Consider the following 72,089-nt stretch of genomic DNA (forward strand, 5'->3'; position numbering starts at 1 on the left):
GGTTTGGCGAGTGCAGTAACTGGATGGCCCGTGCCTGAACTAGTGATATCCACATGGGGTCAGAGCCCTGGCATAGAATTCTGGGCAGGGTTTTTTTTTTTTTCCTGTTTAATGACCAGCACAGATTCCCTCCTCCCCCATCTCATAGCTTTGCATTTTATCAAGAGGGAGGTAATGAATGCACAGCTATTGATTTCCAAGGAATTTCTGCCCCCAGGGACAGGGAGTCTATCATCTGGATCAGAGACACATTTCTTTCCCTCATTAATTAATTTTCTCCTCCTTCTTTGGCAGGCCCCACTTCACGTTTCCTTTGGCAGCGCCTCTTTCTCCAGCTCAGAGCAGACGTTGGTAGGTGGGAGTGAAGACCGGCGGGAGAGAAGCAGCGCAACGGGCCGGGGGGTGAATGCCCCCCGCCTTTGACCACCCCCTCCCCACACACTCCACAGCTGCCACCCGCGGGGCAGCCTTTCTCTCTCCAGAGGAGCGCGGGGACAATCTGCCCCTACCTCCCCCCACCTCCCCCCCGCCCCCCGCCCCGGGGTTGAACCCGATTTATTAATCCACGTCCAGGGACGGGGATGGGGGCGGGGGCGGTCCTGAGGGATGTCCACTGGAGTGGAGATTGTGTGTGTACAAGGGGAGGAGGTCGGACCCCACGTTCTTGCCCAAACCCAGGGAGCTGGGCCAACCTGCAAGCCCGGGCGCCCCCAGAGGGAGCTCTGCTCCTCGCAGATCAGGGGCGCCCCGTTTCCGCTGGGCTCCTGCCCAGAAACTCGGCCCATTCACCGCGCAGCCAGCGCCCTGCGCCGGGGGAAGTCACCAGAACCCGGAGTTGGCCGGCTTCCGAGGCCTCCTGGCTTGTCTTCAGCGATGAGGCTGAACTGGTCAGCAGGGAAGTGGCAGGCCTAGAACTGGGGGGTCGGGATCGGTCCTTGGAGGAGGGAATGCACTTGGGCCTCAGACCCCCTCCCCCTCCGACACCGTCTGTTCGAAGGGTGGGACAGAGGAGGGACTCTTGCCGGACTTTTGCTTCCCCTCCGGGCGGCGGTGCGAGCGCCAAGCCTGGGCTGCTCTGACCCAGGGCCTCTCTACCCCTCGCGCATCCCGGCCCAGCCTTCTGGCCCGCCCGGCCCGCTCTGCCAGCCAGGCGGTCCTGGGCGGTTGCCCAGTCCTGTGCCACCCCCGAGGCCCAGCTCAGCTCAAGGCGCAAGTCCATAGCCAGGCTCTCGTTGCGAGAGCATGTAGATTTCCCGAAGGCCTCTTCCTTCCTTTTCTACCTCGTCTCCCACCTGCACCCAGGCCGCTTGTCTCGCTCGGTCCCAAAAGGCCGTGGGTGAGTTATTGAGGCCCGTGATGATCAACTCCTGTAAAGCTCCGGGCTAGGACCCGCGGCGGAGGTTCTCGAGGAAGCCGATGGATAACCCACTGCTTTCATTCCTCTGGCCGTTTAATTCAAAGGCAACGTCCGTTGGGAACATTGCGACCACCCCACTCTCTTGATACACTTGCGACCTGGGTGATGAGGCAGTAAAGTTCACTGCTGGTCATTATTACTCTTAGCCGTTACATTTGTAGATATCCATGTATATATACCTCCACCCTAACCCCTCGGTGGACTTAAACCCACCTACCTTGTGAAAGCCCTAAGGATGATGCATGACCGCGTCTCCGTCCTGACAGGGGCCGGCTTTCCCCTCCCGCTAGTTGCCAGAACCAGTTTCGCTCTCCGAGTGACAAGGGTGGGACCACTAAGCTTGGTCACAGGGCCCCTGGGGTTTAGGTCCTAAGGGAAGCAGACCTCCCCCGCCCCGGCCCCTTCCGAAAAGGGAGATCGCGCTGGTCAGAGAAGGGGCTTCGAGGTCTCCTGGTTAAGAACAGCAACGAACCCATCAACTCTACAGTAGACACCCGCTTCCCTGACCCCACGCGACGAGATGGAAGTTGTGTCGCCTTCCTGTCCCCGGAGAGCCGCCGGCGCAGCGCTCCTACCCGAACGCGCGCTCGCGCAAGCTAAAGAAAACCGGAGGACCCCAGCCCCCGGCGAGTGCAGTTCCGGGGACGGAGAGACGAGCGCCCATCGCACTCCGCAGGCTCGGCTCTGATTGCAGGAGCGGGATTCCCAGGAGGGTCCCAACGCCGCGGAGCAGAGCGCTAAGCGGAGTGCGCACGCCGAGGTGCGGAGCTGGGTCCTGCCGCCCGGCTCCAACGCTCGCCCGCGCCGTCGTCAGCCGCCCCTCCTCCCCGCTGCCTGCACAAATCAAAGCCCCTTGCGAGGGACTGGGAAATAGTTGCCTTGTCATGTAACACATTGCCCTGATTTATTATAAAATTTTAACGAAATCATGCATATTTTAACAGTCTTTAATCACTGCATGAAAATTTAATTCATGGACTGTAGCGCGTTTAAATAAATGAAGTGTTAATTCATTAGGATTAATTAATTTGTTAAAGGATTGTGTGCAAGGTTAAGGTGGAAAGAAAACTCTTTGTTGGTTTCGCGTCTTAATCGCCAGGTTTCGCGAGTAGTAATAAAATGAAAGGAATCCTCAGCGCGTGTCCCTTCTTTGGGTGGATCCTGAACGGGAGCCTCTGAGAGCGCCCTCAAGAGCGCGGGAAACTCGAGCTGGAGGGGCGCGGGCAGGTCTGTAGTCCCGGGAACCTGGGGGAGGTGGGGGAGCGTCACTGGCTTCGAGAATCCGGGAAGGAGGGGTTCGCCGGAACCAGAGGAAAGAAAGCGGGATCGAAGCCCAGACAGACGGGCCAGACCTCACCTCCCCACCCCCAGCACAAAGATGACCCGGTGAGTGAAGCGAGGTCGCGCCTTGCGGCCCTCGGAGCGCCAAGCCTCGGCTTAATGGACAGATGATGGCCCAGCCCTGCCACCTCCTGAGCCTTCCAGTGCCCAGGGAGTCACAGTCTCGCCGGCAGGCCGCCGGTTCTGGCGGCGAGGGCGAGCCTGGAGTCCCAGGGGACGCGCAGAGGAGGCGGACCAAAGCCAAACTTGACAGCGCAGGCTGAAGCAATCGGGAAGCCTTTGTCCATCAGGAGCCCTATTAGGGTTTCTTCAGCACCTCTTTTGAGACGTCTGAGAAATAGGCGCCCACTTGCAGGATAGCGGATACACACGCAGAAGTAGATGTTCTCTTCTGCATCAAACTCTCATCCATCCTTAAAAGACCCAATACAAACAGCACTTCGGAAGCCACCAGGTTTCCTCTCTGCTCCAGGCTATCCCCGGCGCAGACACTTTTGTACTCACCAATGTTATATAAGAATTAGAGTGAGCCAGACCTAGGTTCTCTTTGGTATATTCCTATGTGAAATCCTTTCCTTGGGGTATTGGATCTTTACATCCTCAAATTATGTGTCACACTAGGCGCACACTTCTACACATTTGGGTAATCCAACTAACATTAGAGAGGATCTACTTCCTGTTACGGAGAAGGCAATGGCAACCCACTCCAGTACTCTTGCCTGGAAAATCCCATGGATGGAGGGGCCTGGTAGGCTGCAGTCCATGGGGTCGCTAGGAGTCGGATATGACTGAGCGACTTCACTTTCACTTTTCACTTTCGTGCATTGGAGAAGGAAATGGCAACCCACTCCAGTGTTCTTGCCTGGAGAATCCCAGGGACGGGGAGCCTGGTGAGCTGCCGTCTGTGGGGTCGCACAGAGTCGGATACAACTGAAGCGGCTTAGCAGCAGCAGCAGCAACTCCCTGTTAAGACAAAGCAGACCTAGGAATGTACTTAGTTTCAAGAAGTGGAGCTTCAAAGGCATTCTAGACTGCCTCTGTCATAGCAGACTGATCAACCAAGCCTAAGCTTCAGATGGGTTCTTAAAAGAAAACTGCAACTTAATAGATGCTTCCTCTCTGAGTGGGGTTCCGAGAATTAGGCAATAAATGTTCACTATGCACTCTGAGATCATTGCTTAAAAGGTTTTCTCTCTGCCAAGTATTATTAAAAGGATCGGGTTACATCATGATAGGCAAAGACTGTGGTAGGACTCCCTAGAATAGGAACAGAGACCTTCTTATGAGGCCTCAGGAAACCCTTCTAATCTAAAAGGCCAAACTCCATGAAATAAAACTGTTCTCTACTTACGTCATTCACAGGTACAAAAATGAGGGGGGAAAATTCTAGTGCATGAATTACACTTTGAATAATTGAATACCATTAAAGTATATAGAAACAAGTTCCTGAAACAGCTTAAGAATCAAGACCAAATTTCTTCCCTTGTTCAGCGGTACCATTAGAGGTTTCAAACCAGTGTAAATATGAGTTTATAAGAACACACAGCAGATTTGATATTAAGGGGCTATATATCTTAATGTCTGCCATTTTAGGTCTCAGTTGATCCATTAAAACAGGAAAAAGACATATAATTTTGGATGGGATGGAGATTTTAAAAATTAAAAGATAAACACTAAAGGTCATGTCAAAAAAATACCTAGCATCTTGCCACATTTGCTTAGCCATAGCATTTTAAAGAGATGAGCAGTCAAAAGGTAGTTTTTATAAGGACATGAAGTGATGTGTCTTTTCCCTTTACCACTTGCACATCTTTTTCAAACATAGCCTTAGTGCTATTTTGAAATTCATCTGAATGTCAGAGTTAATGTGAATCTTTATAAACTTAAAAGTGGCACACACACAATCCCCATCACTGAGCTTCCATTTAGGAGCAGCCTTAGATCCAGGGCACAGGCAGGAATTAAATGCTACTTGAAAAGAAACATGCTAATACTTCCAAAATACTACTTTAAAAAGAATCCTTGGAAATTTCAAATCCACTCATCCTTTGGCCTGCAAATGTGAGCTCCCGTGCATCTGATGCTTGAGGGATGAAGACTATAAGCTCTGGAGTCTGAGGCCCAGCTCCAGGACAGGGTTCTAAGCCCATTCTAGCTGTGTGATCACTAATTCTCAATTCACTTATTGGTAAGCTGGAGAAAATTCTTGGCTCACAGAGTTTGAAAAGATTACAGAAGACAGAGGCTAGCAGAGTACTTGGTATCAGTAAAAGGTAGGTTTTGTTTGTTTTGAGTGTGTATATACAATAGATATATTTTAAAATGGGACTGGGCCTCCCTGGCGGCTCAGTGGTACAGAATCCGTCTGTCAACGCAGGAGGCTCGGGTTCAATCTGTGGGTCAGGAAGTTCCCTTGGAGAAGAAATGGCAACCTACTCCCGTATTCTTGCCTGAAAAATCCCATGGACAGAGGAGCCTGGTGGGCTACAGTCCATGGGGTTGTAAAAGAGTTGGACGTGACTGAGTGACTAAACAAAATGAGACTACCATATCTGTCATGACATTTGAAATTATGGTAAAGAGGTTAGGAGTACAAAAGTGTCATTAAAATCAAATCCTTCCGATTATTTCCTTTAATTGAGTAATGTCAGGTTATTTTAATATGATACATGAGATAGTGTTTTGGAGAGGATGAAGCAGTGTTTCTGAAGCAGCTGGGAAACACTCCAGCCCAAGAGAGACACCCTCACCCCCATTAGGCATTAGTCAATTAGGCTACACACTCTGCATTTCCATGACACAGTGTCAGTTTGTATTAAAAACTAACACACTCATGGTGAAAAATAAAAAAATTACAGACAGAATTAGAGTGAGGTTTACCCCCAAGTTTACTCTATTCAGAAAGATTTTAGATTTCTACATTTAATATAATTTCAAATGCATATCCACATTGTCAAAGATATTTAAATGGCAGTATCTATGAAAGTTTATCCATTAACGTGAAGACTATCAGAAAGACAAAGTCATGCACAAATACTTATTAGAAAAAATATGATAGAACAAAAATTATACTTTACAGTAAGCCTTTTGTGTGTGGGGGGAGGGGCGGTTCTTATTACTTCTAAAAGCAGAGGTCATGATTTTCCAACTCATAAAAATGATTTTTTTATACTTCTATGGTTTCATTGAATCCTGAGTCAATTATAACAAAGGTCAGCAAATTTCTCTGTAGAAGGCCAAATAGTAAATATTTTAGGCTTTGTGGGCCATAAGGTCTCTGCTGCAACTATTCAGCTCTGCTCTACCAGTGCTAAAGCAGTCCTATCAGATAAAATGTAAAACATGTAGCTGTGTTCTAACAAGACTTTGTCTAGAAATATTGAGATTTAAACCTCATATCATTTTCCTGTGTTATGAAATATTCTTTGGATTTTTTTTTATTTCCAAAGTTCTTTTATTTAAAAAAAAAAAAAACATTAAAAATGTATAAGACATTTTTGGTTCACAGGCCTTTCACAAAAACAGGCACAGGCCAGAACTGGGACCACTGGCCACAGTTTGCCAACCCCTGTATAATAAGAGCAATACAATAAAAAATGCTAAGTTGTACTGGTCTTTGTAGGCTAATTCAACATGGGACAACATCAAGGATTACAGTGTTTATGACATCCTTTATTCAGTTCACATAGAAAAGCATGCAGTATTAATGTAAAACAGTACAGTATTAATGTAAAATGTTCAGTGCACATTAGATAAACAAGTCATTAACATACAAACCATTTTTAAAGGCCTATCCGGGCATACCAAACATGTTTAGAATATACCTTTTAAGAACCTAAATTAAAAATTGTGCTTAGCTCACCTATTCTCACCCTCCTCTCAACACTCTTCATGAAAAACCATCTTTTTTCTGTCCTACATAAAAGATAATCTTTTAGCCAACTGAAACTTCTTTTTCTTAAGTAAGTAAAACAGTGCAAGCAAGACTGCTACCATGCATACAGAGTTTCCATAAAGAACAGTAACATGCAAACAAGAACTTTACCACGCCAAAGAAAGCTCCCCTGGGACATAAGTGGATCAAGAACTTGGCAATGAGTGCTTTTGCACCTGTGTATCTGAAATAATGAAAAGCTACCATGTTTAATCTTCTCCAAACCCAACTGTTCCCTAACTTCTTGCTAAAGTAGGCAAATTTCTGACTTTCAACACACACAAAAAGATAAAAGAATGAAAGCTACCAGACATAAAACAAAATGCATTCTCTCTTACTAGCAACACATTTTCACAAAAACTGGACAAAACACATTGTTAAAAATGCAAACATTTATGTAAAACCTAAAAAAAAAAAAAAGCCAGTGAGTACTGGACTAAGGTTTGAGTGCTGTTTCTCCATCGTGGCCTTGAACAGGGGTGCCATCGCCTTCTCCGTGAATAAAAGTTAGACTATCACTAAACATAAATAAAAAGGGGCAGGAAAAATAATTTCCACCCTAGGAAGCTTTAAAGAAAACTGTCTTATGAACAGTATTTAGACTGCACCAAAGCTTTTATTTAAGAAATCCAAATTCTGAAGATAACTGAGGCTTACTAATAGGTCATTGTATCCGAATAGATGAATCAAGATTCAAGAAAACAAAATATACCCAAACCAGACACAAAAGGAACCCTCTCCCTAACTTCTCTGGTCAAAAAGATCCCTAAATGAAAATGAAAGACTAAACTCTTCAAAATGAACAAAAGTATCCAGGGTACAGGCTAATCCACCATTCTGACTTGACACCTGACTAAAGATTATCAATTCAAAATTGTACAGAGCTTTTATGAGGGGGAAAAAAAGTAACTTTAAAACCTTATATTCCTCTCAGGACAAAAACATAAATGACATTGTCAACTTTTAGTTGCTTTTGATGGGCTGGCATTGGAAAGGCTGCTCTGGATTTTTCTTTTTGCTGATTGATTCACATTTTTATTCCTTTTTTCAGGCACAAAAGAAGTAGACCAAGGAGACTGAAGGTGGGTATGAAGACCAGGCATCTCTGAGGACATCTTAAACAAAGATGACCCAAACCTCTGATCTTCAAATAGCCGGTTTGTACTGCTTAACAAAACACCCTGGGAAAACTCAGTTTGAAACAAACAACTTGGTGGTTTGATTTCATTGGTTCCTGGGTTCGAACTGGAATGGAGTGAAAAATCTTCATTCATTTCTTGGTCAGATGGAGAGAGGAGAAAAAAAGAATTGGGTTTCCATTCATTTCCATTTTCCAACTGATCAGTAGTTAGAGAACCTTTAGAAAGGTTTGGTTTAGTTCTTTCTTCCAACTTATCTGTTTCCTCAAGGAATTCACTGCACTGAGATGACTTTGATAACCCATCCAAGTCCAGCGACTTAAAACCGTTATTACAGGGGCTCTTGCTGTTGTCTGACTCTGACATCATTGAATCCAGCTCCGAGATTTTGTCAAGGTAAGCTGCATCCATTGATGCTTCGCTGGATGTTCTTGTCCGATTCATTTCAAAAGAGCGGAGGGAATTCAACCTCTTGGATAAACACGAACCTGGTTTCTCACTCAGTTTTGAAGAAATTTCTCCAACACAATTTGCTATTGTGTTCTCCTCTGAGTTTTCAAAGTCCAAGCTGGGGGCATAGCTTGTGGAACAACAATCCCAAAACCCTGTCTTCGGGGAAGTAAAACACTCTGATTTCTTTTCACTCTCACTTCTATCATCTTCTGAAGAATCTTTATTACACACATTTGGAGAATCACAGAACTCATCAAACATCAATTTTCTGAGATGGTTTGACTGCTTTTTAGAACCTCCTGCTTTGACTACAGAGCTCTCTCTATTATCTGGCGTATTGAGCTGAAGACAGCTAAGGGACAAAGGAGCACAGGAAGCTGGTAGATCGTAGAGTTCTTCATCTTTGTAGGGCATGCAGTCACTTGGCTTATTTCCCCATTCTCTTTCCAGATAGGTATCCATACTTGTATCTGTCACAGTGAGCATTGTTTCCACTCGCTTCTGATACAGGTCTTGGTTCTTAGAACAATTTGGTTCTGTTTTGCTGGTGCCTTCCTGCCTGACAGAACTGCTAGAAGGTTTTGCCAGGTGAGAACTCGAAGTGGCTGAGCCAAGCTGCTTTCTGGCACCATCACCTTGGTTCTTGGATGCCATATCCTCCTCGGTGCCTTTGCTCCCCTTGCCGTCTGTAGAAAGTGCTCTCTGACAAATGGCATTCATCGCTTCCTTCTCGTCACTTGAATTCTTCAGCTGTGTAATTTGAGACTCCAGTTCCTCTATATATTTATCGCTTCGTTCCAGCGCTTTCTTGAGACGATTGGTTTCACGTTCATACTGCTCTACTTTGGACTGCAGAGCAGCTACTGTAAACCTTCCAAACCTGCAAGGAATGGAAGGATAGTTAACTTTACAGTTTAAGCTTTCTTCTTTCTAAAGTTTAAGAATGCAAACTGTCCCCACCCATCCTAATTTCATGTAACAGTGACATTTCAGACTGCTCAATGAAGAGGATAAGAGCAAGGACAGATATAGTATCTTCAAAAGAGGGTTCCCCCATTGATGTAATTACAAGCATATGATAATAACAGGAAAGACCTAATAGGATACTTCTGTGGTCAAATCACGCTAGTGCTGACAATGAGGCGGAAACTTGCTGATGATTTCCCTCCCCAAGTGCTGGCACTGTCAATTCAGCTCATATATGCATGAAGAGTTATACCCTAAAACAATGGCAAAGATTTATGATAACATTTGAACAGTGGTCCACATCTTGAAATATTTACATTCAATCATTTTCCTATCGTACAGCAGTGTTTTACAATACATTTCTTATACAATGTCACCTTGTCAAACATAAAATACCAATTTGAAATTCAGAAATCTTAGCAGTTCCAGCAGGGAGTGGTTTTAAATACTTATTTGGACCCTTTCAATTACATCTACCCTTGATCTGAAGTTTTCACTTGGCCTTTCTGAATACTGGGCTTTAACTCATTTCAGCTCTACTTATTTTTGGCATTTTACAACCGTGTGGGACATCAATCTCATTTCTTCTAACTTTGAGATACAAAGTCAGTGCTTGAGGTTCCAATGTAATACACAATAAACATTTTCAGATTTTCTGAAAAGTATAAGAAAAAGAACACAACAATAATTCACTCCTCTCACTTGGGATTATCTTGTGTTCACTATTTCCTTAAGAATGAATACTGGGTTTGGCTCAGAAAGCAGTTTTTGAGTACCAAATGTATGGCTGGTGGTATATTTGGAGCTGATGATAAAATCATTGGTAGGAATGTCCAGCTCCAAGGGACATAAAATATCTACCATAAATTCTATCTGATCTGGCCACCAAGGAAAATCCCATCTTTCAGGAAACTGCTTCATAGGAGTCAATAAACATAGGTTTTATATTCTAATCCCATGAAAAATAACTTCTCTCCACAAAAGCATTTTAAAAGGCTTTTTATTAATCATTTTTTCCAACGACTTAAATAGAGATACATCTTAAAGAATTCAGGGATTGTCTGTTTGGAGCAAGGTACTTGAGAAGGTGATTTTTAAAACTTGTTTTAATCTATGGGTTTATATTTTTCTTTCTTTTTTTCCCTAATTACAAAAATAATTAAAATTAATACAATGTACTAAGTAAAAAAAAAAAAAAGGAGAGGGAGTCAACAGTAACTGAGCAACTTCACTTTCACTTTTCACTTTCGTGCATTGGAGAAGGAAATGGCAACCCACTCCAGTGTTCTTGCCTGGAGAATCCCAGGGACGGGGGAGCCTGGTGGGCTGCCGTGTATGGGGTCGCACAGAGTCGGACACGACTGAAGTGACTTAGCAGCAGCAGCAGCAGTACCTCTTTGAGTCAACCACTGTATGTTCTATGACTCCCACTCAGCACCCATCAACTCCTCCTAAACTAAAGCCCAATTCATTCCCCAATTCTCCCCTAACATGATTCCTGCTCTTATACTAAGGGATAAGAATAAGGGCAAAGGTAAATATAGACTCATAAAATCTCAGGATTAGAAAGGGCCTTAAAAGACAGGTTGCTGAATATTCATCTATTCCCTGCAATTAACTGAACTCCTAAAAAAGAGCATACTCCCTTCAACTTCTAAAAATCAAGCAGGCACCATAACAAAAATAAAAGCAACTACAATAAGTAGCCTCCTTGTTTTAAAGACAAAGTTTACGATTACGAGTATTTGGTTAAATCAATGATGGGTGGTTTTCCTTCTTAGCCAAAGAAAAATAATTTTGGTTTGTAAAGGTGGTATTTGACAGAGCGGCAGTTTCTGTAAGAGAATTTTAAAAGGTGAATAAAGATCTTTAAGTTCATTCAGCAAAAATATTTGTGGGGTTTGGGGACTTGCCTGGTTGTCTAGTGGCTAATTAAGACTATACTTTCAATGCAGAAGGTATGGGTTCAATCCCTGGTCAGGGTCCAAATACCCTGCACAGCTTAGTCAAAGAGCTAAAAAAACAAAACAAAACTGTGAGTTCCTGACTGTAACTACTCTGGCATAATCAAACCCACATATTTTTTAACAGATAAACTGTGCAGCATGTTTAGTTAATGCAAACAGCAAAAGTGACAGTCTTAAATTTGCTTACCAAGATAAAACTTCTTTTTTCTTATGCAACTTTAATAATAAAACTATCCTCAGATGAAATATCAATAACCTCAGACATGCAGATGACACCACACTTACAGCAGAAAGCGAAGAACTAAAGAGCCTCTTGATGAAAGTGAAACAGGAGAGTAAAAAAGTTGGCTTAAAACTCAACATTCAGAAAACTAAGATCATGGCATCCAGTCCCATCACTTCATGGCAAATAGACATGGAAACAGTGACGGACTTTATTTTTGGGGGCTCCAAAATCACTGCAGCCATGAAACTAAAGGATGCTTGCTCCTTGAAAGGAAAGTTATGCCCAACCTAGAAAGCATGTTAAGAAGCAGAGACATAACTTTGCCAACAAAGGTCCATGTAGTCAAAGGTATGGTTTTTCCAACAGTCATGTATAGATCTGAGAGTTGGACTATAAAGAAAGCTGAGTGCTGAAGAATTGATGCTTTTTGAACCATGGTGTTGGAGAAGACTCTTGAAAGTCCCTTGGACAGTAAGGAGATCCAACCAGTTCATCCTAAAGGAAATTAGTGCTGAATATTCATTGGAAGGACTGAAGCTGAAACTCCAATACTTCGGCCACCTGATGCAAAGAACTGAGTCATTTGAAAAGACCTTGATGCTGGGAAAGAATGAAGGTGGGAGGAGAAGGGGACAATAGAGGATGAGATGGTTGGATGGCATCACTGACTCAATGGACATGAGTTTGAGTAAGCTCCGAGAGTTGGTGATGGACAGGGAAGCCTGGTGTGCTGCAGTCCATGGGGTCACATTGGACACAACTGAGCAACTGAACTGATCCTCAGATAAGGAAAAAAAATCAAATCAAAATTATTTGATTTTAAATCATTATTTGATTTAAAATCAAATAATTTTACTAGATAGTAAATCAGCTATTCCCATAGGATGTCCTTGGGGACTCAGTAGTGACAAATAAGGAATGTTTCCCAAAATATTAGCAGCTTCTTATTCTAACTTCGGGAGTTGGTGAGGGACAGGGAGGCCTGGCGTGCTGCGATTCATGGGGTCGCAAAGAGTCGGACACGACTGAGTGACTGAGCTGATCTGATCTGATTCTAGGTTTTAGCCTGAAATTCAGATATAATGTCATTTTATGATGCTATATTTGATGATGCCCCTCATTTGTTATTATTATGTTTTTTTAAAAAGTTAGTTAACAAATGTTCTGAGTTGAAGTCAAAATGATAGCCTAAGTGTATTTTTTGTATTACTTTGGAGAGAAAGCCAAAGTGCATGAGAACTAACAACAGAGGCCAGCAACAAAGCACATCTGAGAGGGACAAGCAACCAGGAGTCACTGATGGAGCTGCTGTTTTCTAAAAGGTCACTGCCCTCAATTCTCCAAAGTTCTACTTCAATACTTCATAATACTTTGAATAGTCAGACCTTTTTTCCATGTTAATAAAGACCCTGGGCTGGTGGGCAAACCAAAAGATTTAAGTCAATGAACTGATCAACTAAATTAATTGATCCATGTAGTTTATCTGTTTTCTGTCTCTCTTTCTCATTAGAATATAAGCCCCAGGAAAGCAGGAATCATGGTTAGCTCCCTAGAACACTCCTTGGTCACAGTAGTTTCTCATTAAATATTTCTTGAATAAATGTTATTTTCTTACTTTAAGATACATTAATGCTTTACATCAAGACAGAGCCAACACCATAGGTCCTTGGGCCTCTTTTACATGTATTGTGAGTCACTGTATTAGTAAACTAAATGTTCCATATATCTGACTGTTTATTTCCTTTTTTTTCTACTGACACCAAGAAAAGCAAGAGAATGAAATACCAGTAGGGTTCTTATTATACAGGCTTGCTGTTCTATACTCCATTTAAAATAACTTTCCACTTTCACCTTAGGAAGAGAATGAAAACACATGAGACTTCTGACATATTTTTAGCTTACCCTGCTGCTGCTGCTGCTGCTGCTGCTAAGTTGCTTCAGTCGTGTCCGACTCTGTGCGACCCCACAGATGGCAGCCCACCAGGCTCCCCTGTCCCTGGGATTCTCCAGGCAAGAACACTGGAGTGGGGTGCCATCGCCTTCTCCTTAGCTTACCCTAGATACTGATATTAAATTTGGCAAAAGACAGTTTACTTGCTCATACAGAATAACAATTAGAGATGCATAACTGATGCTATACTTCCATGGAAGAAAACAATGAGGATAAGAGCTTATTTAACTTGGGTTTTAATACTTCCTTATTCTCTAATTCCAGATATTTCCAGAGTACATAACATTAAATGAATCAATGCCAAGGCAAGCTAGAGGGATTTCTAAAAGGGATTTCTAAAATCATTTACCATACTTCCTTTTCCTGAGCAAATTTCAAAATAGAGTATTTTTATAAACATTCCATTAGAGACCAAAGGCTTTGATTTTCAAAGCAGCGGTGATGGCCAAAGGCTTCATTACGTCAGAGAAAACAGAAAGCAGTTTGGGAGCTGCATCTGATATCAGAAGTATGTTTTGCTAGAATCTAAGTAGTTTAAGGGATTTTCCCTCTTGCAGCGTTAACTGATGTACACATTCTGGCTGAGGGCTCTCCTCTCCAAAAAACAACAGAGGTACAAGAGTGTTCCTGTCCCTACTAGAAGTAAGAGAAACGAAAGTCCTACTGGTTTGACCTCTGCGGTATTATAACTAGAATAAGGGCATCTCTAATAATGAAAAAGTCCCAAGACCAAATTTTCTCATAGCTCATCACAAAGGAGGAAAAGAATGTGTTTGAAGGGGTGAGAAGAAGTAAATATGGTAAAAGAATAAATGCCAGAACCAGGTGTGAAATGAATGAACCTCTAGAGCTCTGTGGCCATTAACGAGCTGTGAAACTTGAGTGAGTGACTTTGCCTCTCTAGTTCTCCATGGTAGTCTGAACAAAACGGATTAATGCAGCAAGCCCAGTAGGTTGCCAAGACCACCAAATTTCAGAAACATCTTCTTGAGGAACAAGAGAGGCTCTGGGGAAGTGAGCCCCTCTGCCTCAGGTACCTTTGATTTTATATCTTTTCCTAACTTGGCACCTGAGCTAAGAGTGAAACAAAGTAAAAGCAAGCTTTGGATCTGGGCCAGCGTTTGTGATCCAGCCAATCTGTGACCAATTGGGTCATTTCTCTCCAAGTTTGAAAGTGACTGTGCACGTGTTACCCACTTCACACACAGACAATAAAACAGAGCTGTGCTGTGACATGACATTTTTACAGAAATGGAAACTCAAAACACAAAACTGGCCAACAAAGATGAGATGTAGCAAACAAATCGTAAAGTGATTAATGCTAGTAGTCAGTCAGTCAGTCAATTGAGCTGCTCAGCTGTGTCTGACTCTTTGCGACCCCATGGACTTCAGCACACCAGGCTTCCCTGTCCATCACCAACTCCTGGAACTTGCTCAAACTCATGTCCATTGAGTTGGTGATGCTAGTAGTAAAGTTAGAATCAAACGGAAATATAGAGAAGAATAGCTGACTGTAGGAATGCTGAAACTGTTGCTATTGAAGAAAACCTAGGTAAGCCAGAGGAACTGGGAAAGGCAAACTTACTGATGCAAACTTAGGAATATGACAATTTGTTGAAGTGTCAGAAAAATTACTGCCTTTATTATCATAAGCTATATGATAAGAAGGCAAGCACAATTCAAATTATTATCCATAAGTTTTCAATAAAGAAATGACATTCCAATTCTCAATGCTTCTATATATAATTCATTGTACTATATAAATATTAAGTAGTAAATAGATATCAGTTTTACTATTTTTTCATCTTTATATACATTTATAGAGATTCAATGTTTTGATAAAAGTATTAAAGTTTATAGAACAATGTGATTTTTCTCACTGATTATTAAGATTGCTTTGCATGGTTTTAGGTTCAGTGGTCATTTTTATGGTTCTGTACAACATGGAAAGTGAGGATTACCTGTACTAAAGTAATGCTTGGTATGTGGGAAAACCAAGTAAACTTAAGTGAGTCTCAGCAATTGGTTTTTAGAGAACTATTACACATACCTAAGAAAAAATGACCCAGTCATAGAGCAAATTTTATTGTAGTGCTGCCTGGCTACATAGCTGCAGTTGCATACCTTCTCATCCCCTGACTTGCAGAGATATCAGGCAAGTATCTTCTTCACTTTAAACATGGAGGAAAGGTAGAGCTTCAGGAGAACAAAACTTTCTATTGTTCCCTTCCCTCAGTATATTCTCATAAAGCATGATGTGTGAGCTGGAGATTCCTTAAGTCTGCAAATGCCTCTCTTTGATTCAGTTCAGTTCAGTCGCTCAATCGTGTGACTCTTTGTGACCCCAAGGACTGCAGCATACCAGACTTCCCTGTCCATCACCAACTCCTGGAGCTTACTCAAACTCATGTCCGTCCATAGAGTTGGTAATGGCATCCAACTATCTCATCCTCTGTCGTCCCCTTCTCCTCCTGCCTTCAATCTTTCCCAGCATCGGGGTGTTTCACAATGAGACAGTTCTTCACATCAGGTGGCCAAAATATTGGAGTTTCTCTTTGATTAGATGTAACTTAAGTGAGTAGTGTGTAATAGGAGCTCCTTGGGACCTGAGTTTGGCTAGAAGCAGGAAGGAAAGGAGAGGTCCCAGCATGTGCTTTGCCATGCGCATGTGTGGAGAGGATGGGGAGGGGTATATTCCAGGGAAGGCGCACAGGGAGGGCCAGCACTGAGGCAGCTCCAGACTGTATCTGCTGGTGGGGGCCTTTCTCTCACCCGCTCCCAAAGACCTGTCTGTGTGTGACCCACATCTATTCTCATCCTTCTGGGTGTAACGGCAGGACTGGGGAGAGTGTTCTGTCTTTAAACTACAAGAGAAGCTTTGGGAAGTGCCCTAGACATTTTCAGCCACTGCTGAACCCAATGACTTGCCAGGGTTTCCTCAAGAGAGTTTTCTCTGTTTAAAATGAAAGACTCAGTTATGAAAATGCTACATTCCTTGAGACTTTGGTAATCATAAAAGTTACTATCTATGGCCAATCCTGTCACAATAGTTGAGTCCACAAAAATTTATTAAGCCACATGAAGCCTACTGAGAGAGAACTGGGAAAAAACCTTCCCTCCTGAGGACTCCAAACAATGTTTCTATTCCCTGGCCCAACATCCAAATAAATAAATAAAAGTGAACTCTGGGGATGGACATTACCAAAAGTGTAACAGGTAAATCTACAGTAGCGTAAGTGACGATTAATGACAATGATGGTGACAGTAACAGCAGCAGTCACAATTTACTAACGTTTACTTGTGTCAAGTACATTGCTATATACTTGATATATATTGTCATGTCACCTTTATGAAGCAAGATCTATGTTTCTTATTTTAAGGATGAAAAAACGAGACACTTAAAGCACTCGTCTCTTGTCCCAGGTAATATAGAAAGGAAGCAGCAGGAAGCCAAGTCTTTCGAAGTCCAAATACCATGTATGAAACCACGAGATGCTTGAACGTGAGATCCCTGCTTAAGTAATATCAGCACCTCTTTATACTATGAGGTAGTAAAAATGCTAGCATGTCTACTGAGTGCCAAGTCTAGCTCTGTTGTAATATTTATTAATACATACATTTGCTAATAGAAATATGGAAAGGAAATAACAAGATGTAGGAAGACATTCAGATCTGAATGCACAAAGCCAATAAACATTTATCAAACATCTATCATGTTCTAGACATAAGTTCAAGAGAATTTTCAAGCTGCCAAAGATCCTTTATTAAAATGGCCTTCCAGGAAACTGTAGCACAGATCAACCTGGCAAATGCCAACCCAAAAAGGGTGACTATTTTAACCAGAGATATATAAACTAAATCTGAACTAGAATCATAAACTGGAAGCTCCATCTTTAATTGTTCTATGTATAAAAAACATACATGATCTTCTTGTCTACCTCATGCACAATCAGCAGGCATTTTCAACTACAAAGAAACAAAGCTACCGATGAAATGAGCAAAATTTTAAATGCAAAAATTTTAGGACCTAAACATCACATAGTACTTACTTACACAGGGGTATAATAGGAATAAAAAACATAAGCTATGCTATACTGCATCTTAGTTTTATCCCCAAACAGAATGTGCTCCAATATTTGCAAGAATTAAAAAAAAAAAAAAAGCCACAGTTCCTCCCTAAAGACAGAGGTCAGCCCTTGCAGCCATTCCTTTTTCTTCCACCTCTCAAAAAATAAAGGCAGTGTCTGGATTTGCAAGTTTTCAAACACAGAACCGAATTTAAAATAATAGCTCATATTACTAACACGACTTTAAAGAAAGCTTTTTTGTGTATGTTTATTAAACTAATCATGCATCCGCCACTTCAATTCTACCTAGAAATTCTTAATAGAGAACACGCAAGTGTTGGGCAGTATATGCAAATTGAAAAGGAATAAATTCCTTTTGTGGTAAGTCTCTAAAAAGGGCCATCCCACATCCGTATTTGCTCCCTGTGAAGATGGACTACTCTTTTTACTGTGAAATAAATTCCGTTCTATTTGATAAATGTATTTCAGTTCCATACAGGAATGCCCTAATTTTCCATCCTCTAAGAGCAGCCTTGAAGTTGACATGACATAAATGGCGATCCTAATCTTTCATGGAAGGAGAGAATCTTGAGACATGCTATTTCATATCTTTTTACAGTCCTCAGAGGAATAAAGGATTTCATACCTTTCCCCAAAGTATACTAACCTTAACAACAATAAAATCTCAATAGTATAAAAGAATACAACTGTGGTTGGGGGAAAAAAGCATACTTAAAAATCTCTGGACTAACACGATCTATACATTTGTCACTACAGTTAAATCAATCTTTCTCTCTCAGCATGAGGAATAATATGAAACAAAATAAAACAAAAAACTGTGATCCAGCCACTCTGTAATTATTACTCAGATGACAGTTACTGAAGACTAATATATGCTGAGGGGCGATGAGGAAGAAAACAAAAGGACATTATCCTTGTTCTCAAGCAGTTCGTAATCTTTCTGACAACCTTACCGCTTAGTCGTTAGCATGCACTGCAGGCTCCTAAAGTATCTTATCAATACAATAAAGACATGGTGACAGAAAACTGCAGTAACTGTCCACCCCCAATTAGCTGAATATCCAGAGAAGGGCCCCTCAGGCGGCTGAGGGGCCTGAGCACACCCAGCTGTCACAGTCTGGCCCCAGGGTATCATCAGGCTCCCCTGACAGTCTACAAGTTCCCCTTCCGGGAAAACCAAAGGGCACAGCAGAATCAGTCAGCGGATCAGGCTGGGGTCAAATACCAGGAATCATTGTGTTTGTCAGAGCAGAATCATGAGAAACAAAAAAGGCCAGAAAAGGTCAGGAAGAGAGAACAGCCGAGGCTAGCAAGAGCAGAGGTGTTGCTGAGGAAGCTGAAAGCCAGGCCTGGTACTGGTGGTAGGTCTTGAGACACAGTTGAGGAGGAGTTTAGACCTGTGAACTAGGAAGGGGCGCAGCTCACAGTCAGCATGGAGACGGGTAAGGGCAGGAAAACCTGTTCAACTGAGGAGACTCAGACTCAAAATACAAGCCCTGACACTGTCTCCTCTTTTCCTCTTTCAAACTCTCAATCTCTAGGATGATTTTGGAAGACTTCAGGGAATCCCTTTGCTCTCCTCATTTAGAGAGTGCCAGGAAACTTTCTCTGCCTTCTTAAACCCTATATACCTTAAGCTTCAAGAAAGCTCAAGTCTTAATTCCCGGTCAGTTCCCTCCAAACAGCAGTGTAAAGCATTAGAGTGTGAGAATGCTATGTCCTTTTGCTATGTCCCAGAGGGAAAATACACACACACACACACACTTTATATAGATATACACTGAGTTCATCACACACACAAAAAGAGTCTTGGGAATTCCCTGGCAGTCCAGTGGTTAGAACTCTGTACTTCCCCTGCAGGGGCATGGGTTCCATCCCTGGCCAGGGAATTAACATCCTGCAAGCCATGTGACATGGTCAGAAAAAAAGGCTTAATTCCAAGGAGTTGGAAGATTGACTGAGCATGACAGTCATGTAACTGATAATCCTTAAAACAATACAATAAAAGAACAATAGGAAATCTTAAGAGAGTCTCATAGACAAAATGACAACTGGGCTCAGTCTCAAAGGATGGGTAGGGATTCATCAAGCTGAATAAAAAATGAAAGGCTAATGGAGAGGACCAGGGGCAAAGGAAAAGACATGAGCAAAGGTACACGTCACCACATGCAAATCCAGGCCCAGTGAGAAATTCATCAGGGCCACGGCAGCGTACATGAAGAGGAAGGTTTGAGAGGAGCTAAGAAGGCTAAGCTAAAGTCCTATTAGTAAAGAGGCTCATGTACTATACTAAGAAATCCAACCTTCAATTTGTGAAAAATAGAAAATCACCCAAGGTTATTAACAAGAGTGAGATGATCAAATTTATATTCTAGAATTCAGGCAACATACAGCAAATGCTCCAGAGCTGTGACAGGACAAGAGCAATGAGGCAGAGGGCTATTAAAATTGGCTAAGCATGAAATCACGTGGATCGAAACTAGTGGGAACAAGAAGAGGCATTACACAGGAATTTAATAGATAGGATAGAATACACTGGACAATAAGGAATGGGATGAGAAGAAGCGGTGGAAAACGCAGGAAAGGAAGACTGAGGTTTTTATCTTGGGCAACCAGATAAGTAGTAAAGCCATTAACGAGGACAGAAACAAAGCAAGAGGATAAACAGTCTCTAGCGTGGGATGGATAATGGATCCAGTTATTTAGACGAAAACCTCCGCCAGTTCTCTGTGCTACGTGGTGTGCCAAGGACATACAATTATTTCATCTTCAAAGTGGTACATTAGGCACATTTTACATTAAAAAGTAATGGCTCCAACAGGTCAAGTAATTTATCGAACGTTATTTATCTGTTTATTTAATTACTCAACAAGTATGTATCAGGTGCCTTTCAGGTGCTGGGGTTTTGCAAGTGAAGGAGATGGGCAGCAAGGCTAGAATCAACTCATATAGGCTTCATTCAGATTTCATGTCACCTGAAGAGTTATTAGAGAACAAGCCTTCTGTACTTCAAGTTAGTTGATTTGAAATATTTAAGAATTGCTAACAATGTATTTCGGAGAAGGCAATGGCACCCCACTCCAGTACTCTTGCCTGGAAAATCCCATGGATGGAGGAACCTGGTAGGCTGCAGTTCATGGGGTCACTAAGAGTCGAACACAACTGAGCGACTTCACTTTCACTTTTCACTTTCATGCATTGGAGAAGGAAATGGCAACCCACTCCAGTGTTCTTGCCTGGAGAATCCCAGGGACGGGGAAGCCTGGTGGGCTGCCGTCTATGGGGTCGTACAGAGTCGTACAGAGTCGGACTACTGAAGCTACTTAGCAGCAACAATGTATTTGCAAACATTAGTGCAGAGTAAATTAAATTTCCTGTTGAATATTTTCAAGCATTCACCTCATAAAGCCACCGTTAAATGTTAAAGAAAGGGAAGGAACGAAGGGAGGGAAGAAGGGAGGGGAAGCTAGGAAGGAAGCGGCCCTCTGCTTCTGCACCTTCTACTTCCTGACTCAGTCTTAACTGCAGTGATAAAATCATGGCATGGTGAAGCAATACAGCATAAGATTATTAGCAGACTCTGGAGCCAGACTCTCCAGAACTGAACTCTGGCTTTGTCTACCTTCTAGCATTGTGATTTGGGGGAAGATATTTAAACTTTCTGTACTTCAGTGTTTATCTTGTGAAATGGAGCTAGTAGTGGTACCTATCTAGTAGGTGGGTGAGGTTAAATGAGTTAAAGCTTGAGATGTACTTATAATAGAGCCCATAGTTAATGCACAACCAATGTTACAGTATTACCTGTCTTCTTAGCCCTTATTACTGTCTGAAATTACTTGTTTGTTTAGTTGCTTGACCTCTTGTTCTGTCTTCTCCATTCTAAACTCCACAAAGAAAGGTCATGGGGACAACTTCAGAGGACTGCTTTAGATGGAATGATCAGGAAAAGCCTCTCTGAATCTGATAATGGGAGACAGCCTTATAAAGATGTGGACATTCTAAGAGAGGGAAAAAATTCTAGCATGTTTTAGAAACAGAAGGCAGCCAGTATGGCTAGAGCAGGATAAGCTGTGGGGATGAGATGGAATAGGCAAGCATCGTGACTAGCTGGCAAAGTGTCCGGATTGTATTTTAGGAAAACACTGGACAGTTTCAGATAAGAGATTTAATAGCGTGATTTACACTTCATAAAAAACCATTTTGAGTATAGCAAAAATTGAATTGGGTAGGGGAAGGAGAGAGTAGAAGAAGGGAAACTTCAATCCAGGTAGTCTGTCTCCAGAATTAGGCATTTATTTCACTCTTGTGCTTTGCAGTGAATTTAAGGTACAGGATCTTGAGTGAAAGTATAAAACAGACAGATGGAAACATGAACCTACAGTTTCGGAGAAAAGGCAAGGCCAATGATTTAGATTTTATTTTGTAATCGTTGACATATTAAGAAAATGATTATTAAAGCCATGGGAGCTGATGAGACGGCTCAAAGAACACACAAACACAGCAAGAGGGGAAGAACGTACAGCTTATGATTTATGAAGTCTATTCTGTCCTCCTAAGAACACTTCTTTTTGTGTCCTAATAGAATACTGATCACCACCCAGGAGTATCTGGAGCATTCATCTTCCTCCAGAAGTTGCTGCTACCTGCTACCTGCTAAGTGGCTTCAGTCGTGTCCGACTCTGTGCGACCCCATAAACAGCAGCCCACCAGGCTCCTCTGTCCCCGGGATTCTCCAGGCAAGAACACTGGAGCGGGTTGCCATTTCCTTCTCCAATGCATGAAAGTGGAAAGTGAAAGGGAAGTTGCTGAGGCATGGGTAAAAACTGGTCCATAATGATAAGTCTTAGGGTTGCTGGGCAGTAAAAATGATGCTTGCAGAGAAACACTATCAAACCCACAGGTCTCACTAAAGATACAATAACATTACCAAATACATAATTATAGAATGGAAAGCCATTATTAATCCAATTATAACCAAGTTTGATTTAAATGACCTATGCAATTCTATGTATACAAAATTTTGTATATGTACATATATATTTCATACCCTACACTATTAACATAAGTTAGAAGCTAAGGGCATGGGCCAGCTGCTGTTTAAGCCTCAAAATAGGTGGCAACATGGCACAAACTCTGCCCAGTGAGACTAGAGCAAAAAGAATGGCACAACTGAACAGAGCAACCTCGGAGACAGGGCGTAATACTTTCAAATGCTTTACAAGTCATTAATAAGCTTCATAATATTTGAAGCTAAAAAATCACTAGGAACTCCTAACTCTATCAAGGACAAATATATCCAGACTTCAGGGCACAGTTTGGGAATATGAGAAACGCAGTTCTACCTTCCTTCAGCTTCTTATTTTTGTTTCTTACTATGTGGAGGTGTGACACTCTTGGGATCCCCCATTAAATGGGAGATGGAGAAGAGGAAGAGGAAAAATGACTAAATTTCTTCATTAAATCTTTGGCAAAATAGAAGGGGAATTCTCTCAGGAGCTACATTTTTATTCATTTACTCAACAGATACATACTAGGAGCAGAACTCTATAAAATGCACGGCTATAACAGTGAATAAAACTATAGCCCTCACTCAGAAAAATATGAAATAAGTAATAGTTGTTGTTCAGTCACTAAATCATGTCTGACTCTTTGCAACCCCATGGACTGCAGCACTTCAGTTTCCCCGTCCTTTACTATCTCCTTGAGTTTGCTCAGATTCATGTCTATTAAGTTGGTGATGCTATCTAACCATCTCATTCTCTGTCACCCGCTTCTCCTCCTGCCCTCAAATCTTTCCCAGCATCAGGGTCTTTTCTAATGAGTCAGCTCTTCACATCAGATGGCCAAAGTATTGGAGCTTCAGCTTCAGTCCTTCAAATGAATATTCAGGGTTGAATTCACTGGAATAGTTACACACAACTTTAATATTCATCGAAGTAATTACACAAAACACTAATTATTAGTAATTGTGATTATGTGCTAACAAGGGAAAGTACAAGATAGTAAGGGGAACCTAACCAACTTTAAGGGTCAGAAACAGAATGTGCATGGTTCAAAGCATCTAGGATACTGTCAACAAGTAAACTTTCAGTATTTCTGGGCTGGCTGGGAGAATGGCTTTTCTTCACATACCAGTCTTGCAAACTAAAAGACATTATCACCCCCTCTTGAGTTCCAAATATCAAATCTGATTCTCTTAGAAGTCCATGTTAGAGAAAACTGAAAGGGCAGGCAGATGGTTTTCTTCAGGTTAAAACAAATTAGAAGGGAGAGACTAATTCAGGAAGTGGCTACATCAAGTCAAAGAAAAAGTTGCATTTTTCTGGACCACCAGTTTAGCTATCAGGACAATGAAGTTTTGACAAAGAACAGAATGGATATTATTGAAATCCAGAAGAGTATGCTTAGTGAGATAGCTGCCACACTGCACAAAAGGGTTTCCAAGCTAAAGTTGAAAAAGGAAAAATATCCAGGTACACATTGAGATTAAATACAATGGAGGGTAAAAGACTAGAAACACAATAGCAGAGGAGATAAATGATAATCCAGATTTCATTTTAAAGATTATACCACTGTTTTTAAAAATCATAAAATACATTACTTTTATACAATACTATTTACTTGAAATCAGTGTAAATGTCTAAGTCCCCTTTGTTCACACTAGACTGTAGTCTAGTTTTGGGGCAACAGCATGATATTTGCTTGAGTGCTAAAAGGGGGACTTCTCAGGTGGCGTAGTGATAAAGAACCCGCCTGCCAATGCGGGAGACATGGAGGTGCAGGTTCAATCCCTGGGTCAGGAAGATCCCCTATAGGAGGAAATGGCAATCTGCTCCAGTATTCTTGCCTGAGAATCTCCATAAACAGAGGAGCCTGGTGGGCTACAGTTCATGGGGTCAGAGAGAGTTGGACACAACTAAGCAACAGAGCACCCCGCAAGTCCTTAAAAGAAATACCTTCTGCCATGGACGGAACTGTATTCCCATTCTCCCCCACCCCCCCACCAAATTCATTTGTTGAAGCCCTAACCCTCAGCATGACTATATTTAGAGACAGGGTCTTTAGGAGGTAATTAAAGTTAAATGAGACCATAAAGAGGAGGCCTTAATCTAACAGAACTGCTGCCTCACAAGAAGAGAGACCAGAGTACACACTCTCTCTCTGACATGCAAAGACATAGTGAGAAGGCGGCTGTCTGCAAGTCAAAAAGAGAGCCCTTGCCAGAAACCCAAACTGCTGAACCTTGACCTGGGATTTCTAGTTTCCAGAACTATAAGCAAACAAATTTGCAATGTTTAAGCCACCCTGTCTATGTATTTGTTATGGCAGCCCAAGCTAACAAATACACCTTCCTAATTTTTTTCCCTTTCTAGTATCTAAATTTTAAAGCTCTCTCTTCTGCCTGATTCATAGAGTATGTCTGAACAACCTGAAAGATACATTAGACACTCAGGCCATGTATATAAAAAGTACACCTTGACAACTAACCGAGTAGAGGAGAAAAGTAATTGGTCAAGGCACTTCCTAATCAAGGAAATGAAATGGAATGGATGGCTTCTGTTTGCTTGCATTTACTTTTGAACTCTCGAAATTTCGTACTGTTTTCAATACAAACAGGAGTGCTCCTCAAGTGAACCAGATTTGGGTATTTTCAGCTGTGGTCAGCTTCTCTCTGCCTCCCACTAGGGCTTGGTGATGCAGAGGTAAACAAGGCTATAAATCAAATGCCATACTTTTAATACCTCAACGCATTGCACATTGATCTGGAACAGGGGTCAGTTCAAATCGTTTTTTAAGTGAACCTGTTCCCTTTCCCCTGAAGGGAAGCAATGGAAGCTAAAGACAGTGAATCACAAAGTTATATGAGATTCAGAAGTGTGACTGCTTGTGAAAACAGACAGAGGTGAGGTTTCTTTAGGTGAGATTCTTCAGTTGCTTATCAGGTAGGAATCAAGGATATTTAAAAACACACATCCTGGTGGCTAGTGCTAAATCTGAAATCTGGTGGGCAACTTTTCAAGAAATAAAAGCTACGAACAAAATGGCTTTAGTTCCATTCAGCCTGCTGTGGGAAATGGCTAATGGATAAACATTATTATGACTGGCAAGGCGAGCTGCCAATAAATAAGAAGAGCAGAGATTCAAACCACCATATATTAACGGCAACACTTCCTAAGCTTATTTCACTAATTCATCAAAGTAGGACATTATCTGAAGTGAAAAGAAAAATGAGGTTGGAGAGCACAGGGGAAGGAACTATTTAAAAGTAAAAGCTATGCTTCTTTCTCTATTGGTTAGTTATCTCTGCTTTGAGTAATTATGGTTTACTTCTACCATTTCCTGATACCACAGTTGGTTTTACTGAAGGCAATATTTTCTCCTTTTCAAATGACAAGCAGAGAACTACTTCTGGTAGGATAAATTTCCAATGTTTGTTTATGCCTTTCTTGTCTTTTTCCATTAGGAGAAAATGGCTGGACAGGAAGAAAGTGTGGAGTTCTGATATGCCACTCCTCAGAGGGATGGGGGGTCACATTTTCTTTTCACTTGTCATTTTTTTTTTCCCCTAGAACAATAACAACCTCAAGAGCTCTCTCTCATCTTTTCTTAATCTTCAAATCTTAATTCTCAACTGTTTCTTAGCATTTTAAACTAACTGTTCAAAATTTTGCAATCTTGTATCTTTTGGAATGGAGTGAAAATAACCCCATCATAAAAAAATTCATTTAATTGTGCAGTTCAAATCAGTACAAAATTCAACAAATGAAGCCTTAAATTCTATTTCAGATAGGCTTTTTAGGGTAATGGGTAGTGTAACAGCTTTCAGTGTAATGTAACAGAGCACAGCTCTGGGGCTGGACTACCTGGGTTCGAATCCTATTTCCACCACTTACTAGCTGTGAAGATTTAGAAAAATTAATTTGATCTCTATTCCTCCATTTTATCATCTGTAAATGGAGAATAGTAGTTCTATGTCACAGGTTGTTGTACATGGTAAAGACAAAGCAATGGATGAATTTTAACTATCATTAAGATTATTTCAAAAAATATCCAAAAGGCATCATGTTAGTCTCCCTACTCTTTGTTAGGATCATTAAACAGTTATATGTAAAACCAAGTGGAGGCTCACCAGTCTTAGGTCACATAAAACAAACCTCTTGATAATTAGGTAAGGAAAAAGGATAAGAAGGAAATCCTTTCTTCCGACATTAGCATTAACTGAGACTAAGATTTTACCAATAACCTAAGTATACACTTGACATTTACAGGTAAGACACTCTACTTAATCTTCCATGTTTCAACAAAGAATCCAATGAAAAACATAATGTAACAGCAGCTTATTCTAAAACATTGACATAACCTGAAACATTGCACTATGAGCAAAATACATACTTCTGAGGTGATCTGTTATCAACTTCAGCTTTCAGTCGCAAATTCTCCCTCACCAGGCCACCATTTTCCAATTTCAATTTTTTATTTGCCTTAAAAAAAAAGTGTTGAAAATAATTAAGCATATGTTAAAAACAAATGTGTAAAAATTATGACATGAGCCATCTGTATTTTTTAGAGCAACAGTATGAGAAAACTGAATACTAGAGCATGTCTTCAGAAACTTAAAACCACCATTGGGAATGACTTGGGAAACTAAACATGATCACACATTTTAATCCAAATTCCCCAAGCACTTTGCAAATCTTCTATCCAGGGAAATAAACAGAGCTATGTTAGTTAGCTTAGAGTCGTTAAGGGACTAAACTAATGGCAAATTTTTTTTTTCCTTTTTCATATAACTGAATACTCTAAGCATGGTAACAATATACCACATGCAATTATTCACAAAACTAATGGTTAAGTATCTTGCATTATGAGATTGATTTTAAAAGTTTTTAGCGATAACATATCTAATATCATTAAACTACTTGCCTGCTTTCTTCAAAATGGTTTTCCCAAATGCTCTGGCTCACAACTTCTTGGATCAATATTTTCTAATAAGTATGGATTCTCTTTTGATTTTTTTTTAATCGCAAGTATGATTTCCTTCTTTGAGTTGCATGATACCTAAAAACTGCCTGACAAAATATTTATTGCTAGAAAATCTAGAGGGTCAATATTGATCCTGGGTAGCCCCAAAGTAGAGTGTCTGTTGTAGAATCTTCTTAGAAGTGACTTCTTTTAAATCTGCTAGTCACTGTGCTTCTGAATTCCAACAAAAAATAAGACTCCCTAGGCTAGGAACCAATCTCACTAACCTAGCAAGAGAAATTCATTGTCTGACTATTAACATTCAAAGTGTCAGAACAATTGTCAACAAAAAGGTTTAAACTAAGAAAATCTGAAAACAGATTTTAAAAATTGGACCAATAATTTCTAGAATTCTTGACTGTATTACTTGTCCATCCACACACAAATGCCCCAAAAGGGTGACAAGAGAAGCAGGACGGAGGACACTCTTTTCAACACTCAACCTCACTCTCTCAGATGTATCCAGGTTTCTTTTGGAGCCTGAGTACCTGCTTATCTTCATGGATGCAAACCAACCAGGACTGTGGAGAGTTAATTCTTTAAGTGACTGATAAACACCATTACTGCCCCTCTGAAGACATAGGAAAGGTAATATACTTCCTCATACACACACATGCGTGTGCACAGGCACACACAAACAAACACACACACACACACACACACACACACAATGAATTAAGCCCTCAAGCATAGCACTGTAAGAGGAGGCACTTAGTGAATGCTTTTTGATGATGAATGACAAGCTTAAATTAGAACCTCATTTGATTTCTTTTCCCCATCCCCCTTGACAAGGTCTCTCACCAGTCCTGAGGCTTTCTAAGATGCTCTTTATGGGCTGGCTAACCCTCAATTATCAGAGATATTTTCAAGTTCAGGAGAACTGGATGGGTAAAGTTACAAAGGGGAGAGTCCTGCCTATTTGTTGCACCTAAAAGAGTAGTAAAGACTTCAGCTAACTATTATACTTTGCAATCTCAACACTGGCTTCATAATGGTTCAAAACTTACTTGTCTTGGAAACATGAGGAAAAAAGTCCATTTCACTCAAACTAGGTAGTCCTTTATTCTGAATCTTCAGCATTCCTATATTTGGTTTATAATATGCTGTTATTTCGTATTTTGCATGCAAGTTTTGCCTCTGAAGTCCATTTTTTTTAGTTTATGTTCCAGTTTATTGCCTGCTGCTGCTAAGTCGCTTCAGTCGTGTCCGACTCTGTGCGACCCCATAGACGGCAGTCCACCAGGCTCCCCCGTCCCTGGGATTCTCCAGGCAAGAACACCTGGAGTGGGTTGCCATTTCCTTCTCCAATGCATGAAAGTGAAAAGTGAAAGTGAAGTCGCTCAGTCGTGTCCGACTCTTAGCGACCCCATGGACTGCAGCCTACTAGGCTCCTCCATCCATGGGATTTTCCAGGCAAGAGTACTGGAGTGGGGTGCCATTGCCTTCTCCAAGTTTATTGCCTAGTTCTACCTAATTCCTTCACTAGGTATTCAAAATGGGCTTTTCAAGTATCCCAAATAATTGTGAGGTCTCAAGGTAACTTTGGGTATTGAATTTAACATATGATCTTTAAAAGAACAAAGAAAAACTGTATTTTATGTACTTTCCTTTTACATACATCCCTTATACCACTCTCTTTTTTTTCTTATACCACTCTTATAAACTCAGAGTTTTCATACATATCTTCATGCTCTAAGAAGCATTTATTGCCAAATATTTTAATGAAATTCAATAATATAAAAGAAACCATACAGAACTTGCTGATAGTTCAAGAAGGACAGTTAATGAGGACATGGCTGATTGATAAACACTGACTTCTCAGCTACCTTTACTTTCCATGTCCTCTTCTCTTCTCAAACTAACACGGTAATGGTGGCCACTATAAACCAAAGGAACAACACACTTCCCCTAGACTTGTAGCAAACTCAGTGCAGTTACATCCATAGTTTCTTTTTCTCTTAAAGCACTATGTTCCCAACTTTGTCTCATCTTGGCCTTCCTGAGCCCAAATGGCATTTATTTTATACGTGGGTATGCAATTTGACTTAGTATTCACACTAAGTTGCAGATAATTCTCTGCTACTTAATCTTATTGAGGATCAGAGAGCTGGTATGTGGCAGCACATCTCTAAAATATGTAGAGCATTAATGATTTCAGGAGGTGGAATTCAGTAGTTCAGCACAGTAACAGTATTTTAAGAGAATGCAGATAGGTTGAATAGGGGGCTATGAACCTGGATACCACAAACCCATCTCTGTTCAGCACAACAGGCCTCCACTGTGGATAAACCTGAAGCCAAGACAAAAGGCTAGTCCCTCTGGCCAGCACAGCTCCACATCACTTCATTACCTCTAATGCTGATGCCATGGATTTCATCTCCTTTCCTAGACTGGCAAATCCTAGAGGTCTGCCCTTTTCACCTATGCTTTCTCTATCTTCTTGCATGGATGAAGAATAACTGAAAGAATTAAATTGTCTCTCAATATTCTTTTGCGGGAGTAGTCTAAAGCCATCACTCACAGTTCTCTTGGAATTAGTAAGTCTTTAACTATTTACAATATTAAAACTTCAGAGAAAGGGAGTGCTAGAAAAAAGATGGTCCAAACCTTCCATTTTATAGGTAGAGAAATGGACAGGTCTGTCTTTATGCATACATGGCAGTTACTGACATAAGCTTTTTAAAAAAAGGAAGCCAAATCACAAAGAGGGGGAAATAAGAAACACATCCTTTAAACTGATGTCGTTCTTTCACAAGAAGATGTAAACTCATACAGAGGCACTACAAAGTCTCCAATTACAGTCACAAATAGAAGCACCTGATATTTCTTGGCAGCTAATAAGATTTAAGGAGAAAAAGTTTTCTTATTGTTTATAAATGCTCACCCAGGGATTTGTCCTTTCTCCCCAAATCATCTAAAGGATGACTCAAAATAGTATGGCTATTTATTCTTTTGAAGGTACTTAAAATACTACAGAATTTTAAACACAACCACAACTTACCTCTTTGAGCTTATCCACATCATCTTTCACTTTTTCATAGATTTCATTAGCTGTTCTAAGCCTTTTCTTCCACTCTGCTACAGTTTCTGGGTCAATTTTACTTGGATTATCTGCAACTGGAAGTTTATCTTCATTCTGGTTGCCCTGCATCAAGGTTAAAGGATCCAGAATAGTCTTGATCTGTGATTCCAAGCTGAGGTTTTTACTCTTAAGCTCGTCTACCTCTTTCTGCAGACAATCTATTTCATCCTGAAAAAGCATTGCACAGCCATCAGGTAGACATAGACACTAAATACATACACATGCTAGAGTGAAGTCAACGTGTTTTTAAAATTTACATAAAAAATCCTGTAGATACATAGATTCTTAATGCATCAGAATAACTTTGTAGACAGAAAGTCACATATAGCTGAAATTCTCAAAATGTATTTTGACTGATAAAAATTGGCACCTTTATTGCTTTTAATTCAATGATCATTCGTGATTTAAAAAAACAAAAATGTCAAATCTTTAATCCCATTTAAAATATTCAGTTAATTTACAATTTCAATAAAATGAAAAGTCACATGAATTCAACAAGGAAGTAGATTCCTCAGAAGAAAATTCTGAGGCATGTTTAATTCCTTTACTAAGGGGCATTTGGAGACTGCAATGGCAACCCACTCCAGTACTCTTGCCTGGAAAATCCCATGGACTGAAGAGCCTACTGGGCGCAGTCCATGGGGTCTCGAAGAGTCGGACACGACTGAGCGACTTCACTTTCACTTTTCACTTTCATGCATTGGAGAAGGAAATGGCAACCCACTCCAGTGTTCTTGCCTGAAGAATCCCAGGGACGGTGGAGTCTGGTGGGCTGCGGTTATAGGGTCGCACAGAGTCGGACATGACTGAAGCGACTTAGCAGCAGTAGCAGCAAGGTGCATTTAAAAATACAGTTTTCATCGAGGTAATCTGTAGTTTTGGCTGACATCTCTCTTTTGCTTCATATAGAAGTAAAATATATGCCATGTCCTTTCACCTTCCACGTCAGAATAATACCTGTAATTTTGAACTCTTCTACATTCTAGCTCTTTAACTACCACTGTGACTATTTCAAATATTAGTTTTCCCCATGTAGAACCATCTTGAATCCAGCAATGAAACATTTGGGGCTAGAACTCTCTTCTGTGATACCATTTATTCATCTATAATGAATATGTCACATTAAACTAAAATTGTTAGGAATTCTGTTCTCAGAAAATAACTTCAACATGCCAGCAATCTCCTAAAGCATTAATTTGATTAGTATCTAAGTGTGATAAATATTCATTACATAAATAAGAATACATTTTAGTTTTAACACAGATAGAACTATTTACTATTTTAAATTATAATATGTTTTGAGTTAAATGCATTATAAAATGAGAAAAGAGCTTTACTCGTTTGAATAAATTAATGAATAAATAAATATAAACAAGAAAACACATATGAATGAACATTTATTCAGTCATTTATCTATGCCCTATTTTATTTCAAAAAAATTTTGAAGCAGCTGAACTGGTTTCCATTTATGTAGTGTAATTTAAAGATATTTTGTGTCAAAGGAAGAGAGCAATATTATCCCCCATTTAGTCAATATAAAATGACAGCTGGACTTAATGTTTATTCAAAAGTATATATATCCATTAGCATGAAGCTAATTTAGAAAAAATTCCATCACCATGTCAAATCACCTACATGTCAAATCACATGCAGAAAACAACTGCATGATCTCACATATATGTGGAATCTAAAGAGTCAAACACACAGAAGCAGAGTTAAACAGTGGTTACCAAGAATGGAAGGTGGGGGAAATGGGGAGGTGGGAGAAACAGGAAGATGGTTAAAGGGGTACAGAGTTGCAGCTAGAGATAGTCTAGAGACCTCCTGTATAGCATGATGACTATAGGTAATAATACTGTACTATCTACTGGACACTGCCGAGTAGACTTCAGGTGCCCTCACCACACACACACACAGAAAAAGTAACTATGTGAGGAGATGGCTATGCTAATTAGTTTGACTGAAGTCATCACTTCACCATGTATATCAAAACATGTTTTACACCTTAAATATACATAATTTTTTAAAAACATGTTTTAAAAATTCAACAAACATTTAAAAAATGTTTTTTAAAACATGCAAAAAAAACAAAAAAAAAAGAATTAAAGCAATAGCATATCTCAAACCAAAATCTCTTTGTCGGTAGCTGACATAAGTATATTTTCTTTACCAGAACTTATCAGACTTATAATTAGCAGTGAATTTACAGGTAGACACAAAGACAGAATGAAGGTTACAGTACTTGTTTGCGTTCATAATGCCTCATGGGGTTGGAAGACTGACTTCTACATGAGAGTTTCCTTTATCTCCCAACTTCTTGAGGGAGCAACTTAAAAAATGATGTTTCTGTTGAGCACAAATTTAAAATTAAAAGCAAGAAAAAGAGGAAATGTTTCCATCTGTTTCCCTATTTGAAACAGGAAAGGAAAAAAGAATTTATCAAATAAGATATTTTTAAACTGGCATTTAACGTAAGATTTCACTGGATACTTACTCTAAGAAGTCCAGACTGATAGCTCAGTTTTACCTAGAATTTAATGCTGTCATCATTTAACATTTACTTAGTATTTACCTCATATTCTTTGTGAAGTAATTCAAGTCTGGTTTTCCGAAGATGCTTCCTGACTGTATGGCTTAGCATAGGTTCACTTTCACTTGTTCCTCCTATAGGACAAAAAAAAAAAAATCTAACCTTTCTATGTAGACTCTAGCTTAATTTCTATCCTTTTTCTTACATCCTCTTTGTGCTGCCATCCTTTTCTGTACTTCAATTCTGAGAAAAAATAAGTAAGTAATACCATCAGAAATACTTTCAGTAAAATATCATGTTATGTTTACTTACCTGTGTATCTTATTAAACTCAATGAAGGCAAAGGCTATATTTATTAACTCATTTGAACTACTGCAAATTTTGAATACCAGACAACTGTTAATAATAAAATCAGTGATTATATCGAACCAATAAGCTGTATAATTAAAATATTATTTGTTGTATAAATCAATATTATATAATTATCAAATATATTATCTTATATGTCACATATATGATATACATATTATAATATATATTATTATAGCTAATGTATTCAAATATATATAGTTACTAGTAACACAACTGAAAAGATGAATGTGTCTTTTCACTGATTCTAACAACCCAGTTACGATGGATTATAAATCACAGCATTAATTGTATGCCCACAGTAACTCACATATACACACTCAAAATGTATTCTTTCTGAGAGCTCTTCACTTATCCTGTGGTTACGTTCTTTGTACTTCTTAGCATCATGATAACAAAGGCATTTACAAACGTTCTTTTTCACAGGACTCCATCCAAATGCAAGGATGGATAAACCATTTTACTTCAGAGAATTTATGAAATATCACTTAGATACAAATGAATGAAGAAAGAAGGGATGTGAAAAGAAGCTGGGAAAAAAACATTTAAATCATTTTAATCAACAAAGCTCATAGTCTGCAAGGAAAGACCTGACTCCTAGTAAAGATCAGTGCAGATAAAAAAGCAGAGGCTGAGAGACTGACACTCCAGTTTGCAGCACAGCACAGAAATATTCCTCTATAAGACTTCACCCAGGTACCCAAGAGAGAAACCTTGGAGCCACCTCTGATTCCCTTTCAGATTGCTTAGTTTCAAAGTTCCAATGGTTCTTCTTTTGTTCTAGCATATATACCTTCCTTTCTATTATAAAAACTTTATATAAGTCCATTTTCCCTAATTTTGGACTATTACAAAGACAAAAGGTTTTTTTCCCAATGATTCATGCTATCATCAATTCACTTTCAATTCTTCCTAAAGCAGAAACAAACAAAAATCATTTTAGCAATCTAAAAGAAATAACACTATAAAAGCTCTTTAAATGTTTCATTTTCCAAGAATCTTCCAGTTCAAGTTTTATCCCTACCACCTTCCCTACCCCACTTTACCTACATGACTATAGCACTGAATGTTCTTTTTCATACCCTTAATCCAGACTCACATTCTCCCTCACCTGGGCAAGAGTCTGACCTACTCATGTCCTGATTCTCCCCTGAAGCCCAAACTATGTATCATCACCTGAGTAATATTCCTAGTACACACTTTGGCTTATGCCATTCCCCTGCTCAAAACCATCATGCCCACTTACCCTTCTCACCCATACAGCAACTCCCTGATTCAGTCTGTCACTCGAGATGCTCTGCGCTGAAGTCTTAATTTACCTTTTCAGTCTTATTTCAACAGTCAGACCCAACTAGACTTTCCTGTTTCCCAACTGCAGTGAATGCTGCTCCCTCTACAAGAAATGGCCTCTCTCCCCTTTACCAACTGAAAATTTATCTATCCTTAAATCTTAGAGGCCACTGCTTCATGAATCCCTTCTCCACGTTCCTAGCTGAGCTAGCTTGTTTGAACTCTGTGGGCCTTTTTGTTTGTCTGCTTTTTAAACTGTTGGCTGCAGTTAAGAACTGGTGCACCCATATAAATAAATAAATAAATATTAAAAAAAAAAAAAAAACACTTCATCCATATGGACAGCCTCTACCAGAATCAAAGTTCCAGAAGGCTCTGTGATTTCTCACAGTGCTTCACGCTCCTCAGTTGCTCCACTTATATAGATTATGCCAAATGACCAATCCACCCAGTATGATACTGGCAAAATAACACCACCAAAAGTTGTCCATTTCAGTTTTCCTCCAGACAGACACTATTTAAACACTTTTAAATCAGTTTCTATGTGTTTTTACAATAGACTCTTACCAATAATTTCTTTGCAAGGATTTTCAGGAGTGATGGGGACTCTGCAGGCTGGACATTGGCTATTATTCTTCAACCACAAGTCGATACAAACCGAACAAAACACATGGTTGTTGATGCATATGACAGGCTGGCGTACCTTTGAAAAAGGAAACACTACTTTTAGTACAGGGCAACAGTCATAACCAGAATCTCAACAGGTTTAGCTTAGAGCAAACAAATCGCTGCTCTAGAGTACAGCAGCAGGTGCTTTAAGAAGCCATATCTAGTATTCATAAAAACTGCTTCTGCTACCACACTGTTTCTTACACACGTGTGACAGTTACTAGCTTACATATCTGGTCATAGAGATGGAAACTTTTGATACATTAAGAAATGGTTTTATTTTGTTCCAAATCACACTTACTGCCAAAGAGAAAATGCATTTTGTTCCACTAAGGCTGGGGCAATTTTTCTTCAACTGTTCTAGTCAAGGATTATAAAATGTCAGGTCTAGAAGGTTCTTTGAAGATTATTTAGTCCAGTCATCCATATAATGCTTGAAATCCTTCCCTCAATTCATTCCACTATATTACAGAGCAATAGCAATCAACAATTTAGCACTGACGTCTTACAAGAATGCCCTCAAAACCAGAGGCACGAAAGTTAAAACAACCCTAAAAGACAGGACATACACTCAAGTGGTTTATAATCTAAATAGCAAACAATGCTGACAGAAATACTGACATACATCAAATAAATCAATCTTTGACTCAATGTAATCAAGTACAAATACTTTACATTTATATTGTCTTATATTTTACAATGAGTTTCCCATGCATATCCTCTCTCTCTAATCCTGAAAGATAAACAGTAAATATACTTTACAAATAAGGAAACCAAGGTGAAGAGATCAGGTGGCTTGCTCGGGGTTAACAATGTATGTGTTTTGTTTTGGCTGTGTGTAGCTGTTGTATCAGAGAGAAAATAGAAGAAGCTGATTTAGTTTTCTACCTGACTTTATACGTTAGTTTACATATTTCTTATAAATTTGTATTTATCTCCTCTTTTAGAATGGAAACTCTGGAAGAGCAATAACTTCCTTCATATCATTCACTTCTGAATCTCTGGTACCTAGGGACAGCCTAGTACACAGCAGGTACTCAATAAAGGTTTGTTGAATAAAGTAATTGCTATTAAGACACTATTTAAAATTCCACATATTGGGGAACTTGCCAGAGGGAATAATGACTGAATATTCTTCAAACAGCATAAATGTAACAAGATAAAACAAAAATAGAAAAGGACACAGAAGGCTTTCACTTTATTTATGTGATATTTTTACCATGGGACTCAAAATACTTTATAGCCATTTTCAGTATTTTGTTCTAATAATAAAAACACTACCACTGTAGAGTCCTTCTGCATTAGGGACAAGAAGATCAAGGAAAAGTGGAATGAGTAGAGGGGGAATGAAAGGCAGAACCACCACAAACCACTTTTCACAAACATCGATGTTGCTCTATATCTGCCTCAGAAGGATACTGAGTATCTTGCTCACTAATTTGAAAGGGGTCCCAACTCTCAAAGAAATCACAAATGTACAACAATCCATGCCAGGCAGGCAGTCATTTTAAGTCTCCCTGCAAAGAGCTCTCTGGGTTTAGTTTGGCTTTCCAAACATTCAGATGCTCCCTTGATTATGAACACTAACAGAAGAAAACTAAACAGAGAAGAAAACTCTGCACAGATTTAGACTTCCTCTTGGAGAAATACCAATTCTAATTCATTGAGTTCAACTGATTTGATAGGGCTAATTAAAACACAGACAGACAGACTTTCAAACACAGTAAGACCATGAAGCACAGCACTCCTTCCCAAGCGCTCCTACCAACAACAAGGAATGAGGGCTCATCTGGGAGGTACTCCTGGTCAGAGTCTCAAGAGGCAGACAAACCTGAACTCTCTTTGAAGGTTAGTTTTTTCTAAAAATTCATCTGTTTCTGAAGTCCAGACCATAATACATTCACGGGTGTTTTAATCTTATCCCTAAGTCAGAAAATGTTTTCGGAACAAAAAATTCTCAATGAAAGTACCAGGAAGATACTACTCTGCCTATCCGGTAGCTTCCCCAAACACAGGCACACAGACACACACTCACAAGCACATATTCCATGTTCCTAGAAGGCTCCTGGCAGGATGTGTACCCCCAAATTAAGATGGCTGGTTAACAGTTATCTCCTTGGACTTTTAGGGCAGTGAGTTTATTTCTGGTTTTAGTCATTAATTCATCTGAAAATGAATGAAAGTCAATGCTCAAAACATAAAACCGTGCATATTAAGGGGATTCAAAACACTCTTCCACTCCGTATAGGCTTCCCTCATTAGAAGCACACATCTAATTGGCATTTTCTAAGTAAATGCTCTCATAACAGCCGGGGCTGGACCCCGGCTAACAAAGATTAAATATCCAAACTAAAAACTTCCCTGGTAGCTCAGCTGGTAAAGAATCCACCTGTAATGCAGGAGACCCTGGTTTGATTCCTAGGTCGGGAAGATCTGTTGGAGAAGGGATAGGCTACCCACTCCAGTATTCTTAGGCTCCCCTGGTGGCTCAGCTGGTAAAGAATCCGCCTGCAGTGTGGGAGACTTGGGTTCAGTCCCTGGATTGGGAAGATCCCCTGGAGAAGGAAACAGCTACCCACTCCAGTATTCTGGCCTGGAAAATCCATGGACAGAGGAGCCTAGAAGGCTACAGTCCATGGGTTGCAAAGAGTCAAGACACCACTGAGCAACTTTCACTGCAAAAAAGAAGGCCTCACACGTGGTGGAAATCAAGAATTCTGCTTTGGTCTATTAAGTTTGTGACACCAACCTGGCTTTTAAATGGACAAGGCAAGGTCTGAGGATCATTGGCATAAAAGATGGCATTTAAAGTCACAGGACTGGAGAAGATCCCCTGCATGGGCAGAACAGTATACATTCCAGCACACAGAGGAAGAGGAGGAGCAACTGGCAAAGGGAAATGAGGAGGAGGGACTGTGCTGGAGGACGGGAGAACATGGTGTTACACAGGAAGGTTTTCCAAGAGTGGTCACTCATGTCAAATGTTGAAGAGAGACTGAATTTGATGTGGACAGAGAAGTGACTATAAGATTTAACTGCATGGAAGTCACTGTGGTCTGTAATTGACAAGCACTGTTTCCAGTGAATATTGGCACTGAGATGGAAACTTGATTCGAGAGTGCAAGACAAGGAAAAGTGAAGAAATGAAGACAGAGACTACAGGCAGGTCATCTTTCATGTTTTGCTGTAAAGGAGAGAGCACAACATGTGGCCACGGAAAGGAATGATAATGCAAATGGTATGGTAAAAAAGCAGATATTAGTTAATGATAGAGGAAGACAGGGAGGGATCAGAGCCATAGATAGCAACGTTGCTAAGCAGTCAAGAGGGGAATGAGATCCAAAGCACAAGCAGGCAGATTGTGGCTCATATGGAGTGAGGAGCTATCTTCCAATTTAACAAAAGGGAAGAAAACCAAGGCTATAAGAACAAACACAGAGGATGGAAGATCTGTTGATAGAAAGATGGGAGAACTCATGTTCCAACTACTTTTATTTTGTCTGTCAAATAGGAGGTGAGATTACCAGCTGTAAGTCGGAAGCAGGGAGGAATATCAACTGGAGAAAATAGATTAAAGCAATTATTTTGAAAGATAAGAAAGTACATTTACTAGGGTCATGTATGGAGCAGGATGGTCAAACACTGTTGAGTCTGTGAGTGGCAACGATGACATGAAAAGGCTAAAGTAACACTGGAGGAGTCGGTGTGATAAGAAGAGGAGCGGAAAGTGAGACGCTCACAATCAGATTACAGGAGGTGGCATAGCTGCTTTCCCTAAAGTTTTGTCCTGGGATACCTTATCTGACAAAGTTCTATTTTCTCTCAATCTCATGTATTACATAGTGTTAACATCTTTTCTACAGTAATAGTTCCTGAGAAGCCTCTGTAACTGGATCTCAGTAAGTGGCAGAGCTTAGGCTTCAAAAGAAACCTGGGGCAGACTCCAGCTCTACTACCTATTGAGCTGTTTGACTTTGGATTAGCCCGTTAGTTAAACAATGGCATCAGTTTCCGGTTCTGAGATATATGGTTTAACCTAGTACACTTTTCATTCAGCTGTTGTTTAAGATTTAATAATATAAAGATGTAAGCACAGAGACTTCCACTTAGCAATTCCTCAAGAGAAAAGAAAGAAAAGGAAAAGAAAAGAAAAAAGGGTGGGGGCAGGGAGACAAGGACTATATTCACATGCCCAGGAGCCAACTGCATGTTGCGATCTTAAAGCTGCCCCAACCATAGTATGCCCAAAGATAAGCCCAGCCTCCACACATTCACCCCGCTCCTGTACTCTCTCTTGTCTAAATTAATGGCATCTCCACCTCATCCCTTGGTCTAGAATACTCAGAGTTCTCTGACTCACCCTTTTTACTCACCTTCACCATCCAATCTGGCACCAAATTCTGTTATCATGTATCAGTTTAAAAAGCCAGGGATTTTAAGATATATCCATATCTTATGTATCACCAGGAAAAAAGGATGAAAAATTTAAGACACTGGAGTGGGTAGCCTTTCCCTTCTCCAGGGGATCTTCCCAAAACAGGGATCAAACCCAGGTCTCCCACATCACAAACAGATTCTTTACCAGCTAAGCCACACAAGAAGCCCTGTAAGATGCCATGGCTTATAAAATACAACAAGACTCCAGAGATGGTATAATGTGGGGGAAAAAAGTATATCCCCAAATAGTCGAAATGTGGCAAACCTACCACTAAATGTTCTTTTACTTACCATCTATCCCTTCTTTTTCTATCTTCAACTCAGTGAGTTCAGGTTCCCCTTCTCTTACCCCAGCTACTGCAATGACCTCTTCCAAGCATCCTTGCTGTCACATGTTCACTCCTGTCCACCTTTCACACTGATGCCAGAGCCACCCAGCTACAATACGGAGCACTGCTCTCCTGCAAAACAACTTTTTCCCCCTACTCACAGTTTTGAGTACAGCATCCAAAGAATAATGCAATCTGCTTCTTAAATGGCCATTTCCTTTAATCCATTTCAATACTGGACAAAACCAATACTTCAACCACATAGATATACACCTGATGTTCATCAAAAAGAATATGAAGAACACAGACTTATTATTTACTGGGCTCTCATTTTTTAGCTTGATATGTTCTGCTGGCCTGCAACTTACCCAATCAAAATAAAATCCTTCCCATCTTTTGAGATGAAAATCAAGGTTTACCTCTTCTGTAAGACCTTCAGTAATCTTTTTTTTAGAATTAATTGGATCTTTATTGAATTCTCATAAGCGCATTTCTTATGCAATGATTTAATGTTCACTGGACTTGGAAAATTATCTATATCCTGCTTTCCCTATTTGATTTTAGGCTCCCAGGGGGCAGGGGCACTGTCCTGCTCATCTTTGTCTCCACCACCAACAACTTATACAATGCACACTCTAATATTAACATAAGTGAATTTTGATGTATTAAAATGAAAGGCTAATGCTCCTAAAAACATCCAAGAAGCAAAAGGTCAATGGCCACTGCCAAATTTTGAAAAAGTGTAAGTTTAACCTTTTCATTTAATTTGCCAAAATGATACCGAAGAACAACCGCAGGCAGACTACTTGGCTGTCAGCTGAAAGCCGCTGGCAGTGTCACCCAAAGGAGACTCGTCAGCACTGTTAATACCTGGTATTATGGCCACCGTTGTGCTGGATTTTGAAACAGCTCACTACTTCATTTCTTTGGATCATGTACTTATCAGATGAAGATTTCTAGACAATGGTTTAAATTTACTTAGGAGAACAGGAACTGATAAATGAGAAGGAACTCCTAGAACAAATTACTTGTTATTTATTTGACCATAAACTACAGAAACAAAATACAAAGAATGTAGCCCTCCCTCAACTCCTGTCCACCCATCTCCTCTACTCAGATCCTGCTATATATAACAGCAAAACACACACACAAATAATTTCCTTTAATAAGATCTTCTCAAGATATGAAATAGTCATAATTTGCCTATATTATTAGACTTTTTATTCTATTTACTCTCAAATGAGATCTGTGGCATTAACATAGTAAGCACCCTTATGAAAAAAACATGCAAGACAACAATGGCAAAGATAAGTGGCATGTACAATTCCAAACTCATCTGGAGTAAGCATGCTGAAGTGATATCCCAGGGTAATGCCCAGTGAAGCTGGTGAGGAGGAGGAAGAAGAGAAAGAGAAGATGAAGGAATGTGTGAAAAGAAGGCTCTTCTCTCACTGGAATGGGCCTGAGGAGGCAGTCCTAGGTACAAGAAATATTAGCCCAATAATATATAATTCTACTACATAGTGTCTTTTATCTGAAGATGTTTCAGTTTTGAGAGACTTTATCACCAAAAATCCCTTTCTTAAAAAGCAAATATCTGGAAGGAGTCAGACCTAAAGGTGCTGTCCATTACTATCTATCCTGTGCTTAGTCACTCAGTTGTGTCTGGCTCTTTGTGCCTCCGTGGACTGTGGTCCACAAGGCTCCCTGTCCATGGGATTCTCTAGCTAAGAACACTGGAGTGGGTTGCCATGCCCTCCTCCAGGTCATATTCCCGACCGGCAGACTGAACCCAGGCCTTCTGCACTGCAGGCAGATTCTTCACTGTCTGAGCCACCGGGGAAGTCCAAAATCTATCCTAGATTTCCCTAACAGGAGTTACACAAGGGTTTAGGGCAGGGTTTGTCAATTTTGGCACTACTGACATTTTGGAACAAAAATTTTGGTGTTGTAGAAGGCTGTCCTATATATTATGGAATGTTTAGCTAAAAGCACCCTGAGGCTCTGTCTACTAGATGTGAGTAGCACTGCTCTGAAGACAATCAGAAATATCTCTCAGTTCACTTCAGTTCAGTCGCTCAGTTGTGTCCAACTCTTTGCGACCCCATGAATCACAGCACGCCAGGCCTCCCTGTCCATCACCAACTCCCGGAGTTCACCCAAACTCCTATGCATCGAGTCAGTGATGCCATCCAGCCATCTCATCCTCAGTCGCCCCCTTCTCCTCCTGCCCTCAATCCCTCCCATCATCAGGGTCTTTTCCAATGAGTCAACTCTTTGCATGAGGTGGCCAAAGTATTGGAGTTTCAGCCTCAGCATCAGTCCTTCCAAAGAACACCCAGGACTGGTCTCCTTTAGGATGGACTGGTTGGATCTCATTGCAGTCCAAGGGACTCTCAAGAGTCTCTTCCAACACCACAGTTCAAAAGCATCAATTCTTTGGTGCTCAGCTTTCTTCACAGTCCAACTCTCACATCCATACATGACCACAGGAAAAACCATAGCCTTGACTAGACGGACCTTTGTTGGCAAAGTAATATCTCTGCTTTTCAATATGCTATCTAGGTTGGTCATAACTCTCCTTCCAAGGAGTAAGTGTCTTTTAATTTCATGGCTGCAATCACCATCTGCAGTGATTTTGGAGCCCCCCCAAAATAAAGTCTGACACTGTTTCCACTGTTTCCCCATCTATTTGTCATGAAGTGATGGGACCAGATGCCATGATCTTCGTTTTCTGAATGTTGAGCTTTAAGCCAACATTTTTTACTCTCCTCTTTCACTTTTATCAAGAGGCTTTTTAGTTCCTCTTCACTTTCTGCCATAAGGGTGCTGTCATCTGCATATCTGAGGTTATTGATATTTCTCCCGGCAATCTTGATTCCAGCTTGTGTTTCTTCCACCCCACCGTTTCTCATGATGTACTCTGCTATGTAAGTTAAATAAACAGGGTGACAATATACAGCCTTGACAAACTCCTTTTCCTATTTGGAACCAGTCTGTTGTTCCATGTCCAGTTCTAACTGTTGCTTCCTGACCTGCATACAGGTTTCTCAAGAGGCAGGTCAGGTGGTCTGAGATTCCCATCTCTTTCAGAATTTTCCACAGTTTATTGTGATCCACACAACAAAATGCACTTCCATCCTATTGAGAACTGCTGGTCTGGGAAATGTACACGAATTTCCCTAACAATCTAATGGGGTTGATAGTATCAAATTAATTTGCAGCCAGTGGAAACTGAGACTCAAGGAAATAAATACGTGTTCTAAGTGGCAGAGCCAGCATTCGACCACCATTAAACATGCAAATTGAGTGCTCTTTCAATTAAGAAACAGATCTTTCTTCCTGAGAGCAAGTTTAGTAAACAATAATCAGGGAGTAAGAAATAGAGGAAATACACCTGAAAGAATCAAGACACTGGGATCAGCAGGGATTGCAGAAAAGAGATACTGTATTAATGGAGGTGATGCAAGGGAAAAGGCTGTAGATAAACTTTACCAACTGGTCTGGCAAATACATTTAAAATCAATTTCTCTGCTCTTCAGTCACCTTTACTGGAGACTAGAGCTAACCTTTCTTTTCCCTTCTCTTGCACCAATATCAAAACTTCACGGGTTTCACTAGAGGAGGCCTACTACAGAAAGACTGAAGAACAAAGCTGAGGGATAAATGACTGTAGGAAGAGCCTACCTTCTCAACCTTACAAATTTGGCAATTTTTAAAAACAAAATTCCTGGATTGCTCTTGCTATGTTGCAAGAAATCTTTGGCTCTGGGCCAGAATTTAGGACTAGAACTTTAAAACTGTGTGATCCTGAGAACTAAGCTACTTAATGCCTATTGGTCTGGGTCTCCAATTCTGTCTGGGTTAGAAAGAAAGCTAATACACCTCCCCTCTCCCACCTTTATCCCTACCTAGAAGGCTTTCAGGATAAACTGGAATCTTATTTGTGAAGTAAATTATATGCCAGCTATTATATGCCAAACTTGAAAATTACCAGAATATATCAACACTTTTTTGAATTAATTTTTATTATACTCTATGTGAAAACACACTATTGTTATACTTTTCTGAAAGTGTCTGCATTCTTGAAGCTTATTTTAATCTAGATAAGGGAGAAAAAGCAAAACTTTTACTCCACATGGCTTTTTTTCAAAGCAAATTCTTGTGATGATTATGTACAAGGCTGGTTCTTAAACCCACTCTTGGGAACTGAGGGGCAATCAAGACTCAAACATGGATTCAATGTACTGAGGAGGATGGCTCTCTGGCCAATCGACAGCCCTTGATGAGCACTGATTAATGAATTTAGTCAACCGAGAGTTAGGATGCTAGGTTGCTAAGGTGTTACCTCTGGCCCTAGAGGTAACACCTAGCCCTACCTCTTTTCAACCTTTTAAATCAATGATGTGTGTAGAAAGCAAAGCAAGAAGTCCTCCCTGAAAGAAGGGTTCTTTCCCATAGTATTCCCAGTGGAAAACAGTCTATCCTACGACTGGACACATTGTAAGAAAGCTAATTTCATTTCTGATTATTTCAGCCAGAAAGTTTCCATTTATATTAAGTATAAATCTTAATATTGTAGAGCTACACAAAGTTTGATCCCTTCCAAATGGAAATACTTTTAATTATTTAATGAGTTGCTATCATGTCTGTTCACTCCAACACTATTCTGTTCCATCTATATTCCAATCTCAATTTCAAATCCTTTCCAAATGATTTCAAATACTTCAGTTTATGTATATTTATCTTAAAGGGTGGTACCCGAATTTGGATTCATTCTCAAGTGAGAAATAATTGGATATGCTATATCACTGTTAAACGGTATTAGAAGTCTAGTCGCTTGCCACTTCTCTTGAGAATCTCCTTTGTCCTTTGATTAAAACCAACCGCATTCCACATTTGGCTGTCACTCATGGCAAAACGCAGAGTTGGTCAATAAAACTATTACGTGCAACAGTTTCTTTTCACAGCTTGAATCCTAATTGAAGAGATAAAAGCCTGGAATTACCTAGAGATAAACTGGTCTGTAGAATTCTGGCAGCAGTACCAAAATGTCACTTAAATATCCTGGGCTGGGTCATTTCAGCTTGCTGGCCTACTAGCCCAAGGCATGGGAAAAAATTACAGCGGAATAGGCCAGAAAGTGTTATATATGAACTGTCTCACAGGGTGTGCACTTCACCTCTCCAGGTGACACAGAGCTCTTACAATATTGGCAACGCTGCTAAACACTGAACAGAGATAATCCACCTTTAAGACTGAAGTACAGTTGGGGGTGGCAAATGCAAAATGTTTAAACTTTTCAATTTTAAGTACATTTGTATTGAAAAGACAAAGCATTAACCACATACATATTTGGGCTATCTCGACTACTGCTCCCCACCATTCTTCACCTTCACCCCCATTCCAAGCAGCAACTATCTCTTCAAATTCAAAGTCTCTCCCACCCCTAATTTCCTTAAGTAATATGCATCTTTTTTTTTTTTTTTTAACAGTAACTCTTCGGGATAATGGCCCCTGATTCTGTTGAAAAATAAAAAATGAAGACCTGTTAACTCTGTAAGGGACAAATGGCGAGAGCAGCAAAAGATGAGGCCTAGCCAGGAAGGGCTTGAAGGCAGACTCCAGAGGTGGCCAGAAATGTGTGCGTCAGGGAGATGAAAGACTGTCTCCAGCACCCCATAAATACTGGTGTGGAGGGGAGGCCGAGTAGCACAGGCAGATCAGATTTGCTTTAACTACACAAAAGGCAAAAGAGTATGGAACCAACAAAAAATCACTGGATGTACTGTGGCAACTTCCAGAACAAACAGGTCCTACTCTTCTGGAAATGTAAATCTTCATCAATTGAGTGTACTGGCCTCAGGAAGCAAATGGGAGGAGCAGTGACTGAAAAAGTTGGTTTCCTCATTTTTGAGGGTTTGTCTGCCTCAGTGCCTGTAACAAAGGTTAACATTTCTTAAATGATAAGTGTCAAGATTCACACTATGTCTGTATGTGCTTAGTCACTCAATCATGTTAGACTCTCTGTGACCCCATGGACTGCAGTCTGCCAGGCTCCTCTGTCCATGGAGATTCTCCAGGCAAGAATACTGGTTGTTATGCCCTTCTTCAGGGGATCTTTCCAACTCAGGGACTGAACCCAGGTCTTCTGCATTGCAGGTGGATTCTTTACTGTCTGAGCCACCAGGGAAGCCCTAATACTATTATCACTCCCACTGTACAGATAAGGAAACTGCTCTTAGGGACATTAAGTAACTTGTATAAGTTAAGTAACTTGTATAGAATTAGTTAAGTGGAAGACCTGGATTAGAACTTAGTCTGAATACAGCACTCGGGGCTGTCAACCAATTGTGCCTTTTTGTCTCCATAGTAGACATGAGAAAATGTCTATTTACAAATCATTAACCTTTTGCAATATTGCATAGGAACCTGGAATGTCAGGTCCATGAATCAAGGCAAATTGGAAGTGGTCAAACAAGAGATGGCAAGAGTGAATGTCGACATTCTAGGAATCAGCAAACTGAAATGGACTGGAATGGGTGAATTTAACTCAGATGACCATTATATCTACTACTGTGGGCAGGAATCCCTCAGAAGAAATGGAGTAGCCATCATGATCAACAAAAGAGTCCGAAATGCAGTACTTGGATGCAATCTCAAAAACGACAGAATGATCTCTGTTCATTTCCAAGGCAAACCATTCAATATCACAGTAATCCAAGTCTATGCCCCAACCAGTAACGCTGAAGAAGCTGAGGTTGAACGGTTCTATGAAGATCTACAAGACCGTTTAGAACTAACACCCAAAAAAGATGTCCTTTTCATTATAAGGGACTGGAATGCAAAAGTAGGAAGTCAAGAAACACCTGGAGTAACAGGCAAATTTGGCCTTGGAATACGGAATGAAGCAGGGCAAAGACTAATAGAGTTTTGCCAAGAAAATGCACTGGTCATAGCAAACACCCTCTTGCAACAACACAAGAGAAGACTCTATACATGGACATCACCAGATGGTCAACACCAAAATCAGACTGATTATATTCTTTGCAGCCAAAGATGGAGAAGCTCTATACAGTCAGCAAAAACAAGACCAGGAGCTGACTGTGGCTCAGACCATGAACTCCTTATTGCCAAATTCAGACTTAAATTGAAGAAAGTAGGGAAAACCACTAGACCATTCAGGTATGACTTAAATCAAATCCCTTATGATTATACAGTGGAAGTGAGATTTAAGGGCCTAGATCTGATAGATAGAGTGCCTGATGAACTATGGAATGAGGTTCGTGACATTGTTCAGGAGACAGGGATCAAGACCATCCCCATGGAAAAGAAATGCAAAAAAGCAAAATGGCTGTCTGGGGAGGCCTTACAAATAGCTGTGAAAACAAGAGAAGCAAAAAGCAAAGGAGAAAAGGAAAGATATAAACATCTGAATGCAGAGTTCCAAAGAATAGCAAGAAGAGATAAGAAAGCCTTCTTCAGCGATCAACGCAAAGAAATAGAGGGAAACAACAGAATGGGAAAGACTAGAGATCTCTTCAAGAAAATCAGAGATACCAAAGGAACATTTCATGCAAAGTTGGGCTCGATAAAGGACAGAAATGGTATGGACCTAAAAGAAGCAGATGATATTAAGAAGAGATGGCAAGAATACACAGAAGAACTATACAAAAAAGATCTTCACAACCAAGATAATCACAATGGTGTGATCACTCACCTAGAGCCAGACATCCTGGAATGTGAAGTCAAGTGGGCCTTAGAAAGTATCACTACGAACAAAGCTAGTGAAGGTGACAGAATTCCAGTTAAGCTATTCCAAATCCTGAAAGATGATGCTGTGAAAGTGCTGCACTCAATATGCCAGCAAATTTGGAAAACTCAGCAGTGGCCACAGGACTGGAAAAGGTCAGTTTTCATTCCAATTCCAAAGAAAGGCAGTGCCAAAGAATGCTCAAACTATCGCACAATTGCACTCATCTCACACGCTAGTAAAGTAATGCTCAAAATTCTTCAAGCCAGGCTTCAGCAATATGTGAACCATGAACTTCCTGATGTTCAAGCTGGTTTTAGAAAAGGCAGAGGAACCAGAGATCAAATTGCCAACATCTGCTGGATCATGGAAAAAGCAAGAGAGTTCCAGAAAAACATCGATTTCTGCTTTATTGACTATGCCAAAGCCTTTGACTGTGTGGATCACAATAAACTGTGGAAAATTCTGAAAGAGATGGGAATCCCAGACCACCTGACCTGCCTCTTGAGAAACCTGTATGCAGGTCAGGAAGCAACAGTTAGAACTGGACATGGAACAACAGACTGGTTCCAAATAGGAAAAGGAGTTTGTCAAGGCTGTATATTGTCACCCTGTTTATTTAACTTATATGCAGAGTACATCATGAGAAACGCTGGGGTGGAAGAAACACAAGCTGGAATCAAGATTGCCGGGAGAAATATCAATAACCTCAGATATGCAGATGACAGCACCCTTATGGCAGAAAGTGAAGAGGAACTAAAAAGCCTCTTGATAAAAGTGAAAGTGGAGAGTGAAAAAGTTGGCTTAAAGCTCAACATTCAGAAAACAAAGATCATGGCATCCGGTCCCATCACTTCATGAGAAATAGATGGGGAAACAGTGGAAACAGTGTCAGACTTTATTTTTCTGGGCTCCAAAATCACTGCAGGTGGTGACTGCAGCCATGAAATTAAAAGACGCTTACTCCTTGGAAGGAAAGTTATGACCAACCTAGATAGCATTTTCAAAAGCAGAGACATTACTTTGCCAACAAAGGTTCATCTAGTCAAGGCTATGGTTTTTCCTGTGGTCATGTATGGATGTGAGAGTTGGACTGTGAGGAAGGCTGAGCGCCGAAGAATTGATGCTTTTGAACTGTGGTGTTGGAGAAGACTCTTGCGAGTCCCTTGGACTGCAAGGAGATCCAACCAGTCCATCCTGAAGGAGATCAGCCCTGGGGTTTCTTTGGAAGGAATGATGCTAAAGCTGAGACTCCAGTACTTTGGCTACCTCATGCGAAGAGTTGACTCAATGGAAAAGACTCTGATGCTGGGAGGGATTGGGGGCAAGAGGAGAAGGGGACGACAGAGGATGGGATGGCTGGATGGCATCACTGACTCGATGGACATGAGTCTGAGTGAACTCCGGGAGTTGGTGATGGACAGGGAGGCCTGGCGTGCTGTGATTCAGGGGGTCGCAAAGAGTCGGACACGACTGAGCGACCGATCTGATCTGATCTGATCTAAACCTTTTGTTATTAGATATAATTCTAGAATACAGCTAACCAGTATAGGAGGGAAAAATTCACCAGAAGTGTCTGCTGTTATGAATGAGTTCATCTGAGATTTTGGATGTAACTTATTGAAGACACAAATGCAAACAACAGAGGTTCAAATGCTGGAGATTCTACGCCTTAGTTTCCTTATCTGAAAAATGGGGAAACCAGCCCTACCTATCTCACAGCACTGATAAGAGTGGTAAATGAAATAATAAAATGCATACAAAAGCGTTTTGTAATCTGCAAATCACTATATTCTATTAGTTATCATTTTTGTTAAAACACAGAAAGCATAGGTATGGAAAATCAACCGGGCAGAAGACATCTTCAACACAGCCCATTAACTAATGGAAACTAGATATAATGTGCACAACTACAACCAAGTGAAAATTATTTTCCAAGGATATTTTATCAGCCTTTTAACAGGCCACTGTTGGGAGTAAATTCACTCAGAAGTTAACTTGTGGAACTTCAAGTCAGGAGCCAAATGTAGACTGCAGCAAACAGAATCATCTCCTCCTCCTCCCAGCTACAAAGGTAGGCAGTACTAGCAAGTACCAAGCTCAAATAACCACCCTCCAAAGGCCATTCTTAAGCTCTCCCATCAGAATTGATCAAGCCATCTCTATATCCTCTCACAGTATCTTTGCTATTTCCTTGGCATTTCATTCTGATGTATATCAAGAGCTATCAGTTTCTCCCAAGCCTGACTTCCTACTACTTTCTGAACTCAGAAAATTCACATAGACTTAGAGGATTAGACGATCATACTGACTGGCACTCAAATGCTTTCCCCATGAAGTCTGCATTTCTTAACGCTATGCTTGTGGTTGCAGTTTCAGTGTAGGGCATAAACACATCACATTTATCCATTCCCCACAAACGTAAAACAATTCACCGTGGGGGGTGGGGTAAGTTTCTTCTGGACCTGCATAGTAAAACAATATATTCTTTTAAAAACCGAACGGGAGGCACAAATGGAAATGAAAGAGGAGACAAACGCATGAGAACCTTCAAAACTCCGTTTCTAATTCAGAACTCTTACAACTTTCTCCACCTGGTTTCATAAACACGGTAGACACCTCTTGCATCACAAGAGAGAGGGTATTCTACCTGGTGGCTGATCCGTTCTTGGAATTAAAGACCACATCTCCCATTCTAAAAGTCATTCAGGGGTACGTACTATTTACTTTTTCAAATTTTGAACCCAGAGCAAAGGCCACTCTCAAGGCCGAGTGAAGTTAAGAAAATTATCTTGAAAATGGAAAAGCCTCCCCAGCCAGCACCGAAGGCCCAAGAACAAAACACTCTAATTCGTGCAGGGGACGATGGAACCGTCGCGAGGCTCCCAGAAAACGTGATTTCAGCCGCAATGGGGTGGCACCGGGGGGGCGTGAATTGCAGGGATTCATTTCTGACCAGGCCTCCTTCGACGCCGGTAGTCACCCGGCTGAGGCCACCTTACTTCCCCACCCCACGCCGCTGTCATCCTCTTCCGAAAGGCGCACAGATGACTCCGTGAGTCCCGACTCGTCCCCTCTGTCCCCCGGGGACGCGGCCTCCCTGGCCAGAGGAGAACACAGGGTCGGCGTCCTCACCTAGCCCGGCGCCTCGCGCCGCGTCCCCGCCGCACACCCAGCCAGCCCTGGGCTCCGGAGGGCCCCTGCACACCCAACCCCGTTTAGGAGCCGTGTCAGGCATCACCCATTACCTTCCCCAAGCAGATGTGACACGTGATGGGCAGAGTGAGCGACAATGTAACGTTCTGCACGGTCTGAGCCATGGCAGCGTTCAGAATCCCGCCAACACGGAAGTCCCGCCGACCGCGGCTTCTCCCAGCGACTGAGGCCGCGCGAGGCCGGCTACGGCGGCCGGGCAGGGCCACGACGCGCCGGCCGCGGAAACGAAAACGCGCTTTCCCGACGCGCGGCGGCCGGCGTCTGGTCCCTTCCTCCTTTCCTTCCTTTTTAGTTCGAAAACAAACTTTCCTCGGTTAGGGAGCTGCAAGGATTCCTGAGAACGGGAAGGAAGCCGGGTTACTACGGGCGTCGAGGATCTTGAAAGTTTAAATGAAAGTTTGGTAGCGAGAGGAGAGGAAGGATGCGGAAAGGCGATTTGAAATCCCAGGATCTTGCCCGGAAGATGGGCAGTTGGGGGAGAGTTTTCCACCTAAAGATTAAACCTGACAGTCTGCAAAGGCGGCGCAGTCAAAAACGGAAGAGGAAAGACATTGTCTCTACGTTTAAATTTTTCCAAGCAACTTTGTGCGTTCAGGTCTCTTTACATTCTTAAATGATGTAATATCACCTTAAAAACGACACGCGGTGGTTTCAGAAACGTTGGGTACATTAATCGCTGCTCTCCGTGAAGACATGCTTTCACTGTTGGTTCTCCTGTAGTTTCTATCTGAAAGAGACTTAACGATCAGACCCGTGGACTGTGATTTACACCCACATGTGAGAAGCTTCTAATAGTGTGAACCATCCACACTCGCCTACAGCAGTCGCACAAGCGTTTAATTCTTCATTTCAGGCGCCTGGCTGGGAATGAAATGTACACCTAGGCTGTTAAGCTCTGAGGAAGAATGTGAGGCTATAAGTTAGCACTTCCTACCAATGGAGAAAAAAAAACAAAACAAAAAAAACAAAAAACAGTGAATCAAGTATAAATAACAGATTTGGAGTTTAACTTCAATTTAAGTAAGGAAGAGCCAGTGTGATCAATTTATGTAAACAAATGCAATCTGTGAATAAGATTTAGAAACAAAACTGTAACTATTTTTAGTACTCTTCTTGCAGGGGAGAGCAGTATAATTACAAGAAGCAATTTCATGGTTAAAGGGATTCTGCACCTGGACTGCAAGGTAGAAATCCCAGCCTGAACAAATTCCTGGCTCTACTGGCTTTTATTTGTTTAACTGTCGTTTAACCCCTCTGCTTCTTAGCTTCCTCATTGGTAAAGCGTGTGTGTGTGTGTGTGTGTGTGTGTGTGTGTGTGTGGTGAATGAGGTCAGTGTATGTTTACTATCATCTCTATAAAAAGAACAGATAATGAGATTGGCACAGCCAGCAATTCACTTGAAGCAGCCAGTTCCAGTTCAAAATCGACTAATAAGTGACAATGAGAATTCTTCCATACAGCTCAGTAACTTAATTTCCTAAGAATTGGAGACCATCCCTGAGCTTGGAATTGGAGATCTGGGCAAAATAGTCACATTGTTTGTCTGTTTAACAGCCACTTTTCCAGAAAGCCTGGGCTAAAAGTCATCTGGTTTGGCTATTTTCTGGCTATTTGAAGTCATATTCAATGGGGTCTAGGCTTCACATGTTTTGCTAAAGCATCTTTTGTATTCCTGGCTATAGGTTAAGGCTTAAGAATGAGAAAGATCCAGGTCATTACCTACTGTCATTCAAGGTTTGCCTTTTCCCATCTTACTGTGTTCTTCCTTGTTCTTGTCACCTTGTTTAAACCTATCATGGTGTTTTTGTACCTGTCATCCCCACAATCTTGAATGGGATAAAGGGCTGAGAATATTCTGTCTCTCCCACAGATCCCTGGAGACTATGCAATAGGAAGATATGTTGAAGATAATCTGGAAAAAAAAAAAAAAAAGACTTTTCCAAAGCTACTAGGGAAAGTTCATTTATTAATTATCCTGATGATTGGTGTTAATACTGTCACAAAAAATATATTTAGAAAATAAAACCTGCATTTTAAGTAGAATGATTAAAGTGAAAGTGTTTGTCACTCAGTCTTGTCCAACTCTTTGCAACCACATGAACTGTAGCACACCAGGCTTCTCTGTCAATGGAATTCTTCAGGCAAGAATACTGGAGTGGGTAGCCATTCCCTTCTCCATGGAATCTTCCTAATCCAGGGACTGAACTTGGGTCTCCCACATTGCAGGCAGATTCTTTACCATGTGAGCCAGGGAAGCCCCAGAATATTTAAACCTAGACCATTTCCAACAGCCCTCCCCACGTTAGCTATCATCATCATAGCTTCTGAATACTCTTCTAGTGCTCTGACCATGTAGCTGTTTCTGTGCTAAGCTAACTTTGTTACATTTTATTATAGTTGTTTATGTGCTTGCCCCCACAACAGTTTCTTGAAGTCTGGGATTGTATTCAATTTATCTCATATCTAGTACTGAGTGACTAGTCCACAAACCATAATATTTTCATTAGCCACAAACTAACTTTATGAGCAAAGAGTTGGACACGGCTGAGCAACTGAACTGAACTGAACTGAACTTTATGAGAGACCCGGCTACCTTAAGCATTGTGTTTACCTGTTATTCACTTCAAAATGGAAAACTGTTTTACATTGTGCTAATTATAACCATAATAAGAATCATCTTGAAAATGATGCCATTTGTACATATATAAAATAATAAGCAAAAGTTCCCCTAGCCTTACGCTTCACCTCTAGATCCTGTGTGGTAATCACTATTAACATTCTGTAGTATATCTTTACATTTTCATTCATGTATTACTGTGTGCATAAGCACAGATAGGCTCATACCATAACATACCTGCTCTGCTCACTAATGCTTCGTAGATAAGTAACACACACACACACATTTCTGAGTAATACTGTTAGCAATATAGGCTAATTAGGACTTTCTCTAGGTCCAGATTGATTCTAGGTCAATTCCCAGGCTTTGCTTTAAATAATGCAAATGCTTTAAGGCCAGGAACTCATTCTTCCCTCTGCCCCATGAAAGGCATTTCTCTTTTTTGACAAATCATATTCTAAACAGACATTGTATGGCCCAAATCATTAAATAGTATTGCTATTATGTTAATAGGCAAGAATACATGGCTCATTAACTTTCTGCTCAATTTCTTTCTCAACTTCTTCATAGCCCCATGAAGCATCCTGTGACCTGAGCAGTTTGATCAGATACAGCACCTGGAATGGGCTAAAGCCCCTCTGCTGCTGCTGCTGCTGCTAAGTCGCTTCAGTCTTGTCCGACTCTGTGCGACCCCATAGACGGCGGCCCACCAGGCTCCCCCGTCCCTGGGATTCTCCAGGCAAGAACACTGGAGTGGGTTGCCATTTCCTTCTCCAATGCATGAAAGGGAAAAGTGAAAGTGAAGTCGCTCAGTCGTGTCCGACCCTCAGCGACCCCATGGACTGCAGCCCACCAGGCTCCTCTGTCCATGAGGTTTTCCAGGCAAGAGTACTGGAGTGGGGTGCCATTGCCTTCTCCAAAGCCCCTCAGATCCTTAGAATTATAAATTTTTAGAACTTGGAAGGATCTTTAGGGGTTTATATTCAGGCCTTTCCTTTTTGCAAATGGGGAAATCAAGACCTAGATAAAATAAATCACCAGGTAACGGTAGAAGAAAAACTAAGTCCTAGATTGCACTTAAACTCTTTGAGATTGTTGGCTAAATGCCTTAGTGTAAGTGCAAGATGTATTATTATTAATAAAGTAGTTCAGTAATAAAAAGTCAGTCATAATAGAATTTCTTTGCTAAGAAAACCATCAAATAGCCATGGAACACCTTTTACCCCTTGTTTAAATCAGATTCATTTTTATGATAAATTATTTAAAAGAAAGTTTAAAAAAATATAAAATCTTAAGTGCTATTAAAAATTGATTAGGAATGCATTATTTTTCATTGACCCAGTTCAGATTGTTTTTTAATTTTTTTTGGTCAAAGCTAATAAATTTGAGTAGATGTTTCAGACAGACGTTTTGTAATCATTTGGTCATCAGTCAATTAATCACAACTTCATAAATATTGATTTCAGATTACGTTTATTTTTCATTCCTGAAGATTTTTTTTTCCCCTTGGTTTTAAATTTATACACCCCCACTTGGATTGTGGTTAACACTGAGAAAACTCATAAAAGTTGGATTAAAAATTAATCAGAGGCGCTGGCCCAATTGTGTGGATGTCAAGCATGGTGCCATCTTCTCACAGACTGGAAATTCTGAGCTAAAATGTCTCAGGATGGTGTCATGAAAGATGCTTGTTACTACAGCAGACAGAGGAACTTAGGCTTTCCTTCCACAGTGGTTTTTTGTTGTTGTCTTCTTGCCATTTTTCTTTTTAGAATAGATGTTGGAAGTTAGCATTCATTCATTTAATGTATTTTTACTTAAAACATTTCAGAAGACGAACTCAAAGTTCATCTCATGGAGCTTACATTCTAGTAGGAAAGTTGCAGTTATACTGCATTGGCTTAGAACCAAATCCTGGCCTCTTGAGTAGCATTTGAGGTTTTAATAGTGAATTTTCTCATCAAATTTGTATGTAATCACAATATAAATGATCACAGAATAAATAAACAAATGTAATTAGTTGTTATTCCACCAACATTTAAATATTTTTTATGTGCCAGGCACTGATGTAAGAGTGGATAGACAGCTGTAAATCAGATAGTGTCTCTGCCTGTATTTATTCATTCAACAAATTATTGATTATCAGTGACGTGCCAGCCCCTGTACTATTAATGAGTCACTTTATAAATGGGAGGACTGAGTCCAAGTCTTCTATTCCACTGTAAAAATGTCTATTTCGACAGTGATTTCTCTTTTGGGTGTTCTTATGGTTGGTTAGCCCCTGGCATTATGATGTAGCAAGTTATAACTTTTAATATTTTTAAATGTTGCAAATTGGGTGGTTGTTTTAAATCAGGTAATTTTTAAAAGAATATTTTAGTTCCATTCTGAAGGAGATCAGCCCTGGGATTTCTTTGGAAGGAATGATGCTAAAGCTGAAACTCCAGTACTTTGGCCACCTCATGCGAGAGTTGACTCATTGGAAAGGACTCTGATGCTGGGAGGGATTGGGGGCAGGAGGAGAAGGGGACGACAGAGGATGAGATGGCTGGATGGCATCACTGACTGGATGGACATGAGTCTGAGTGAACTCCGGGAGTTGGTGATAGACAGGGAGGCCTGGCGTGCTGCGACTCATGGGGTCACAAAGAGTTGGACATGACTGAGTGACAACTGAACTGAAGGCTAAGAGGTACTTCACAAATGTTTGTTGAATAATGAAGAATAAATGTAAGAAATATTACCTCCAGGAATATTATAGCAGGAATCACAAGACAGAGAGGTTGTAGGACTTGCCAGAGTAGCAGAATAGGAACCCCAGCTCTAAGATTCTGGCTGGTTTGTCTTTAAGGTGCCCCACAGGGACTCCCCTGGCAGCCCAATGGTTAAGATTCCATGCTTCTGTTACCAAAAGAATGTGGAGTCCAACTGCTTGCCACTCAAAAGCCAATAAACAGTCCAAATCGGTGGAAAGAAAAGTTTATTTTATTTCAGATGCTGGGAGCTGGTGTTGGGGGGTGATGAACACCTGTCCAAAGGCTGACTTCCCCACTGACAGTTAGAGGGGAAGAGCTTTTATAGATGGAAGGAGGGGGCTACATGCAGAAACAGTATAGTTACCTCTGACAGCTTCAGATTGATCATCAGTGGTCTGACCAGCAGCATCTTGTTTTAGGTACAGTTAATCTTCATTTCCAGGGTCGGTTTATTTCCATTTCTTTGAGGCCAGTTCTCAGAATTGTGGCTGTTTATGTCATGGGTATCAGAGAAGGCAATGGCACCCCACTCCAGTACTCTTGCCTGGAAAATCCCATGGACGGAGGAGCCTGGTGGGCTGCAGTCCATGGGGTCGCTGAGGGTTGGACATGACTGAGTGACTTCACTTTCACTTTTCCCTTTCATGCATTGGAGAAGGAAATGGCAACCCACTCCAGTGTTCTTGCCTGGAGAATCCCAGAGACGGGGGAGCCTGGTAGGCTGCCGTCCATGGGGTCACACAGAGTCAGACATGACTGAAGCAACTTAGCTAGCTAGCTAGCTATGTCATGGGTATAGTTTGATCATCACATAGTTAACTTCTTCCACCTGGCATTTCAGTAGCTATAAGATAGTCCATAGTATATGGCTCAGAATATTATCTATAGCCCTTGAGAAGGAACTTAAAGATCCTTGACTATGCTTAATGACCACATTATCATTATTTGGTCTCCTTTGACTGTTTTCTTTTGTTTCTGCATTTCTCATTCCTCTGATTAAATTTATTCTTTGACTGAAGTTTTCCACAGATAAAAGGCAGGCAAAGGATATGGTGGGGTGGAGGTGGGGGGTGGGGCAAGGACTATAGGGTCCTGCTCTGTTTCACTTGCACTGCAGGGGGCACGGATTCCATCCCTGGTCAGGGAACTAAGATCCCACACCGCCATATGGTATGGCCGAAAAATAAATACTTTTAAAAGAGAAATTTAAAAAAAATATAAAAAAAAAACTATTAAAAAAAGATGCCTGACAGATAACAATCCTGTTCTTCTTGCCCTTAGTTTAGATGTGAGCAGTCTTTCCAAGATGAGAGTCTCCCATAGGAACTCAAAGCTAGGACGCTGTTCATCCTGTTTACTGAAGCCCTACAATTAACTGCATTCCACCTCTGAGTACCTCTCTAACAAATGCACCCTGCACTTGGCCATAGAGCCCTCAGCAGCTGGCTGGTGTCTTGCTGAGTGGCTTTACCTCTTTTAGGTAAACCCTCTTTACACACTCAACATTCCCAGTCATTGGATTTAGCATTTGAATTTATTTAGCAGTTGAATCATTACAAATGTTATTTAAAATATAGCTTCATTTCCCCACATTGCCACCCTCAATTCTTTGATCTATGACTTCTCTTTCTTTTCCCCCTCACTCCATTCATGGAGCTGACCAACTCCATGACCAAGTCTTAAGTCTCACTTCTTTCATGATGCTTCTTCTGTCTGTTTCAGCCTCCTTATAATCCTCTTGCCTTTCACATGCTTGATCACTTGTGATCTATATCCACCAGTTTTTGTACTGCATGCATTTATTCTGCCAACTATTATTTCACACCTATAGTCGATCACTTGGAGGGGGACATGGCAACCCACTCCAGTATTATTGCCTGGAGAATCCCCATGAACAGAAGAGCCTGCCAGGCTACTGTCCATGGGGTTGCAAAGCGTTGGACATGACTGAGTGACTAAGCACACAGCACAGTGGATCAGGCACCACCATGACAGATGCTAAAGCTAAAAAGCTGAAAGACAAGACCAGCCCCATCCTGGTGAAAGTTACTTTCTAAATGCAGGAAGTTGTCAATTATACACTGAGTTAATTCCTACAGGAGATGAGAGGGAGAGCACCCAGCTGAGCCCTGTGCAGAGGCAGATACACCTCTGTGGGGCTCTACATGTTTGGAAAAACCTCTTTATAACTAAACTGGAGGCCCCTAAGCAAGAGGAATCCTGCATTATCCATATGTGACACAACGCGCAGTGGGTCTCAGCAAATAATGGTTTAGTAACTGGCTGTCTATCCCCTTTTATGCTCTGTGTTTCTCTATATATTTATATATCACCATTTTTAAAATGTGTATTAATTTATTTGAGCTGTTGTTCTCAGGATTAGAAAGAACAATTGTATGTGTGTGTTTGTGTGTGTATGTATTCTTACTCAAGAAGGGTGTTTTCAAATCGTCATTCAAATTAAACAGCGAGATCTGTCTGGAAAGGCAAGTCTCTAGGCAGGATAGCTGTGCAGTAAAGTAGTCCAACAGCCTCTTCTGTTACCCAGCATGTAAATTCAATTTAGAGGAAAAGGTGCAGCCACATCACAGAATGGGCTTCCCAGGTGGCTCAGTGGGTGAAGAATCTGCCGACAATGCGGGAGATGCAAGTAGCTGTGAATTCGATCCCCTGGAGGAGGAAATGGCAACCCACTTCAGTGTTCTTGCCTGGAGAATCCCATGGACAGAAGGGCTACGATCCATAGTGTCAGAAAGAGTTGGACATGACTGAAGTGACTGAGCACGCGTGCACATCACAGAATAGGTGATACATGATATTTTCTCACGAACAGCTGGGGGGATCATGGCATAAAAGTGCCTTTCTTTCACTCCTACTTCAACAACTGCTTCCACGGTCTTCGTTACCCTCCCTTAGACAGTGCTGTCCTCTACTTTCAGAAGCTTGACATGGCCTCCAGAGGGACAGTAGACTCCTTCCTAGTAGCTAGTTTGATGACCATTCAAAGAAAGCATGAAATTTTATGATCCCTTTAGAACTATCACATACACAAAACAGTTTTGAAATTGTGGTCTTTTTTCGCGCATCTGTTTGGTCAGTACTTACCAGACTCACCTTAATCAAATTCATGGACACTGAAACAAGAAGAATGCAAAGTCATGAAAAATACAGAGGCAAAGCCCTTTCCGATGACTTGTCTCTTTCATGTAGTGATGGTTGTTTCAGGAGAATGAAGAGTCTGGGGGGACCTTGTTCCCAGCTATGGAATCCTGGAGAGAGAGTTACCAGAAAACTCTCCTTTAAAAAAAAAAAAAACTACTATTATCTGGTAGTTTTAAAGACTTCCTTTATAATCTTTATATTATTGAGATTTTACCCAAAATAACATAAAAATAAATTTCAATGTAACTACTGATTTTAAAATTATAAATTCTGAATTTATGACTTAAATAGTGACAATGTAGTAGTTAAATTTCAATCAGGACTTCCCTGGTCACACAGTGGATAAGAATCCACCTGCCAATTCAGGCGACAAAAAAAAAAAAAGAGTTAGTCAGTCATAGTTTCTTACAGTAATAAAGATTTCCACTGCTCTGTTCACTTCAGCTGGATTACCAGCATGCAAAATCTTTACTTAAGCATGTGAGATCAATCTAAAAAAAAAAAAAAAAGCTTTTTTAATTGGAGGAGAATTGCTTTACAATGTTGTATTGGTTTCTGCTGTATAACAACTTGAATCAGCCATAATTATACATTTATATATCCTCTCCTGAAAACTTTTCTCTGATCTTTGGAATCAGAGGCTCTCTTTACTGGACCGGGTTGGATACACAGATACCGCTGATGAGTCTCTGCGCCTTGGAGTCTTGGCACTGCTGTCCTCCTTTAGTGACTTCTTTGTCCTGTTGATGTGCCATTACTACTGATTAGCTGCAGCCAACCTCTGCTTCCATTCACCTCTGAGGCCCTCTGCCTACTGCAAGTGGATATGTCAGAGGCACACATTTAACTTTCAGAGGGTGGCCTGGTCTTTGGGACAGATAACTTATCACCCACAGGTATAAGTACCTTTTAGAGGTCAAGCAGCTGGACCACTGAACTTTTTGTCTTTTATTTATTTTTAAGATTCTTCAGTATATTAAAAAATGAAAGAAAAAAAAAACTCCAAAGTAGTTATCATAAATACTGTCATGTATTTTGAATATTGACATTTAACAGATTAGTTTCTTTAGTATTGTTGTTGTTCAATCGCTAAGTTGTGTCCAACTCTTTGTGACCCCATGGACTGCAGCATGCCAGGCTTCCCTGTCCTTCACCATCTCCTGGAGTTTGCTCAAACTCATGTCCAATGAGTCAGTGATGCCATCCAACCATCACATCCTCTGTCTACCCTTATCTTGCCCTCAGTCTTTCCCAACACCAGGGTCTTTTCCAATGAGTCAGCTCTTCATATCAGGTAGCCAAAATATTGGAGCTTCAGCTTTAGCACCACTCCTTCCAATGAATATTCAGGGTTTATTTCCTTTAGGATTGATCTTTTTGCAGTCCAAAGGACTCTCAAAAGTCTTCTCCAGCACCACAGTTTGAAAGCATTTGTTTGTTCATCCTCTGGCATCAATTGTTCATCCTTTAGAATGAAATATAAAAAAAAAAAAAAATGAAATATACCAAATCCTTCATGGCAAAATAAAATACAGTATAATTACTTTCACATTGACCAAAATAACTAGAAGATTCATCCTATAATCTTAATTCTTGGCACTAAAGGCAGTGTTAACTTGTAAAAGTTTGATTTGTTTTTGTCTTCAATCCATGGGTTGCATCCCCATGAAATCAATCAGTGAGTGAAAAGCAGGGAAACCAAGGTATAAAAATCTCCTTTACCCTCTTTCCTTCAAACCAGGATGAATTGGCTAAAATTTTTTACCTGAAATTTGTGTTTGTCCCATTTCTAGACCACAAGCCCTTGGTAATTTATACTGATTTTCTTCCCTTTTCCCATTCCGTCACCTTCACCACCATCTGTCTTAGTTGCAGCCAGCACACTGAGAAACTTTTAATAGAAGAGAACAGAATATAAACATACAAAGCTTTGCCTGTGGTGATGGTATTATTTTGTGCTGGGTTGTGATGCAAAGTAGATAGTTCTAACTGTGGTTTATACTAAAAATGTTAAGAGAGAACTATTATCTTGGTATACAAATTTAGGCTGAATGATGGATGTTTCTTTTTAATATCATCAGTGTGTCTAGGATGAAGTTTTTAGATTCTGAGATAACACTGCAAGTCAAAATTTGAGTCATCTGATAAATGAATCTTCTCATCCTTGGCCTGCTAAGCAAGAAGGTTATTTGCAACCCAAAGGGGCTTTGATGGAAACTTTCTTTCCCTGTTCCCATTCCCTCCTCCTCTTGCTGCTGCTGCTGCTAAGTGGCTTTAGTCATGGCCAACTCTGTGAGACCCCATAGATGGCAGCCCACCAGGCTCCCCTGTCCCTGGGATTCTCCAGGCAAGAACACTGGAGTGGGTTGCCATTTTCTTCTCCAATGCATGAAAGTGAAAACTGAAAGTGAAAAAAATCACTCAGTCGTGTCCAACTCCTAGTGACCCCATGGACTGTAGCTTCCCAGGCTCCTCCGTCCATGGGATTTTCCAGGCAAGAGTACTCCTTTACCCCTCCTCCAAATCTCTAAATAAATAAGAAATCATCTCAATTGCATTGCTTTAACTTTGCAGAAACTAAGGAGGAGCAAAAGGAAAAGGTCTGACTTTCACCATCATTTCCTTCACAAACATGTAACTCTGACAGAGCTGCAAAAGGTAACCCAGTGAGAATGGTAGTCCAGCCCAACAGACATTTCTGGAAAGTGTCCAGTGTGTTCCTTACAACCATGATAGACAGCCCTCCATTCTTCCTGTTTTATAGCTAGAAAGTCAAGGTTCACAGAGGTAGCAAAACTACACAGCTGTTAAATGCTGTAAGTAGTTTTTCTGTCTCATGTTTCAGTGGCTGTTCATTTAACGATCATTTGTCAAGGATGTCCAGTGTTCCAGATAACACGTCTTATACTTGGAGGATATTAAATTGAATGAGACATGGGATCTACCCTCTAGGAGCTTGAATCACCCTGGGGTTAAAGATACGTTTAAAACTTGATCAAATGTAGTTGGATAAGACAGCCGTAATAGCCAGAATAATGGCCCACTTATTCTGAGTCCAGTGGGAGGTCACACCCCTGTGGGGACCTTGAGGAGAAAGTCTTTTCAGCGTAGGGATCAGGGAAGTTTTTCCATCGCCAGGAAAGGACACTTAGAATATCTAGCAGTCATAGGGAACAGCAAGGCCCCTCAGAACAATGGGAACCATGAGTGCAGAGAAATTCTCAGTAAGAGAGAGCCTTCTTGTTAACAAGATGTGGGGAAGACGGCAGCACGGTGCAACCTATCAGAACCCAAGGGGGCCTTCCCTGTCCACATCCTCTGCTGTAGCTCCTCTCTGAAGTACCCAGATAAAAGTATCTCTTGCATATTTCATGAGTTTTTCAGATGCTAAAGGACAACCGCCAAATGGAGGAAATCAACTACGTGACAATCAGGAGCACGTAGCCCTCAGACCTTCTGGCACTTCCCATTGTTACTATTACTATGACTTCTGTGACAGCACCCTGTGACCTCATGCATGTTTGCATGGTCAGTCGTATCCCATTCTTTGTAACCCCAGGACTGTAGTCTGCCAGGCTTCTCTGTGCATGGGACTTCCCAGGCAAGAACACTGGGATGGGTTGCCATTTTCTCCTCCAGGGGATCTTCCCAACCCAGGGATTGAACCGGTATCCCCTGCATTGGCTAGCTGATTCTTCACCCCTGAGCCACCTGGGAGCCTGTGGCCTTATAATCAACCAATCAGAGAATTGACCAGGAGCTGATTACATACCCCACACCACCCGCTCCTTATTTGGCCTTTGAAGATGATTTCCTGAAACCCCTGGAGGAGTCTCAGGGGGTTTTTTGAGCATAAGTCCTGCGTTCTTCTCAGATGGCCCTGTGATAAACTTTTCTCTGTTCCAAACTCCAACATCTCAGTTTGCTTGGCTTCACTGTTCAGTGGGCTCAGGAACTTGTCTTCAGCAACAAGGACTGTACCAGAATTTCTAGCTTGCACAACAAGGTAAGGAGTGGAATATGGGCTATGACTGAATTTTATAATTTACTCAATTTTCAGCATTGTGGTCCTTGGTACTCTCTGCCTGGAAGAATGAACACTTTCCAAACTACCAGGTTTGTGTGCGTGCTAAGTAAGTCACTTCAGTCATGTCTGACTCTTTGTGACCCCGTGGACTGTAGCCTGCCAAGCTCCTCTGTCCACGCTATTCTCCAGGCAAGAATACTGGAGTGGGTTGCTATTTCCTCCTCCAGAGGATCTTCCCAACCCAGGGATCCAACCTACGTCTCTTACATCTCCTGCTTTTGGCCACTAATGTTGTCATAAATAAATCAGTTGTGGGCAAAGTTGATGTAATGAAAATCAGGTTTTTAAAAAATTGTTGCAGGAATTTATTTTAGAAAAACAGAATATAACTTGGGACACTTCAATATGCAAACCTCCCCGTGAAGGAGTCTTATGTCTTGATTTCAAATCTATACATAAAGGATTAAAAACCAGATTAGTGAACTAGGACAGTTCAGTTTAGAAAGTTTATATAGATATGAGAAACTAATGCAGTCGGTGGATAGTGGACAGGTCTTCACCGGAAGATCCAGTTTTATTGAATGATAGCAGGATACTGTTAAAAATAAAATTTAAATGTATCCAAGTTTCAAGGGATATGTCATTATTTTGGCAGTTCTACCATTATTTGGATAGAGGTGCAAGAGGTGAAATACCATCGTACTCTTTAAAGTACAAAAGCACAAGTCTTTGGGAGTCAAAGCACGTGCTAAGTGGAAAAATTTTAAATTATTGCCTAAAGCCTTTTTTTAAGCTGGTGAAAATGTTTTATTAGAATATTCCATGCTTTTTAGGGGAACGTGGAGGCAGTGTTCTAGAAGAAGAAAGCAAAGCCGGAAGGAAATGTATACATTCTATATTCATACTGTGTGTGTGTGCTATATACACACCCTACCTCATACACACCTCCCTTCACATACCTATATAACTGACATCTCTCATAGTGAGTTCAAACAACCAGAAAGCTCAGATAATCAGTGTCAATACTACACAATTATAATTGAAATTCTTTATGATGATTCTGTGACTCTGAAGAATCCTGAGATGCCTCTGGGATCCTCAAGGGTGTATTAAATTATGTCAAGGTCAATATTCTTGTTAATTATATTTTATTATATTATTTAAATATTGATTATCCTTCCATGTTATACATGTTGCTTTTATTTGACCTAAATAGTTAATTAACTATGTTTTAATTTGTGTGTGTGAATATTTGTGAAAAAAAGGTGCTAACATGCACATTTAATTTCATAACTGGTCTTCAATGGTAGCTGCAAATGTGATGCTTAGTAAAACACACCTTTAGTATAAAAAGACTATAACCTAGATACCACACTACTGCCTTATTTATATGCTTGCTTCTACATTAAATTTTTGAGACATTTGGTTGGAAAAAAGGGTTTCATTGGTTTATGAAAAAAATTGACAATGAGCTCTTTTTGTCCTCTACTTTAGGGCTTAGTTCCCAAGTTTTTGTTCGCTCACTCCGTTTATCTGTATTTGTTCCAAGTTCTGATCTTCAGTGATAATGCTTGGTTTGAAAGAGGCATCTCTGGCAATCAACATTTGCCAGAATGTGCTCCCTAATTCTCTCTAGATTTGCTATTCAGAGTAAGCGAGATTGGGTATTCAGGTTAGGGCACCCACCCTTTTGAAGCCCTCTCCTCATCCTCAGCCCCAATCGGTAGGGATGATTTTTAGGATGGTAATGATGGTCAGCTTACAGGATTCCACTTACTGGATTCCAGTCACTGTTAAGAGCGTTAAGTGCTTCTGTTCATTTAATTCTGGGGACAACCCTATGAGATTGTTACTATTTCACTTTTGAAAAAACTGAAGTGCATTCATTTGTTTAAAAACTGAACATTGAAGTCAGACTGTGGACCAGGAGCTCATCCAGGTTTGGGTCCATAGCAATGAATACAATAGACACAAAATCTCTACCTTCTCAGAGATTACACTCTGGCAGAGGCTCAGAGAGATTTGGAAACCCTGCTTAAGGTAGGACAGTTACTATGGGACATAGAGCATGTGCTCTAACCCCTGCTTCAATATTGTTTTCTCAGCCTTGTAAGTTCCACAGGAAACCTCAATCTATGGTGACTTTGGACTTAAAGTCAACTTGTCACAGAATTGAGACTTCCCTGGGAGTCTAGTGGTTAAGAACCCACCTGGCAATTGCAAGAGATGCAGGTTTGATTCCTGGCCAGTAAACTAGGATCCCACTTGCCACGGGGCAACTAAGCCCACATACTGCAGCTATTAAGCCCGGGCACCACAACTAGAGAGTCTGCAAGCCACAAGATCCTGTGTGATGCAACGAAGACCCAGAGTGTCACAACTAAGGCTTGACACAGCCAAATAAATAAAGATAAAAAAAAAAAACAGAAAACAAAAATGTTGCAGAATCTATTTGGTTCAGCAAGTATTGCTGAGTGCCTGCTATTCATGGGCTCCTCTGTCCATGGAATTCTCCAGGACAGAATATTGGAGTGGATAGTGTTCCTTTCTCCAGGGGGATCTGCTAAACCCAGGGATTGAACCCAGGTTTCCACATTGAAGGCAAATTCTTTATCAGCTGAGCCACCAAGGAAGCCCTTAATGGGAATAACACAAGACTAAGAGTTGTGCCTCTGACACTATTTAGGGACAAAGTTCCAAACTTCTCTTGCCTTATAGGTAGGTAGTAGATGAGATACCACCGAGTTAACTTGATTTTTAATGATTCTATATATCTAAAACTTTAAGTACAATGTTTAAAAATGTACACTTTCCAAAAGCATATGCCTCATGCTGACTTTGGAGGCTGTAAGCCTCTTGGAGGGTTTTGTAGTTTTCAAATACTTAATCTGATTAGCTCAGCATAATGGCCCAGCAAACAGGTTAGAAAGATGCTATCATTTCAGCTTTACGTTTGTGGAAACTGAGGCTAAGTGGCTTACCCTTGGGCACAGAACTAGAAAATATGGGGACAAACACTCAAATTCCTGTCTTTGCACAGACTCTGGCCCAGCTGTCTTCATTGAGCTTGTCTTGGAAAGAATTGTTCTTTACCCTCTTACTATACTGAAGGCTCTATGAACAATGGTAAATGGAATATGGTCCCTACATATTCTTAAAGCACCTGTAGTTCAGCAGTTGGGAAGAATGCTTGTACATAAACAACTCCTAAAAAGGAATAAAATGGTAAGAGTCTTAAGAGAGATTCAAATATGCAGCAATAGAAATTGATTGGTGGGAAAGATTAGTTTAAGTTGACTAAAGAGAAGACTTCCTAGAAAGATACTGTTTGAGTTTGTTGTATACAGATATATGGAGTAGGGGAAAGATGGGAGTGACAGCATAAACTAAATTATGGGAATGTTGTTATCGTTGTTGTTTAGTCATGAAGTTGTGTCCAACTCTTTTGCTGCCCCATGGACTATAGGCTCCTGCCAGGCTCCTCTGTCCATGGGATTTTCCAGGCAAGAATACTGGAGTGGATTGTCATTTCTTCCTCCAGGGGATCTTCCTGACCCAGGGATCAAACCTGTGTCTCTTGCATTGCAGACGGATTCTTTACCGCTGAGTCACCAGGGAAGCCCCATAGAAAAGCACTAAGGAGAAACCCACAGTTCAATTCAGCGAAAGCATAAGTAAGTCATGAAGGGCAGCTATAGAGAGACTGGTTGGATGGGCTGAGACCAGTGGTGAAGGTCCCAGGACCTAGGACTTTGTAAGCTCTTGGGAGCCAATGGAAATTTCTGATCAAGGGAGTATGAGATCAGAGTTATTCTTCAGAGAATCCAACCTATCAACCAATGTAAAAATGGATTGGATTGTGGAATAAAAAAGCAGAATATTATATGTACTGAATACAGCCCAGAATGAGAGAGATGAAGCTCCACAGGCTAGAATATTGAAAGAATTTCTGGAGCAGGAACAACTTGGTCTGGACTTAAGAGGAATGGCCGAATTTGCTATGGGAAGTCTTGGTAGATGACTTGCCGTGAGATTATAGCATTCACTCTCATCAGGGCACCTGCTAATCCTTCAGGGAATAAAAAGACATATGTTCTTTGAGCAACAAAGTGAATACTAAACAGGAGAGTGCCCTCCAGAGTGAATCCAAGGGTTCAGGAAGCTCTGAAATTGATTCAGAAATGCAGAGTTAGGGGCCAGAAATGCCTCCTGGGCTGCATGACCTAATCTTATGACAAGCTTAGGCCAAGAGGAATCCCTAGCACCTCTCTGGGGGTCACAAAACTGTAAGTTTGACTGTTAGAGAGAATATCAACCTTTATGATAGTCCCAATAGCATCAAAACTTAAGCAATCATCATTAGATTTATAGAGGGGAGATGGAAGAAATCAGACCAGGTGGCTGGACAAAGCACAGAAGCTCATCCTGAAGCGATGTAGCTCTGCTGTAAACAGCTGGGAAACAGCTGCCACTGACAACCCCTGCTGACATGCTGCTGCTAGCGACAGGCATGCTCAGCGCCAGGAAAGGTGACATGAAATCTGCAAGGCTAAGCACTGGGGCAAGAGGACTCGTAGGCCAGGCCTGAAATGTGTATTTGAAGGCAGGCCTCTTCCTGCTGCTTAACTTACCCTATTTATCTTGCCCAGGAAAAATGCCAGCCAATTATCCTTGTTTCAAATGGAGATTGGGAGGCTCCATTTTGAGTATCTTAGGTCTTATACGCCATTACTATCTACATTGCAACCTTCCTGCAATCGTCAGACTTCAGACTGTGTGTGTTTCAGAAATTGGCAAAGTGTTATCCAAGGCCATTCATCATTGTGCACTCCTCCCAGCAGTGCATGGGAAGTCCAGTTGCTCCACAACCTCTCAACAGTTAGGTTTTATAAATTTAGCCATTCTAATAGGTGTGCAGTGTTGTCTGTTATGGTATTAATTTTCATTTCCCTAAAGGATCTTTTCATGTGCTTATTTGCCATCCCGTGTCTTCTTTGGTAAAAATGTCTGCTTAAATCTGGACGCTTTTTTTCTTTTCTGGTTGAAAGAGTCCCCTACATATTCTAGATATAAGTTTGTGGTCAGATAGATATATGCTTTGCAAATAATTTTTCCCAGTTGGTGGCTTATCTTTTTATTTTCTTAATTGTATCTTTTAATAGCAAAAGTTGTTAATTTTGATAAAGCCTTGCTTTCTTTCCCCCATCTCTTTGATTCTTTCAAGTCTAGAAAAGAGGCAGACCTTGGCTGTTGTTTGAGCTAGGCTGTAGCAAATAGTTCCCAACTTTAGTCCAGAAATTCCTCTTTCTATTTGATTGTGATCCCATGGTTTTTATGGCAAATAGTAGAGACACAGAGTAAAGGATCAGGTGAGGTGGAGGTTTTCTGGGATCTATCAACAGATCTTAAGTCCATCCAAAACCAGCATTCAATATACTCAAGGATTTCAAGGGAGTTTCTCTTCTATTCAGTGAAAGCAGATTCCTTGACATGTTGCTTCTTACAACTCCTTGCATCCCTTGATAAATATGACTGTGAGAAGGAAGGGTTTGATTCTGAGCCTGTGACTTACGCTGGTAGATTTCCTTGAAGGACATCTTAAGTGACTAAAGTATTGACTATTCTTGATACACTTTCATCATCACCCAGACACTTCAGAGGTGACAAGACTGGTTTTTTGTCTAATACATTTGTGGTTTTTTTGGAGAGGATAGAAAGTCAAGACTGAGAATAATGACCTTACTCCCAGAAAGACATCTGGAATATCCTGTAAAAAGCATATTTCGTGTTCCTCTAAAACTTTCTAAACATCAGAACCAGCTAAGTCATAGCAGATATTTGTTTCCATCCCTATGCTTACTAAATCAGAGTTTCTAAGCTGTTTGTCTCCATGTGATTTTCATTTACACCCCAATTTGAGAACATGGGCAGAAATGTCTTTTCTTTTATATTTGATCAGTCATGTCATATGAATTCCAGGCTTTGTGTTGGAGCAAAATGATCCCAGGAAGGCAGAATTTTTATCCGATCCATGTCTTTTACGATCAAAATTATGTGCTTCCAAAGAAAGTGTAAGGAAAACAGGAAGAGATTCCCATACCTGCCTCTGGGAGAAAAGGAGTTAACTTGCAGGATGCTAACTGATTATTACCTGCTCTAGGCAGGAATGTACCTAAGTCTATTGGCTGCAGGCAACAGAGTCCCTGAGGGGTGTGGGGCAGAGGCTTCTGTGGTTGGGAGGCATTATTTGCTGCCTGTTCTGTGGGGCTGAGAAAAGTGGATGTCATTTTATTGAAGTCAGGAGTGGAGAAGAACGGCAGAAGTCATTTCCTAGAGGTTTGGCATTTGTCTGCAGAGGTATGATACATATTAAAAAGCATGATTTAAAACATTTTTTTTCCAACAAAACTCAAACTTTCTTGTAGTTGTTTACGGTAATCGGCAATGTTAACACAGTGCTGAAACAGAAATGGTATTCGTGAAATACAAAAACAACAACAACAACAACAAAAAAAACTGTGGGCAAATGAGACATCCCTTCATTACATAAGACCATCCAAAGCCAATGGAACTTTGCCCATGTTGGATAACACTGTTCCCCTCCCCCCACCTCCTCCTTGCTCCTGTCTATGTATTTCCCCCTAAGTATTATCATCATTCAATCCATCTTTTAATGATAGGCATAAATACCAAGCACTGCTAAACTCATGCCTATCCTTTACCCCCGTTGTTTAGCTTGAAATGTTCTCCACTTCTTGCTACTGTCTCCTTTCGGTTCTTCCTCTCTGCAGGAACTCATTGCTTTGCTCATCTAGGTATGTTTCCTCACTATCATCACAGTGCCAGACATGTATCAACATCTGTTTCATTGTACTTGCAATTTTTTCCCTTTGCCTAAAATGTTTTTCCCTTTCTACAATTTTAATACCACTGAAAATTTAAGATCAGAATAAATTCCATGTCTTTCTCAAGTTCTCACCTGCCCGTGGAAGTCTACCATTATTTCTGCCTCTTCTGCTACTCTAAGAGTCTGTACCTCTTTGGCATTTTTCACAATCAAATGAGCCACTATCTTTTCATGAGTTTTATTTTCTTAACCAAATTGTAAGTTTCCTCTAGGCTGTATGTCTGCCCTCACCTTCTTCACATTCTCCCATTCTCAGAAATCTGGCAATTTTAGTTCTTCCTGGAGAAATTCAATATATGAAGAGGAGATTCTAGAGACTGGAGTAATACAGAATTGTAATTTAAACTGCAATTGAAAGCATATCTGAATTGTACCTGTACTCAAATGATTACCAAGTTCAAAATGTCAGTGGTGATGAAGCTGAGAAATCCTGTAGCAGAAGAGGCAGAAATAATGGCTTCAATTGTGATGTGGAAAGTGTTTGCTAAAAGCAATGCTAGACGCTATGCCCTCGTCTTTGTATTATTTCTTTTTTCTGGAAGACTTTTAGATTTTCGTGAACAGTTGGGAATGAATTTATAATCACAGCAACTTGTGATATGAGAGTGGAACGGCTTGGTTCCTAAGTATGATCCATGCTGGAAATTAGAAGTTAAAAGCTTTTGTTCATGCAGGGTTCTAGAGGTTTCCTAAAAACCTCTCTATGCAACTATTTGAATTAGTTTCAGGTGAATTTAAAGATGATCAAAGCTTCATGTGTGAAAAATCAATCCCATAGAGATTCAGAATAGCTTCTCCTGGTCATTTATGAACTGAACTGGGGAACTTTTTGAGTTTTATGTACTAACTGTAGCCATGCTCCCACATAAAACTGCAGGGGGAACTGTACTTACGCAGGAGAGACTGTGGTATGTAGCTGCATGCACGCACGGCTTTCAAATGACTTCCACTCACCTACTTAGACCAAAGAGGCTGTCAGTTAATTTAACAAACTATCCCTGTTCCCTGATCTTTGGGCCATAAAAATTGTTCATCTGCTCAGTCACAGGCCATTTAATTTTGGATGCATCGTTGCCAGTTGGTTACAGTAATTAGCATTCCCTATATTGTGGCAGCTTCCCCGAAGCTATGCTAAGTAGGGTTGCACTTTTGTGTAGAAACATAAGCTGGGTTGTGCAAATGAGCCTGGCCACCCATCTTCGAGACAGAAGCCCTAACTACCATCTTCTTGGCTCAGGGTGCCTTCCAGGCCCACCTGCAGACCTTATTTACTGATTATTAATGACAAGAACCGTAGGCAGCTGTGAAAGGCACAGCATGGCAACTCAAAGCTGCAACTCAGAACTATCCTCCGTGGGACTGTAATTTTCTTGAATGACACCTGACTTCATTTTAATTTCTTTCTTTGCCCCAAATGCACTTGTGCTGGAGAAATGCAA

General features: G+C 40.8%; 1 protein-coding gene across 1 annotated transcript; it reads right to left on the reverse strand.

Moving 5' to 3' along the window:
* Positions 1-7,092: 7,092 nt before the first annotated feature.
* OBI1 (ORC ubiquitin ligase 1) lies at positions 7,093-51,367 on the reverse strand. Its single transcript, XM_005906628.2, has 6 exons — positions 51,213-51,367; positions 35,344-35,479; positions 33,160-33,251; positions 30,507-30,755; positions 26,876-26,964; positions 7,093-9,164 (listed from the first exon to the last, which is right to left on the reverse strand). The coding sequence occupies exons 1-6, from the start codon at positions 51,282-51,284 to the stop codon at positions 7,649-7,651; spliced, it is 2,154 nt and encodes a 717-aa protein (XP_005906690.1). The 5' UTR covers positions 51,285-51,367; the 3' UTR covers positions 7,093-7,648.
* Positions 51,368-72,089: the final 20,722 nt, after the last annotated feature.

The sequence above is a fragment of the Bos mutus genome, chromosome 12 (genome assembly GCF_027580195.1).
Source record: "Bos mutus isolate GX-2022 chromosome 12, NWIPB_WYAK_1.1, whole genome shotgun sequence".
In the NCBI taxonomy this organism is placed as follows: Eukaryota; Metazoa; Chordata; class Mammalia; order Artiodactyla; family Bovidae; genus Bos; species Bos mutus.

Bases quoted from the DNA above. Each gene is read 5' to 3' on its own strand.
- OBI1 (XM_005906628.2), bottom strand. From the start codon at position 51,284: ATGGCTCAGACCGTGCAGAACGTTACATTGTCGCTCACTCTGCCCATC. The intron at 35,480-51,212 runs GTAATGGGTGAT...CCTTTTTCAAAG, and splicing joins GTCACATCTGCTTGGGGAAG to GTACGCCAGCCTGTCATATG. The intron at 9,165-26,875 runs GTATGTATTTTG...CATTCCTTGCAG, and splicing joins GATAACAGATCACCTCAGAA to GTTTGGAAGGTTTACAGTAG.